The following is a 72,089-nucleotide window of genomic DNA, read 5'->3' on the forward strand; positions in this document are numbered from 1 at the left end:
CCGGTTGTTTGGCCTGGTCTGGATCGGTTCCTCTCACAGGTAGCACATTCTCCTCTTCCACCAAACTCCTGGGAATAGAAGAGAGGAATGGGAAGAGGAAAAGGAAGACAACTGTAAGATGGTCTGCTGAATACATACATAGTTCTACACTTCAGACCTGACATGGCTAGCCTCCATAGAAACATGGTTAGCCTCTATAGAAACATGGCTAGTCTCCATAGAAACATGTCTAGCCTCCATAGAAACTAGTGGCGGTCAGTGCTGTTTATGATGAGAGAAGATTATTATTTATTTGTTTCATGAGCATGGCCTTATTTCTATTACAGCATATTATATGGCTGCCATTCATATTCCCTTCACCCAGTTCAAAGTAACATCGATAGGTTTAGGTTACTACATGATACTCAAATTTTCCCTACATCCATCATGGGGTTGCTACAACCTAGCCTATGAATGAAAGTTGACAACATAGGTGCATATCAATCAATCAATCCAATTTAATTATAAAGCCCTTATTACATCAGCTGATGTAACAAAGTGCTATACAGAAACCCAGCCTAAAACACCAAACAGCAAGCAATGCAGGTGTAGAAGCAGGGTGGCTAGGAAAAATTCCCTAGAAAGGCCAAAACCTAGGAAGAAACCTAGAGAGGAACCAGGCTATGAGGGGTTGCCAGTCCTCTTCTGGCTGTGCCAGGTGGAGATTATAACAGAATATGGCCAAGATGTTAAAATGTTCATAGATGACCAGCAGGGTCAAATAATAATAATCACAGTGGTTGTCGAGGGTGCAACAGGTCAGCACCTCAGGAGTAAATGTCAGTTGGCTTTTCATAGCCAATCATTCAGAGTATCTCTACCACTCCTGCTGTCTCTAGAGAGTTGAAAACAGCAGGCCCGGGACAAGCAGCACATCCGGTGAACAGGTCAGGGTTCCATAGCCGCAGGCAGAACAGTTGAAACTGGAGCAGCAGTACGGCCAGGTGGACTGGGAACAGAAAGGAGTCATTATGCCAGGTAGTCCTGAGGCATGGTCCTAGGGCTCAGGTCCTCTGAGAGAGAGAAAGAAAGAAAGACAGAAAGAGAGAGAGAGAAAAAGAGAGAGCATACTTATCTGGTGTCCTGTGTGAATATAAGACAGGAGAAATACTCCAGATATAGCAGACTGACTCTAGCCCCCCGACACAAACTACAGCAGCATAAATACTGGAGGGTGAGACAGAAGGGGTCGGGAGACATTGTGGCCCCGTCCGACGATACCCCCGGACAGGGCCAAACAGGCAGGATGTAACCACACCCACTTTGCCAAGCACAGCCCCCACACCACTAGAGGGATATCTTCAACCACCAACTTACCATCCTGAGACAAGGCCGAGTATAGCCCACAAAGATCTCCACCACGGAACAACCCAAGGAGGGGGGGCCAACCCGGACAGGAAGATCCCGTCAGTGACTCAACCCACTCAAGTGACGCACCCCTCCCAGGGACAGCACGGAAGAGCACCAGTAAGCCAGTGACTCAGCCCCTGTAATAGGGTTAGAGGCAGAGAATCCCAGTGGAGAAAGGGGAACCGGCCAGGCAGAGACAGCAAGGGTGGTTCGTTGCTCCAGTGCCTTTTCGTTCACCTTCACACTCCTGGGCCAGACTACACTCAATCATAGGACCTACTGAAGAGATGAGTCTTCAATAAAGACTTAAAGATTGAGACAGAGTCTTTGTCTCTCACATGGATAGACAGACCATTCCATAAAAATGGATCTCTATAGGGGAAAGCCCTGCCTCCAGCTGTTTTCTTAGAAATTCTAAGGACAGTAAGGAGGCCTGCGTCTTGTGACCATAGCGTATCTATAGGTATGTACGGCAAGACCAAATCGGTAAGATACGTAGGAGCAAGCCCATGTAATGCTTTGTAGGTTAGCAGTAAAACCTTGAAATCAGCCCTAGCCTTAACAAGAAGCCAGTGTAGAGAGGCTAGCACTGGAGTAATATGATCACACTTTTGGGTTCTAGTCACGATTCTAGCATCCGTGTTTATCCGAAGTTTATTTAGTGTTTTATCCAGGTAGCCGGAAAGTAGAGCATTGCAGTAGTCTAACCTAGAAGTGAAAAAAGCATGGATAAATTTTTCTGCATCATTGTTGGACAGAAAGTTGGAACAAAGCTGTCCTTTAAACAGTCTTGATATGTTCATCAAAAGAGAGATCAGGGTCCAGAGTAACGCAGAGGTCCTTCACAGTTTTATTTGAGACGACTGTACAACCATCAAGATTAATTGTCTGATCCAACAGAATATATCTCTGTTTCTTGGGACATAGAACAAGCATCTCTGTTTTGTCCGAGTTTAAAAGTAGAACCTTTGCAGCCATCCACTTCCTTATGTCTGAAACACAGGCTTCCAGTTAGGGCAATTTTGGGGCTTCACCATGTTTCATCGAAATGTACAACTGTGTGTCATCCGCATAGCAGTGAAAGTTATCATAATGTTTCCGGATGACATCACCAAGAGGTAAAATACAGTGGGGCAAAAAAGTATTTAGTCAGCCACCAATTGTGCAAGTTCTCCCACTCAAAAAGATGAGAGAGGCCTGTACTTTTCATCATAAGTACACTTCAACTATGACAGACAAAATTAGAAAAAAATACAGAAAATCACATTGTAGGATTTTTAATGAATTTATTTGCAAATTATGGTGGAAAATAAGTATTTGGTCACCTACAAACAAGCAAGATTTCTGGCTCTCACAGACCTGTAACTTCTTCTTTAAGAGGCTCCTCTGTCCTCCACTCGTTACCTGTATTAATGGCACCTGTTTGAACTTGCTATCAGTATAAAAGACACCTGTCCACAACCTCAAACAGTCACACTCCAAACTCCACTATGGCCAAGACCAAAGAGCTGTCAAAGGACACCAGAAACAAAATTGTAGACCTGCACCAGGCTGGGAAGACTGAATCTGCAATAGGTAAGCAGCTTGGTTTGAAGAAATCAACTGTGGGAGCAATTATTAGGAAATGGAAGGCATACAAGACCACTGATAATCTCCCTCGATCTGGGGCTCCACGCAAGATCTCACCCCGTGGGGTCAAATTGATCACAAGAACAGTGAGCAAAAATCCCAGAATCACACGGGGAGACCTAGTGAATGACCTGCAGAGAGCTGGGACCAAAGTAACAAAGCCTACCATTAGTAACACACTACGCCGCCAGGGACTCAAATCCTGCAGTGCCAGACATGTCTCCCTGCTTAAGCTAGTACATGTCCAGGCCCGTCTGAAGTTTGCTAGAGAGCATTTGGATGATGCAGAAGAAGATTGGGAGAATGTCATATGGTCAGTTGAAACCAAAATATAACTTTTTGGTAAAAACTCAACTCGTCGTGTTTGGAGGACAAAGAATGCTGAGTTGCATCCAAAGAACACCATACATACCGTGACGCATGGGGGTGGAAACATCATGCTTTGGGGCTGTTTTTCTGCCAAGGGACCAGGACGACTGATCCGTGTAAAGGAAAGAATGAACAGGGCCATGCATCGTGAGATTTTGAGTGAAAACCTCCTTCCATCAGCAAGGGCATTGAAGATTAAACGTGGCTGGGTATTTCAGCATGACAATGATCCCAAACACACCGCCCGGGCAACGAAGGAGTGGCTTCGTAAGAAGCATTTCAAGGTCCTGGAGTGGCCTAGCCAGTCTCCAGATCTCAACACCATAGGAAATCTTCGGAGGGAGTTGAAAGTCTGTGTTGCCCAGCAACAGCCCCAAAACATCACTGCTCTAGAGGAGATCTGCATGGAGGAATGGGCCAAAATACCAGCAACAGTGTGTGAAAACCTTGTGAAGACTTACAGAAAACGTTTGACCTCTGTCATTGCCAACAAAGGGTATATAACAAAGTATTGAGATAAACTTTTGTTATTGACCAAATACTTATTTTCCACCATCATTTGCAAATAAATTCATAAAAAAATCCTACAATGTGATTTTCTGGATTTTTTTCTTCTAATTTTGTCTGTCATTGTTGAAGTGTACCTATGATGAAAATTACAGGCCTCTCTCATCTTTTTAAGTGGGAGAACTTGCACAATTGGTGGCTGACTAAATACTTTTTTGCCCCACTGTATATAGTGAAAACAATAGTGGTCCTGAAACGGAGCCTTGTGGAATCCCGAAGTTTACAGTTGATTTGTCAGAGGACAAACCATCCACAGAGACAAACTGATATCTTTCCGACAGATAAGATCTAAACCAGGCCAGAACTTGTCCGTGTAGACCAATTTGGGTTTCCAATCTCTCCAAAAGAATGTGGTGATCGATGGTATCAAAAGCAGCACTAAGGTCTATTAGCATGAGGACAGAGCTGGAAAGTCATAGCCAGCTAGCTAACATAGCATCCATCTGTTTGAGCAGGTTGTTTCAGTAGGCTAAACTAGCCAGCTGCATTTGCAAGCTAAGTAAGTGAAACGGAGAAAAAAAATACGAAATCTCTCTCATATTTTTGAAGAAATGAATTTGTTGAAAACTTTTCAACTGTCTTTCTCTTTGAGTCAATTACTCAATTTTGCACGCCCAATTTTTCAGTTTTTGATTTGTTAAAAAAGTTTGAAATATCCAATAAATGTCGTTCCACTTCAAGATTGTGTCCCACTTGTTGTTGATTCTTCACAAAAAAATACAGTTTTATATCTTTATGTTTGAAGCCTGAAATGTGGCAAAAGGTTGCAAAGTTCAAGGGGGCCGAATACTTTCGCAAGGCACTGTATAGACAGACGTGATATCAGTTTATCTGAGGTGGGGCATATTTTTATGCATCCGTCAAACATGGAAGGTTTAGCATTCCCAAATGTTGGGAGGTGTTTTCTAACGTAGTCTCTAATTTGTAGGTATCTGAAAAAAATACTTCTGGGAAGATTATAAGTTTCCCTCAGCAACTCAAAGGAAGCAAAGGTCCCTTCTATGTATAAATCCCCTATGGTACTCATCCCCAACTCTCCCCATCGCTCAAAGGTGTTATCAAGGTTAGAGGGGGCAAAGGAGGGATTCCTGGCGACAGGGAGCATGAATGACATTGGTCTAAGCTCAAAGTGGATTTTAATTTGCTTCCAGATTCGGACTGTGCTATGTATAATAGGATTGTTACAATCTCCAGATTGACAGGTGACAAAATCACAGCGCCAATAGAGAAGGGGTGACACTCCTCACGCTCCATACTAAGCCAGCTGGATGACGGAAGTGCGTCATCCAGCAGAAACGTAACAACGCGGAGGTTAGCGGCCCAGTAATAAAATATACAATTTGGGAGTTGACAATCCTCCTTCCATCTTGGATTTACAGAGGTGTTTTTTTTTACCTATCCTGTGTGTTTTATAATCCCAGATGAAAGGATTGATAATTGAGTCCAGTTGTTTATGAAAGGATTTAGGTATGAATACAGGGATGTTCTGATATATGTAGAGCAGTTGTGGGAGGAAGACCATTTTAATGGCATTAATTCTTCCGAGCAGAGAAATTGGGAGAGTTCTCTAAAATAGTATGTTTGCCTTGAGTTTTTGTATCAGAGGGGAAATTATCTTTAAATAGTAAGGAGTATTGTTTGGTAACTACAATTCCTAGGTAGGTACATTTTTCTGAAGATAACTTAAATGGGAGATGTTCTAGCCAGGAGGTGTTTTGCGACCGTATGGGCATTAATTCACTCGTTACAATTTATTCTGTATCCCGAGAATGTACCAAACAAATTGATCACATCAAGAATAGCTGGGATACTAGCCTGGGGTTCTGTTACATAGAGGAGGATGTCATCTGCGTATAGGGAAATCTTATTTAGAGTATCTTTAGTATAGCCGTGTATTGCTGCATGAGATCTAATCGTCTGAGCGAGCGGTTCGATAATTAGGGCGAAGAGCATAGGCGACAGCGCACAACCCTGTCTTGTCCCCGTGTAAAGGTTAAAATCGGGGCGACAATGATTGGTTAGTGAGTATTCTGGCACAGGGGTTCCTATATAAAAGCTGGATCCAATTTATGAACCCATCTCCAATATTACATTTCTGTAGGACCTTGAATAGATAGGGCCACTCAACTTGGTCAAAGGCCTTTTCGGCATCAAGAGATATGACGGCAAGGTCCACGTTGGGTAACCTCTGAGAATACATAATATTGAAGAGGAGCCTGAGATTGAAGAATGAGTTTCTGTTAGGGATAAAGCCGGTCTGATCCGAAAGGACCAATTTTCCAATTAAAGTGCTAAGCCTGTTAGCCAGAGTTTTTGCTAAAATAATTTGGTCTGTATTAAGGAGAGATATTGGTCGGTATGACCCTACCTCTTCTGGATCTTTACCCTTCTTATGTATAACTGTAATGAATGCTTCGTCCAAAGTAGAAGGGAGAGCTCCATCCTCATTGGCCTGAACCAACATTTTGTGCAGGTAGGGAGAGAGCATGTTGCTGAATGTTTTATAGAATTCACCAGGGTATCCATCTGGGCCCGGGGTCTTGCCACTCTTTAGAGATTTAATTGTTTCTCGAATTTCATCAAGAGATATTTCCTTATTCAGGAAGTTAGAATCTTCCTGGTTCAGGGCAGGAAGATTACAGTCCTCCAAAAATGTTTGCATAATTAAGGGGTTATGATCCGCTTTAGATGTATATAGAGTCTCATAAAACTGCCGGAATCTGTCATTGATGTCTTTGGGGGAAGAGAGTAATTCCCCAGATGCAGATTTAACTTTGTGAATCATTCGGTCACTCACATTTTTTCGAAGTTGTCTGGCGAGTAATTTGTGTGGTTTGTCACCAAACTCAAAATATTTTTGCTTGGCATAGAGAAAAGATTTTGCAATTTTAGCTGAGAGAATCTGATTATATTCCAATTTTAAAGCGGTATTTTTTTTTTATGTTTCTCCATAGATGGATGGCTAGCATCCTCCCTATCCAGTAAGTGAATTTGTCCCTCCAGTTCTTCCAGTTTTCCTCTGTTTTGCCTACTCCTGGCCTGAAAGGAGATGATACAGCCTCTCAGATAAGCCTTCAGTGTTTCCCACAATAATGCTGGGGAAGTCTCTGTGTTGTCGTTGGTATCAAAGAAAAATTTAATTTGGTCTTTAAGATATTCACAGAATGTTGGTTCTGTGAGGAGCTGAGAATTCAATCTCCAGACCCTCTCGTTTGGTACAATGTCACCCAATCTCAGGGAGAAGGTGAGTGGACTGTGGTTCGAGATTATAATATCATGATACCTCACATTACAGGTATAGGGGAGTAGTCTAGTATCCAACAAAAAGTAGTCAATTCGAGTGTAAACATTGTGAACATGAGAGTAAAAGGAGTATTCCCTACCCGTAGGGTTAGCGATCTTCCATATATCAAATAAGTTAGAATTTTTTATGTAGGTATTCAAGAATTCGGTTGAATAGGAGGTAGGGGTTCGCCGGGTAGAGGATCTATCCAAATATTGGTCTAGCACACAGTTAAGGTCCCCTCCAATGACCAGGTTAGTATGGGAGATATCTGGAATCAGGGCAAGGACTCTTTTGAAAAAAGAGGGGTTATCAATGTTTGGCCCATAGATATTTAGTAGAGTTACTGAGGTAGAGTGGATTTCTCCTATTACGATCACATACCGACCCTCTTTATCCGCAATAGTGGTTTTATGTAGAAAGGGAATTCCTTTCCGTTCCAGAATCGCTGTGCCTCTCGTTTTGGCAGAGAAGTTAGAGTGATACACTTGCCCCACCCACCTACACCTAAGTCTGCTATGAGAGTTATTCTTCAGATGGGTTTCTTGCAAAAATATAATATCAGATGGGGAGTGCTTTCAAGTGGGCTAGGACCTTGCCTCTCTTAATTGGTTCATTTAAACCCTTGACATTCCAGGAAGTGAATGTAAGCCCGCCCTCCTCTCGTTTGTAGCCATCAATTACCCCAACACTTCTCCTCCCCCCCCCCCCATCAACCCACATTTAACAGGCATGCACAAACAGGAGAGAAAAAAAAGGAAAAATAAAAATAATAAGCACATTGTCTGGCCGATGCCAAAGAAGCACAGCGCGACCTCGAACAAGAGGTAAAACAAAAATAAAATCCCAACTATACGTTCACCTCTCACTATCCTAGAACTTCTACTAACATATGAACTGAGGAGGCTCCCACGAATAAAGTGTTCAGTTAGCATCTAATAAACCTAAACAGAATAAGTTGCAACTTAAACATATTGCGCTTTTAAGCGTCATCCTGGGTCAATCCCAGAGATAAGCAAGATATAGCCTCAAGATTATATTGCTAAGCACTGCCGGTCAAAAAATAAACCATCCGCAACCGACATAGTCAGCCGTACCTTTACATACTGTGGGTCAGGAGATCGGAACAAGGATTGCTAAATTAAACGTTCCCCCCAATAAAAAAATTAATAATAATAATAAATTAATAATAATAAATTCATAATAATAATAAATTCATAATAATAATAAATTCATAATAATAATAAATTAATATATATATATATATATATATATATATATATATATATATATATATATATATATATATATATATATATATATATATATATACACACATATACATACACATATACATATATATACACATATACATAAAAAAAATAATATATACAAATATGTATATACATCCATATGCACATATACACATACAAACATTCATACCCCAGAATAACAATCTACACTGATTTAAAATATACACATACATAATACTAAAATGCTAAGAGAAAATAGTAATAAAGTACAAATAGTAATTATATGTAAAAGCACACCTACACAGACATAAGCACTACAGAGGGCTGGTGGGAATCTAGTCGGGAGAGCGGCCCACGGCTAGACAAAGGCAGAACGGCCCAAAACATCAACTTGCTAACCAGGTGTCTGCGTCTGCCCAACCATCACCCCCAGTCCCCTGCAAGCAATAAATAAATGGTATGGTAGTAAGAATAATGTACGGATTGTAAAATAAATAACGAAACAAAACAAAAATGGGGGAATATAAGTATATCCGTCCGAAGGTGTCAGTGATCAAACCTGGAAGTAAAAATATGCATCGCTCTGAGCACAGCCGATCCCATTGCATCCTTCAATAGCTTGGCGAAGAAGTCGGTGGGGCGAGAGCCCGCCTCTACCCCCTCTGCCAGACCAACAACGCAAAGGTTATTACGTATGGATCGGCCCTCCAGGTCCACCACTTTCACAGAAAGCCTCTGCACACTATCCTGCAATGACGTGCATAGCTTCTCTAACTCCTCGATCCTACCAGCGTTGAATTCAGAAGCTTTCTCAAGGTCCACAATACTCTGGCCATGCGAAGCGACTGTTCGAATGATGCTCTCGATTTTGGTGTCCAGTTCAGCAATAGTGGCCTTAAGATCCTCAGCTATAGCAACACGTAGCTCCCCCAAAGCCCGGGTAAGATCTGTAAGTGTCACATTGTTGCATGTGCCTCCTCTGTCTCGTTGTTTAGTGGAGAGTAGGCCTCCCGCTGTGGATTTATTGTCCTTTGGTCGCTTATTACTCAGCATTTTCATATAAAAAGTTACAATCTTGTATTAGAAAGAAACGTTTGTTGTAAAAAGTGCCATAAAGTAGGTTAAATTAGATTATTTCATAAAAAAGTTGCAGGAGCCTCTCACGCACAGCCGTTCACTCCAACATGCTAGCTCCGCCCGCTCGGTGTACATTTAACAGGTGTCATTAGACTCTATACATTTTACAGGTGACACTAGTGTCATTTGATTCTATACATTTTACAGGTGGCACTAGTGTCCTGCAGCACGGAGAGAAGAAAACATCTCAGATTTTCATTTCTTATTCATGGTTTTAATCATGGATGACAAAACAGCCCTGTAAAAAAGTTAGGCAACTTGGCCCCCAGACTGTCTGCCTGCGCCTTGACTACATTTTCGTGTGTGCGTGTGTGTTAATGAAAATGTGTGTGTGTGTGCGTCTTGAGTCTGTGTGTGTGTATGTCTTTGGAACAGTCTGTTGGGGGACCAGTATTTAAAGAAGGCTACATTGGTAAGGCTGACTCTGTTACGGGGCTGCTGAGATTAACAGGCTGGATAATAAAGCCCCAATAGTGTGAGGTCCCCCTGTCCATTCTAATGAGGCATTGTGTAAGGCTGCCTCTTCCTGAGCCACGGGGATGTGTTCAGAGCAGCAGAGGGGTGAGCGAAGGGTTGTCCAAAGGTAGGGGTCAGGAAGGGCAAAGTGCATCCTTCTACATACCAGGATGCCAGATGGTTGAGCGAGCAAGCGAGCAGGCAGGCAGGAAGGCAGGCAGGCAGGCAGGCAGACTGACACAGAGACTGACACAGACAGGGACACAGACAGGGACACAGACAGGGACACAGACAGGGACACAGACAGGGACACAGACAGGGACACACAGAGAGGGACACACAGAGAGGGACACAGAGATGCACACAGAGACGGACACAGAGAGGGACACAGAAACGGACACACAGAGAGGGACACAGAGATGGACACAGAGACGGACACATACAGGGACACAGACAGGGACGGACACAAGACAAAACAGGAGGGCAGTAAGACAGAAACACAAAAACACCGGACAGGAAATTGCATTATGTTTTCTCGGACTGTCGTAGGGCCTGTTTCCTGTGACCCCGGATGACCTTGGATGTCAGGCCTTTGTCCTCAGGAATGTCTTAATATGGATATTATGGATATGGGGATTCCCAGGTGACATTCTGCCACCCATACTACTCACATTTGTCCTCAGGAATGTCTTAATATGGATATTATGGATATGGGGATTCCCAGGTGACATTGTAGCCAATGTAGGGCTACACAAATATTGTGAAGAAAATTTAAAATATTAGGTCAACATCATGTCATCTGAAGATGCTATTGTCATTGTAAAACTACAGAGAATATTATATTAAGGTTAGTCATGGTCTTTCCAAGTGTGCTTTTTCATGTGTTTTGGGTACTTCAGTTTCCTTCCTGAACAAGCCCATTAGTAAATGATGCAGGACCTCTCCATCTTTTTCACTACTACAGAGGCCTTGATGATCACACTGTACGTTATCTGTTGTTGTGCATGGGGCCCTGTCGGTGAAACACATCAGTGAAAGGTCTCTCCTGTAGGCAGCGATCTCGATGTCCGGGTCTATCGTCTGACCCAGCAGCCCCTCGTACTCCCCACACTGCTCCCTCATCTGGACCGGCAGGCCATGCTGCTGCTCCTGCCTCTCCTCAATACGACACTGAGAAGAAACAGACAGATAAAGGGCCATGTTCTAATAACCACACTACCACTTATTATAAAGCCATGTACACTATCTATGTATTTTACACATTCTAAGTGGTATGATAGTGTGGTTATTGGAATACAGCCATTGGGTATATGGGATGGGTGGATGGAGGTAGAAGTTTTTGGAATAGAGCCATTGGGTTTAAGGGATGGATGGAGGTAGAAGCTGACCCTAACCACTAGTCTCGAGTCTGATATTTTGAGGATAGGGAAGGGTAAACTGTTCCTAGATCTGTGGTTAGGATTGAGGGTAGTGTAAACTGTTCTTAGATCTGTGGTTAGGATTGAGGGTAGTGTAAACTGTTCCTAGATCTCTCTTACCTCCAGGTCAGCGATCTCCTCCACATTTGCTTCTCTCTTCACCTCAATCTCACCTCTCCAGCTCTGTAACCTCCTTCTCAAGCTCTACAATCTACACACACAGGTACAAACACACAGACACACAAAACCAGAGATTCAGGTTCATGGTTGGAGGTAACATCGTAACAACGTGCATCGGTATAAATGTAATTGATCCACATTCCACACTCATCGAGATGTGACTTGGCACAATCATTGTAGTTCATCTCTAGAGAAAATGGATCTGCCTATTTCATTCTAAACTGCACATTAAAAGCTCAAACGGAATACTCTCTTCCAAACAAGCCACGCCGCACACACACACATGCACGCACGCACAATCCCAGCACACACCCGCCGCCCGGCTGTGAGTAATTACAGCAATCAGAGAAGTTCAACAATTAGCTGTCAGAGACGGATGATGAGGGTCCAGGCCGTCTGCTTCTCTTTCAGGTAGATCACAGGAGCTCCAGGCTGCGTCCAGAATGGCACCCTATTTCCTATTATAGTGCACTACATCTGGGCTCTGGTCAATAGTAGTGCACTATATAGGGAATCGGGTGCCATTTGCCAGGAGGACCCAGTCAGTCCCAGAACTAACATAGGGCTGATGAGATCCCAACCTGGCCATCTCTCTTTTCTCTCCCTCTGCTCGCTCTCTCTTTCTGGCATGATAAGTGAGCCCTGGCCGAATGCCCTGCATGTGCGGGCAGGGGTGTGTCTGTCATCCATATCAATGCCTGTTCTACACTATTATACACATCTCTGGGCTGAGCCTGACGGACTTCACTGCAAGCTGGTTTGTTTGGCCAAGTTGTGTCTGGGTGAGAAACCAGACCTGGGACATCCATCACAGCCGGTGAGAGAGAGATGAAGGGAGGGAGTAAAAGAGGGATGGAGGGACCTGTCCATCAAACTAGGCCCAGGCTGGGCCAAGCGTGGGCTCGCGTGCTGTACATTAGGGAAGAGGAGACGGTGTTATGAGAGTGCGACTGCGGTTACCGAGGGGGACTGTTTATTTAAAGAGCTGGGGCTAGGGCCACAACCACAGTAATGGGAACCAAACCGCCATGTTTGTCATCCCTGGCATCCAATTGGCTCATTCATCCCCCCTCCTCTCCCCTGTAACTATTCCCCAGGTCGTTGCTGTAAATGTCACGTTCTGACCTTGATTTCCGTTGTTTTGTATTTATTTAGTATGGTCAGGGCGTGAGTTGGGTGGGCAGTCTATGTTTGTTTTTCTGTTTTGGGGCTTTTCTATGTTTCGGCCTAGTATGGTTCTCAATCAGAGGCAGGTGTCATTGGTTGTCTCTGATAGAGAATCATACTTAGGTAGCCTGGGTTTCACTGTGTGTTTGTGGGTGATTGTTCCTGTCTCTGTGTTTGTTGTCACAGGATAGGCTGTATAGGTTTTTCACGTTCCGTTTGTTGTTTTGTAGATTTAAGTTATTTCATGTATCGTTCATTTTCCATTAAAGAACATGAGTAACCACCACGCTGCTTTTTGGTCCGCTTCTCCTTCTACAGACGAACGTCGTTACAGAACTGCCTTTTCCTCCCTAAACTTTACTGTCTGTGGGAAGAAGCCATTCACTTTCTACCATTTCTCTTGATTTAGTGGCTGATGTTTGATTCTGAACTCATTGTGGGCTTTTCTGATTAGACGTCTAAGAAGTATGAATTTACTGGAGAAAAAGAAGCTTGAGAGACAGAGAGACAGCGAGACAAACACACAGAGATAGAGATAGATTGCAGGGATAGTGATTGCAGGGTGAACAATCAGGGAGAAAGAAAGGAGTAAAATCTGCAGGTTATGATTGTCTAAAAAGTAGGTAAATGCCAGAGAGAGAGAAGGAGGTTACTCACCAGTTTCTTCAGTTCGTTGACGTCTGTTATTTGGGCTACGGCTGTGACCCCCGCAGCTCTGGCCACCGCCAGCGCCTTTCCAGCTCCAACGTTGACAACAACAACAACCACACCAGTTTCCTTGAACTCACACTGGAAACATATCAACATAGTCACTACCATTCATTTACTGCATGACACTCCATGAGTGTGTCTGATGAATGACTTTCCTAGGCGGGTCACATTATTTTAGGCTGTACATATTCATAAGCAGTACAACAACCACAAGTTGAAATGTCCATTGTCTTCCAGATGTTGTTTAGAAAAGCAGTATGTGTGGGTTATTACAGTGCAAAGAAGTCCTTATGTAAATACCCTTCCAATAATCAGTGTCCTGTACTTTGTACCACCCAGACAGGGAGAATAATCAGTGTCCTGTACTTTGTACCACCCAGACAATGAGAATAATCAGTGTCCTGTACTTTGTACCACCCAGACAGGGAGAATAATCAGTGTCCTGTACTTTGTACCACCCAGACAGGGAGAATAATCAGTGTCCTGTACTTTGTACCACCCAGACAGGGAGAATAATCAGTGTCCTGTACTTTGTTCCACCCAGACAGGGAGAATAATCAGTGTCCTGTACTTTGTACCACCCAGACAAGGATAATAATCAGTGTCCTGTACTTTGTACCACCCAGACAGGGAGAATAATCAGTGTCCTGTACTTTGTTCCACCCAGACAGGGAGAATAATCAGTGTCCTGCACTTTGTACCACCCAGACAGGGAGAATAATCAGTGTCCTGTACTTTGTACCACCCAGACAGGGAGAATAATCAGTGTCCTGTACTTTGTACCACCCAGACAGGGAGAATAATCAGTGTCCTGTACTTTGTTCCACCCAGACAGGGAGAATAATCAGTGTCCTGTACTTTGTACCACCCAGACAGGGAGAATAATCAGTGTCCTGTACTTTGTTCCACCCAGACAGGGAGAATAATCAGTGTCCTGTACTTTGTACCACCCAGACAGGGAGAATAATCAGTGTCCTGTACTTTGTACCACCCAGACAGGGAGAATAATCAGTGTCCTGTACTTTGTACCACCCAGACAGGGAGAATAATCAGTGTCCTGTACTTTGTACCACCCAGACAGGGAGAATAATCAGTGTCCTGTACTTTGTACCACCCAGACAAGGAGAATAATCAGTGTCCTGTACTTTGTACCACCCAGACAGGGAGAATAATCAGTGTCCTGTACTTTGTACCACCCAGACAGGGAGAATAATCAGTGTCCTGTACTTTGTACCACCCAGACAGGGAGAATAATAATGCACCATTAAGGGAATGGGGTGCCATTTGGAACGCAGTCCTGATGAAGGGGAACAAATGAGACCGTAAATGAATGGCAACGAGGGCAACGTGTACCAGAGTCAGCCAGAAAATCACACTTCAATCCCAATGGCAATCATTTGGGGCTGGAGACAATGCACCTTGTGAGACAATAATGGAGGCCAGCAAGCTGTCCAGCTGGCAACGAATGAGGGAAGGATGAGATAGGAGAGTGTAATTATTACCATAAAAGCTGCTGTCAATTTGGGCCAAAGCCTCCACACAGACACAATCACACCACCTAGGAAGCACCCCAGCGGTTTGATTACGGGCGTGATCTCACCAGGAGGGCCAAAATCCCCGACCAGGGACCCCGAGGAGGGTCAGACACACCGGAGAGCCAGGTTGACCCCAGCAGAGCACCTCTAGCTTGTAACACACTCACTCATTTTAACACACACACAGACACACCGACACACACACACAGTGGGACAAAGTGGGTCTGTTCTGGTGCAGCAGCTCTGATTCTCAGGTTCGTCTCCAGTGTTAGGTCAGGAGGAACATCTGAAGGCTCAGAGTTACCCCTGGACTGGCCAGGCGGTTACGTTGAAGGGTGTTTGTGTGGGTGTTCTGTGTGCAGGTATGTTCACATAATGTACACCGCACGTGCACGCATGCTAAGCGCGTGTGTTCTCCAGAATCCCTACCTGGAGGGTCTCAGCCAGCCGGCTGTAGTACTCCTTGATATCCAGGATGTCAGGGTTGTAAAACTCCAGGACTTCTCTCCCTGCTGCAGCTGGACCCTCTACAGGGACCACCATGTTCTGAACCGTCTGCAGACACACACACACAACATTAAGACACAGACATTAGGCTGTGAGGTGTGTGTTGTATGCTCAGCAGGATAGACTCTCAACCCTTTGCAGACAGACACACCATTAAGACCCCGTCATGTACATCTTCAGGTAGCAATACAACTCCACGACCAACCTCCAGGCATCCATCACAGCAGAATGAAACACCCGAGCAGCCTGAACCTTGAGTAATGATGAGGCAGTCCATTCATCAGGGGAATATGTCTGATAATAATAGCAGTTAATAAAACAAAGGGGCACTGTGAGTCATCCGGTGCAGGGAGTTAGCGAGCGTGTACCTGAGGGAGTGTGTTAGCCAGCAGCCGAGTGGCCGGTCTCCACAGAGGAAAAACAGTGATGGAGAGATGGAACTCTCCTTTTCCCTTTCTCACTGCCCTCTCTCAGCTCTCTCTTTGCTCCTTTTCAGTCTCCCTCGACCTCTCTCTCGCCTCTCTTGCTCGCCGTCCCGCCTTTCTTGCCCGCTCTCCCGCCTCTCTCGCATCGCCTCTCTCGCTCGCTCTCCCTCCCTCCCCTATCTCGCTCTCCCGCCCCCTCGCTTTCCTTCCGTCTCCCTCCCTCCCCCTCGCTCGCTCTCTTTCCCTATCCCTCGCTCGCTCTCCCTCCCTCCCTCTCCCTCCCTACCCCTCGCTCGCTCTCCTTCCCTATCCTTCGCTCGCTCTCCCTCCCTCTCGCTCCCCCTCTCTCGCTCTCCCTCCAGCCGCGGCTCGATCTCCTTCCCCCTCTCCCCCTCGCCCTCGCCATCCCGCTCGCTCTCCCTCCCTCCCCCACGCTCTCCCTCCTTCCCTATCCTTCGCTCGCTCGCTTTCCCTCCCTCTCCCTCCCCCTCCCTCGCTCCCCCTCTCTCGCTGTCCCTCCAGCCACGGCTCGATCTCCTTCCCCCTCTCCCCCTCGCCATTGCTCGCTCCATTCCCCTTGCTCGCTCTCCCACCCACCCTCCCGCTCGCTCTCCCTCCCTCCCCCACACTCTCCCTCCCTCCCCCTCCACAGCTCTCCCTCTCCAGCTCTCCCTCCCTCTGCTTCGCTCTCCCTCCCTCACCCTCCCTCTGCTTCGCTCTCCCTCCCTCACCCTCCCTCTGCCTCGCTCTCCCTCCCTCTGCCTTGCTCTCCATCCTTCCGTCTCGCTCTCCCTCCTTTCGCTCACCCTCCCGCTCGCTCTCCCTACTGCTCGCTCTCCCTCCCTCTGCCTCGCTCTCCCTCCTTTCGTTCACCCTCCCGCTCGCTCTCCCTCCCCCACGCTCACTCTACCCAGCTCTCCCTCCGTCCTCCTCGCTCCGCCTCGCTTTCCGTCCCTCCGCCTCGCTCTCCCTCCCTCTGCCTCCTGCTCGCTCGCCCTCCCTCTCTCCCTCATGCTCGCTCTCCCTCCCTCCCTCCCCAGCTCTCCCTCCCTCCCGCTACCCAGCTCTCTCTCCTTCTGCCTCGCTCTCCCTCCCTCCCTCCGCCTCGCTCGTCCTCCCTCCGCCTTGCTCTCCCTCCTTTTATTCACCCTCGCGCTCGCTCTCCCTCCCCCACTCTCCCCAGCTCTCTCTCCCTCCTCCTCGCTCTCCCTCGCTCTCCATCCCTCTGCCTCCTGCTCGCTCTCCTTCCCTCCGCCTCTCTCGCTCGCTCTCCCTCCCTCCGCCTATCTCGCTCTCCCTCCCTCCGCCTCTCTCGCACGCTCGCTCTCCCTCCGTCCTCTCGCTCCCTCCCTCCCTCCCGCTCTCCCTCCCCCCTCCCTCTCGCTCTCCCTACCACTCGCTCGCTCTCCCTCCGCCTCCCCAGCTCCTGCTCCCTCCGCCTCGCTCGTCCTCCCTCTGCCTCGCTCTCCCTCCCTCTGCCTCGCTCTCCCTCCTTTCGCTCACCCTCCCGCTCGCTCACCCTTGCTCTCCCTCCCTCCCGCCTCGCTCTCCCTCCCTCTGCCTCGCTCTCCCTCCCTCCCGCCTCGCTCTCCCTCCTTTCGCTCACCCTCCCGCTCGCTCACCCTCCTGCTCGCTCACCCTTTGCTCACCCCACCTCCGCCTCGCTCTCCCTCCCTCCCTCTGCCTCGCTCTCCCTCCCTCCCTCCCGCCTCGCTCTCCCTCCCTCCCTCTGCCTCGCTCTCCCTCCCTCCCGCCTCGCTCTCCCTCCCTCCCGCCTCGCTCTCCCTCCTTTCGCTCACCCTCCCGCTCGCTCACCCTCCCGCTCGCTCACCCTTGCTCACCCCCCCCCTCCGCCTCGCTCTCCCTCCCTCCGCCTCCTGCTCGCTCGCCCTCCCTCTCTCCCTCATGCTCGCTCTCCCTCCCCAGCTCTCCCTCCCTCCCCCTACCCAGCTCTCCCTCCCTCTGCCTTACTCTCCCTCCGCCTTGCTCTCCCTCCTTTCATTCACCCTCCCGCTCGCTCGCCCTCCCCCACGCTCACTCTCCCCAGCTCTCCCTCCCTCCTCCTCGCTCTCCCTCCCTCCCTACCTCCACCTTGCTCTCCCTCCCTCCGCCTCGCTCTCCTTCCCTCCCTCCCTCGCTCTCCCTCCCTCTGCCTCCTGCTCTCTCTCCTTCCCTCCGCCTCTCTCGCTCGCTCTACCTCCCTCCGCCTCTCTCGCTCGCTCTCCCTCCCTCCGCCTCTTTCGCTCGCTCGCTCGCTCTCCCTCCGTCCTCTCTCTCTCTCCCTCCCGCTCTCCCTCCCCCCTCCCTCTCGCTCACTCTCCCTATGCCTCGCTCACTCTCCCTCCCCAGCTCCCCCTCCCTCTGCCTCGCTCGCTCTCCCTCCCTCTGCCTCGCTCTCCCTCCCCCCTCCCTCGCTCTCCCTCCCCCCTCCCTCTCGCTCACTCTCCCTATGCCTCGCTCACTCTCCCTCCCCCTCCGCCTCGCTCTCCCTCCTTTCGTTCACCCTCCCGCTCGCCCTCCCTCCCCCACGCTCACTCTCCCCAGCTCTCCCTCCCTCCTCCTCGCTCCCCCTCACTCTCCCTCCCTCCGCCTCGCTCTCCCTCCCTCCGCCTCGCTCTCCCTCCCTCCGCCTCGCTCTCCCTCCTGCTCGCTCGCCCTCCCGCTCTCCCTCCTGCTCGCTCGCCCTCCCGCTCTCCCTCCTGCTCGCTCGCCCTCCCTCTCTCTGCCTCCTGCTCGCTCTCCCTCCCCAGCTCTCCCTCCCTCCGCCCTGCTCACCCCCCCTCCGCCTCCCCAGCTCTCACTCCCCTTGCTTGCTCTCCCTCCCCAGCTCTCCCTCCCTCCCCATGCTCCCTCTCCCTCCCTCTGCCATGCTCTCCCTCCCTCTGCCTCGCTCTCCCTCCTTTCGTTCACCCTCCCGCTAGCTCTCCCTCCCCCACGCTCACTCTACCCAGCTCTCCCTCCGTCCTCCTCGCTCCGCCTCGCTTTCCGTCCCTCCGCCTCGCTCTCCCTCCCTCTGCCTCCTGCTCGCTCGCCCTCCCTCTCTCCCTCATGCTCGCTATCCCTCCCTCCCTCCCTCCCCAGCTCTCCCTCCCTCCCGCTACCCAGCTCTCTCTCCTTCTGCCTCGCTCTCCCTCCCTCCGCCTCGCTCGTCCTCCCTCCGCCTTGCTCTCCCTCCTTTCATTCACCCTCCCGCTCGCTCTCCCTCCCCCACGCTCACTCTCCCTCCTCCTCGCTCTCCCTCCCCCACGCTCACTCTCCCTCCTCCTCGCTCTCCCTCACTCTCCATCCCTCTGCCTCCTGCTCGCTCTCCTTCCCTCCGCCTCTCTCGCTCGCTCTCCCTCCCTCCGCCTATCTCGCTCTCCCTCCCTCCGCCTCTCTCGCTCTCCCTCCCTCCGCCTCTCTCGCTCTCCCTCCCTCCGCCTCTCTCGCACGCTCGCTCTCCCTCCGTCCTCTCGCTCTCTCCCTCCCTCCCGCTCTCCCTCCCCCCTCCCTCTCGCTCTCCCTACCCCTCGCTCGCTCTCCCTGCGCCTCCCCAGCTCTCCCTCCCTCCGCCCTGCTCACCCCCCCTCCGCCTCCCCAGCTCTCACTCCCCTTGCTTGCTCTCCCTCCCCAGCTCTCCCACCCTCCCCATGCTCCCTCTCCCTCCCCAGCTCTCCCTCCCTCCGCCTCGCTCGTCCTACCTCCGCCTTGCTCTGCCTCGCTCTCCTCCTTTCGTTCACCCTCCCGCTCGCTCTCACTACCCCACGCTCACTCTCCCCAGCTCTCCCTCCCTCTCTCTCCCTCCGCCTCGCTCTCCCTCACTCTGCCTCGCTCGCTCGCTCTCCCTCCCTCCTCCCCAGCTCTCACTCCCCTTGCTCGCTCTCCCTCCCCAGCTCTCCCTCCCTCCGCCCTGCTCACCCCCCCTCCGCCTCCCCAGCTCTCACACCCCTTGCTCGCTCTCCCTCCCCAGCTCTCTCTCCCTCCCTCTGCCTCGCTCTCCCTCCCCCTCCCTCCGCCTCGCTCTCCCTCCCTCCGCCTCGCTCGCTCTCTCCCTCCCTCCCTCCCCAGCTCCCACACCCCTTTCTCGCTCTCCCTCCCCAGCTCTCTCTCCCTCCCTCTGCCTCGCTCTCCCTCCCCCTCCCTCCGCCTCGCTCTCCCTCGCTCCGCCTCGCTCGCTCTCTCCCTCCCTCCCTCCCTCCCCAGCTCCCCCTCCCTCCGCCTCTCTCTCCCTCCCTCTGCCTCGCTCGCTCTCTCCCTCCCTCCCAAGCTCTCCCTCCGTCTCTCACTCGCTCTCCTTCCCTCTCGCTCGCTCTCCTTCCCTCCATCTCTCTCGCTCGCTCTCCTTCCCTCCGTCTCTCTCGCTCGCTCTCCTTCCCTCCGTCTCTCTCGCTCGCTCTCCTTCCCTCCGTCTCTCTCGCTCGCTCTCCTTCCCTCCGTCTCTCTCGCTCGCTCTCCTTCCCTCCGTCTCTCTCGCTCGCTCTCCTTCCCTCCGTCTCTCTCGCTCGCTCTCCTTCCCTCCGTCTCTCTCGCTCGCTCTCCTTCCCTCCGTCTCTCTCGCTCGCTCTCCTTCCCTCCGTCTCTCTCGCTCTCCCTCCCTCCCTCCGTCTCTCTCGCTCTCCCTCCCTCCCTCCGTCTATCTCTCTCGCTCTCCCTCCCTCCCTCCGTCTCGCTCTCCCTCCCTCCGCCTCGCTCGCTCTCTCCCTCCCTCCCTCCCTCCCCAGCTCCCACACCCCTTTCTCGCTCTCCCTCCCCAGCTCTCTCTCCCTCCCTCTGCCTCGCTCTCCCTCCCCCTCCCTCCGCCTCGCTCTCCCTCCCTCCGCCTCGCTCGCTCTCTCCCTCCCTCCCTCCCCAGCTCCCCCTCCCTCCGCCTCTCTCTCCCTCCCTCTGCCTCGCTCGCTCTCTCCCTCCCTCCCAAGCTCTCCCTCCGTCTCTCACTCGCTCTCCTTCCCTCTCGCTCGCTCTCCTTCCCTCCGTCTCTCTCGCTCGCTCTCCTTCCCTCCGTCTCTCTCGCTCGCTCTCCTTCCCTCCGTCTCTCTCGCTCGCTCTCCTTCCCTCCGTCTCTCTCGCTCGCTCTCCTTCCCTCCGTCTCTCTCGCTCTCCCTCCCTCCCTCCGTCTCTCTCGCTCGCTCTCCCTCCCTCCCTCCGTCTCTCTCGCTCGCTCTCCCTCCCCCCTCCCCTCTCGCTCTCCCTACCTCCACCTCGCTCTCCCTCTGCCTCGCTCGCTCGCTCACCCACCCTCGCTCTCCCCCTCCCTCTCGCTCTCCCTCCCTCCGCCTCTCTTGCTCGCTCTCCCTCCCTCCCTCTCGCTCTCCCTCCCTCTCCCTACCTCTCTCTCTCTTCCTCCCCTTCACCCGCTCTCCCTCCCTGCCCCCCTCGCTCTCCCTCCGCCTCGCTCGCTCTCCATGCCACCCCCTCCCCAGCTCTCCCTCCCTCCGCCTCGCTTGTCCTCCCTTTGCCTCGCTCTCCCTCCTTTCGCTCACCCTCCCGCTCGCTCACCCTCGCTCACCCCCCTCCCCTCTCGCTCTCCCTCCCTCCGCCTCTCTCGCTCTCCCTCCTTTCGCTCACCCTCCCGCTCGCTCACCCCCCTCCCTCCGCCTCTCTCGCTCTCCCTCCTTTCGCTCACCCCCCTCCCCTCTCGCTCGCTCTCCCTCCCTCTCTCTCCCTCCCTCCCTCTCGCTCTCCCTCCCTCTCTCTCCCTTCCTCCCCTTCACCCGCTCTCCCTCCCTGCCCCCCTCGCTCTCCCTATGCCTCCAACCCCCTCCCCAGCTCTCCCTCCCTCCGCCTCGCTTGTCTTCCCTTTGCCTCGCTCTCCCTCCCTTTGCCTCGCTCTCCCTCCTGCTCGCTCACCCTCGCTCTCCCCCCTCCCCTCCCCTCTCGCTCTCTCTCTTCCTCCCTCCCACCCTCCCGCTCTCCCTCCCTCCCTCCCCCCCTCGCTCGCTCTCCCTCCCCAGCTCTCCCTCCCTCCGACTCGCTTGTCCTCCCTCTGCCTCGCTCTCCCTCGCTCTCCCTCCCTCTGCCTCGCTCTCCCTCCTTTCGCTCACCCTCCCGCTCGCTCACCCTCACTCTCCCCCCCACCATCCGCCTCTCGCTCGCTCGCTCTCCCTCCCTCTCGCTCTCCCTCCCACCCGCTCTCCCTCCCTCTCACTTCCTCCCCTTCACCCGCTCTCCCTCCCTCGCTCTCCCTCCGCCTCGCTCGCTCGCCCTCCCGCGCGCTCACCCCTCCCCTCTCGCTCGCTTTCACTCCCTCCGCCTCTCGCTCGCTTTCACTCCCTCCGCCTCTCGCTCGCTCTTCCTCCCCTTCACCCGCTCTCCCTCCCTCCCCTTCACCCGCTCTCCCTCCCTCCCCTTCACCCGCTCTCCCTCCCCCCTTCACCCGCTCTCCCTCCCTCCTTCACCCGCTCTCCCTCCCTCCCTCCCCCGCTCGCTCTCCCTCCCTCCCCCCTCGCCCTCCCTCCCCCCTCGCTCGCACTCTCCATTTTCACAATATTGCTTACACTAGTATTTACCAATCCTGGTTCTGGGGACCCAAAGGGGAGCAATAAGACACTTGATTCAACTAATCAACTCGTCATAAAGTCTTTAGTTTAATCAGGTGTATTGGTGCTAGGCAAAAACAAACATATGTCCCCTTGACCAGGAGTGGAAAACACTGGCTTACACCAATCCAATCCTTTAATATCTACATGAGTGCCTAGGGGGTAAGAGGTAAGAAGAAGGGGCTAGGGTCTATTTGAAATTCAGCACATAAGAACCATGACACACTCTATTCCTTCAGCCAGCAGGTAGCAAGCTAGACACTGCAATGCAGAGAAGAGGGGGGGATGGAGAGAGCTAATTAGCTTTTAGCTCATCCAGCCCTTTTTAAGTGCCTGATTAATTGGTGATGAATTCAATTACTCCTGGTGCTAGCATTTACATCTGAATGAAAAACGGGTCCAAGGTGGGAACCTTTCTGCTGTGGCTGCTGGAACACATGGGGCCCTGATGGATGTCACACAAGAGGCAGGCGGTCTGTTGCTGTCATCTCTAGGCAAACATGAGCTTGTCAATTGGAGAGAGTTTTGCGCTCGCAGACTGTGGACTGTAAAGACTAAAGAAATCTCCCCTACATTACCCTTCTCCTCTCCTCTCGTCGCTTAAGGTTAGCTATGCTTTATAGCACCGTCTACTGCTTTGAATTAGAATCTGCTAGCTCCTCCAGCCTTCAACACGTTGTTGCTGCTGAACCAAACATTGTATCCATAGCCCCAGATACAAGCTCAAAAGAACACTCAGAGAATTGGCTGACCAGACAAGACCAGACCAGACCAGACAATGTAAGCTGTCCAAAATGTAGCTTAATCAATAGCCAATGGCAAGGCTGGACTTCAAATACCATGCCATGCCTTGTTGACCCCTTCCAAGGCCTGTCTGTCGGCCTGTCTGTCTTCCGAGAAAGACAGTAGCCTCCTCCCGAGGAGCTGCTTCCAACACTGGTTCACAATCACATTCAATCTCTCTTCTCCTTTCCACTCCCTGCCTGTGTCCTTTTCCCACCGGCTCTAGTCTCGCTCCACACTCCAGCTGCTTTCCTATTGGAGCCAGAGGCTGAGCCAGCCAGCAGCATTACTGCTCCGACTATATTACTGTCTGTATTACATCTGTATGGGATAAAAGCCTGAATGACTCAATAAGGAGACATGAAAACAGCTTCTCCCACATCTGGGCTGACATTGGAGAGGGGTGTGATGATGTGGCAGGCAGGGAGGGAATGAGAGGAAATGGGATAGTAGGGTTTGTTAAGACTGGGGTTCTCGGGTTGCGTTGTGGCTGCCGGCCCAGACTGTAGGACTGATGATCAGTTCAACAAAGTGGGTAGAGATCTATAGAGCTACAGAGGAGCTGCTGGGCTATGAGACACACAGCTGATATGTGTTTAATAGGAGAGGACAAAACAGTGTTGGCAAGTCGTGGCAATAGTGCCATCTAGTGGTTATTATAGTTTAGTGCAGTTGCATTAACGCTCCCAAATATTGGCCCTCTGAATGTTCAGATTAATTATCTTTCTTTCCACCCTTCTTTGCATTTTCTTTTTGAAGATGATTGTACTTCATTGCAGATGAAGATTGGGTACAAAAGTTGAGCTACCACAAGTTAGATCTATGTCTTTATGCATGTTCTATATCGACAGTAGCACACATTAAAAGTCTACTCATTGTTAGAGAATACATAACAAACGAAGACAACAAATCAACACATACTAAACAATAACACCAAAATGGCCGCCAGGGGTGCAGGAGTGAGGTCATTACCAGGCCAACATCCTCCCACTCCAGTCGGATGAGTGTCCTCTGCTGGACGGTCTGCTCATACTGCTCCTGCAGACAGTCCAGCTCTCTCCTCAGCTCCTCCACATCACACAGGCTCCAATCCTGGACACGCAGTGGCATATCAGTCTGGCACTGGTAGGTAGTGGTAACGGTCTGTTTCCTAGCTCCTAGTGTGATATGAATGCCTCCATTCCACTATATTGTTAATATGTACCCTCTCCTTAAGCAGTCTCTCCATGTCATCCAAGCTGCATTCAGGGACAGCTAGGACAGTGGAGGTGGTCTGTTGGCCAGCCAGCCTCTCCTGCAGCTCACAGATCTGGGCCTCCAGAGAGTCATTGTCCTCCTCAAAGCAGCGCACCTAAAAGGGCACAAACAGCACGTACAATGATATAGCATGTTTTTTTTTGACACAGGAAATGACATGCATGGTTAGGGTTGCAAAATTCTGATAATTGTCCAGAAAATTGCCTGGTTTTCCAAACATCCCGGTTGGAGGATTCAGATGATTTGGTTATTTCTGTCTGATTTCAGGTATATTCTAACCACGATACCTGAGAAAGATGGGACTTTGGGGAAAGTTACTGGAATTGTACAACCCTGTGTATGTTACATTTAATGGGTTGCTTCCTTGGAGCATCTGACTACAACAACATACAGTATAAGAAAAACACTTTTGATTTATCGTAGCGTTTTGCACTGGTTATATGGTGATATGGTGTTGGTCCATCTCAAAACAATGTTTGCTCAACCTTAGGACAATGTTTAGAGGGTTGAATCCATCCCGGCTTCACCATGTTGATGAGTGCCACAAAACGATCAGGGCGAGAATAACGCTGTGGTCTTCAGTGAATTGGACCAGACTCTCCTTGTCGAGCGCCTTGGCAGCCACGAAGTCCAGCTTCTCACACGTACACTCCTCAGCAGCCACACCCCTGTGGGAGGGGTGCACACCACACACACACACACACACACACCTATAGGTTAAATATCACAAGTATTGGTTGGTTTTGTGCATGTACATTGAAAATCAAGGGCCACAAGATCGCAATCTCTGAAAAGTCTTGAATGAATAGCATAGCTGCCTCTCCCAAATCAGCTCTGTGTAAATGAACACCGCCCAGGGTAACCTGATTTCATTGTTTGATGCAAGTACAAAAGGCGTTTGTCATCACCTGTCAAACTTTTCCCTTGGGACGAACAAGGCGTAACTAACACTAAACACTATGTTAAACGGAGTGACCTTCTATACTGTATATAGAAATAGTGCAAAGCTTACTCAGACATACTTCAGTGAAAGAAAACAAACCTGATCTGGTCATAACTCAAACTTTGTTGAATTCTGAAACAGACAAATTATCATAAACCTTACAAGTACTGTATGTCTCAACCCATCTCCAATTTGCACAACACAATACAAACATTATATTCTTTCCATTAGCCTCCTTCTAGTAAACCAGTGTCACTCAAACTCTGGTGACTGGACCAGAAACGGTCCCTAAGATGTTGCTGCCCGGTCCTTCAGAGGGTTGTCTACTACATTCTAGTTTAATGGAAGAAGTCCCCCAAGAAGCTTCCCAGCCTGTTATAAAAAAGGTTGAGACACCCTGCAGTAAACCATCTTCGGTGCATAGTGTTCTCCATACAGTCCATCTCCTGTAGTAAACCATCTTCGGTGCACAGTGTTGTCCATACAGTCCATCTCCTGTAGTAAACCATCTTCGGTGCATAGTGTTCTCCATACAGCCCATCTCCTGTAGTAAACCATCTTCGGTGCATAGTGTTCTCCATACAGTCCATCTCCTGTAGTAAACCATCTTCGGTGCACAGTGTTCTCCATACAGTCCATCTCCTGTAGTAAACCATCTTCGGTGCACAGTGTTCTCCATACAGTCCATCTCCTGTAGTAAACCATCTTCGGTGCAGTGTTCTCCATACAGCCCATCTCCTGTAGTAAACCATCTTCGGTGCATAGTGTTCTCCATACAGTCCATCTCCTGTAGTAAACCATCCTCGGTGCAGTGTTCTCCATACAGCCCATCTCCTGTAGTAAACCATCTTCGGTGCACAGTGTTCTCCATACAGCCCATCTCCTGTAGTAAACCATCCTCGGTGCAGTGTTCTCCATACAGCCCATCTCCTGTAGTAAACCATCCTCAGTGCAGTGTTCTCCATACAGTCCATCTCCTGTAGTAAACCATCTTCGGTGCATAGTGTTCTCCATACAGTCCATCTCCTGTAGTAAACCATCCTCAGTGCAGTGTTCTCCATACAGTCCATCTCCTGTAGTAAACCATCTTCGGTGCATAGTGTTCTCCATACAGTCCATCTCCTGTAGTAAACCATCCTCAGTGCAGTGTTCTCCATACAGCCCATCTCCTGTAGTAAACCATCCTCGGTGCACAGTGTTCTCCATACAGCCCATCTCCTGTAGTAAACCATCCTCGGTACACAGTGTTCTCCATACAGCCCATCTCCTGTAGTAAACCATCCTCGGTGCATAGTGTTCTCCATACAGCCCATCTCCTGTAGTAAACCATCCTCGGTGCAGTGTTCTCCATACAGTCCATCTCCTGTAGTAAACCATCCTCGGTACACAGTGTTCTCCATACAGTCCATCTCCTGTAGTAAACCATCTTCGGTGCACAGTGTTCTCCATACAGTCCATCTCCTGTAGTAAACCATCTTCGGTGCACAGTGTTCTCCATACAGTCCATCTCCTGTAGTAAACCATCTTCGGTGCACAGTGTTCTCCATACAGTCCATCTCCTGTAGTAAACCATCTTCGGTGCACAGTGTTCTCCATACAGCCCATCTCCTGTAGTAAACCATCCTCAGTGCAGTGTTCTCCATACAGTCCATCTCCTGTAGTAAACCATCCTCGGTGCAGTGTTCTCCATACAGCCCATCTCCTGTAGTAAACCATCCTCAGTGCAGTGTTCTCCATACAGTCCATCTCCTGTAGTAAACCATCCTCGGTGCATAGTGTTCTCCATACAGTCCATCTCCTGTAGTAAACCATCTTCGGTGCACAGTGTTGTCCATACAGCCCATCTCCTGTAGTAAACCATCCTCGGTGCACAGTGTTCTCCATACAGCCCATCTCCTGTAGTAAACCATCTTCGGTGCACAGTGTTCTCCATACAGCCCATCTCCTGTAGTAAACCATCTTCGGTGCACAGTGTTCTCCATACAGTCCATCTCCTGTAGTAAACCATCTTCGGTGCACAGTGTTCTCCATACAGCCCATCTCCTGTAGTAAACCATCCTCGGTGCACAGTGTTCTCCATACAGCCCATCTCCTGTAGTAAACCATCCTCGGTGCAGTGTTCTCCATACAGTCCATCTCCTGTAGTAAACCATCCTCAGTGCAGTGTTCTCCATACAGTCCATCTCCTGTAGTAAACCATCCTCGGTGCACAGTGTTCTCCATACAGCCCATCTCCTGTAGTAAACCATCCTCGGTGCAGTGTTCTCCATACAGTCCATCTCCTGTAGTAAACCATCCTCAGTGCAGTGTTCTCCATACAGTCCATCTCCTGTAGTAAACCATCCTCAGTGCAGTGTTCTCCATACAGCCCATCTCCTGTAGTAAACCATCTTCGGTGCACAGTGTTCTCCATACAGCCCATCTCCTGTAGTAAACCATCCTCGGTGCACAGTGTTCTCCATACAGTCCATCTCCTGTAGTAAACCATCCTCGGTGCAGTGTTCTCCATACAGCCCATCTCCTGTAGTAAACCATCCTCGGTGCACAGTGTTCTCCATACAGTCCATCTCCTGTAGTAAACCATCTTCGGTGCAGTGTTCTCCATACAGCCCATCTCCTGTAGTAAACCATCCTCGGTGCACAGTGTTCTCCATACAGCCCATCTCCTGTAGTAAACCATCCTCAGTGCAGTGTTCTCCATACAGTCCATCTCCTGTAGTAAACCATCCTCGGTGCACAGTGTTCTCCATACAGCCCATCTCCTGTAGTAAACCATCTTCGGTGCACAGTGTTCTCCATACAGCCCATCTCCTGTAGTAAACCATCTTCGGTGCACAGTGTTCTCCATACAGTCCATCTCCTGTAGTAAACCATCTTCGGTGCACAGTGTTCTCCATACAGCCCATCTCCTGTAGTAAACCATCCTCGGTGCAGTGTTCTCCATACAGTCCATCTCCTGTAGTAAACCATCCTCAGTGCAGTGTTCTCCATACAGTCCATCTCCTGTAGTAAACCATCCTCAGTGCAGTGTTCTCCATACAGCCCATCTCCTGTAGACTAACCATCCTCGGTGCACAGTGTTCTCCATACAGCCCATCTCCTGTAGTAAACCATCTTCGGTGCACAGTGTTCTCCATACAGCCCATCTCCTGTAGTAAACCATCCTCGGTGCACAGTGTTCTCCATACAGTCCATCTCCTGTAGTAAACCATCCTCGGTGCAGTGTTCTCCATACAGCCCATCTCCTGTAGTAAACCATCCTCGGTGCACAGTGTTCTCCATACAGTCCATCTCCTGTAGTAAACCATCTTCGGTGCACAGTGTTCTCCATACAGCCCATCTCCTGTAGTAAACCATCCTCGGTGCACAGTGTTCTCCATACAGCCCATCTCCTGTAGTAAACCATCCTCAGTGCAGTGTTCTCCATACAGTCCATCTCCTGTAGTAAACCATCCTCAGTGCAGTGTTCTCCATACAGTCCATCTCCTGTAGTAAACCATCCTCGGTGCACAGTGTTCTCCATACAGTCCATCTCCTGTAGTAAACCATCCTCGGTACACAGTGTTCTCCATACAGCCCATCTCCTGTAGTAAACCATCTTCGGTGCACAGTGTTCTCCATACAGTCCATCTCCTGTAGTAAACCATCCTCGGTGCACAGTGTTGTCCATACAGTCCATCTCCTGTAGTAAACCATCTTCGGTGCACAGTGTTCTCCATACAGCCCATCTCCTGTAGTAAACCATCTTCGGTGCACAGTGTTCTCCATACAGTCCATCTCCTGTAGTAAACCATCCTCGGTACACAGTGTTCTCCATACAGTCCATCTCCTGTAGTAAACCATCTTCGATGCACAGTGTTCTCCATACAGCCCATCTCCTGTAGTAAACCATCCTCGGTGCACAGTGTTGTCCATACAGCACATCTCCTGTAGTAAACCATCCTCGGTACACAGTGTTGTCCATACAGCCCATCTCCTGTAGTAAACCATCCTCGGTGCACAGTGTTGTCCATACAGCCCATCTCCTGTAGTAAACCATCCTCGGTACATAGTGTTGTCCATACAGTCCATCTCCTGTAGTAAACCATCCTCGGTGCACAGTGTTCTCCATACCGTCCATCTCCTGTAGTAAACCATCTTCGGTGCACAGTGTTCTCCATACAGTCCATCTCCTGTAGTAAACCATCCTCGGTGCACAGTGTTGTCCATACAGTCCATCTCCTGTAGTAAACCATCCTCGGTGCACAGTGTTCTCCATACCGCCCCACAATCTCTGTTGGACCCTCCATTCTGACTCCACTGCTCCTCCTCAAACTGCCGGCGGTAGGAAGACACTCTCACCATGGCCATGGTTGGTTTACTGGGACTGGTACTGCAGGCGGGGGCTACAGTAACTAACACAGACAAACGGATGATAGTGAGTCCAGGTTGAGGACTTTATACATGGAGATGAGGGGGGAGTGTTTCATCCAGGCAATGGATCTCTCCCAGCCCGCTGACTGGTCTAACTACAGGGGTTAGCGTCAGCAGCTGGACATTTGACATGGAGCAGACAAGTCAGCCATAGTAAGTATGTCACAATATTATTTATTTTTTATCTAGATGGTGTTTACAAGATAGAAAGGATTCCCAAAGGGCTGTTGAGTGTTTCACCTGTGAACAACTGGGTACACCAATTAAAGAGGTTAGATACAAAGTGTTTTTTTCATACATTATTTTATTTCCGTTAAATAAATTAAAAATACCAAAAACAGCTGTGCACATGTAGCATTATTACTAGACAGACCATTACAAAAGCCACAGTATGAAGGGGAGCAGAGCAGGAAAAGACAACACATGAAAACACAGACAGACCACAGATGAAGGGACAGCTAGGACAACATGAGTGTGGGTTCATCTCCCAATTTGAATATTCAATTCTAACAATATCTCTGCAGCTGGAGATGACCTCGTCTCTGATGTAAAAGCTTTGTGTTGTGAATGAGATGACAATCTCAGATTCACTGTTCCTCCTCGGTTAGAGTCCGAGACAACAGGTAGGACCAATCCATCCAGGGCCAATCATGGTTTGGCAAAGCTAAGCAAAGCGAATGTACTGTATGGATGATTGCAGTCCGGAAGTCACACACGACTTGGGAAAACTCCACTCAAAATCCTCTCTGGGTGAGAGCTGACAGAGAGACAACCAAACTGTTAAGTGCTTTGATTAACAGCCTGTCATTGTGTTAGCTACAAGATCATGCGATATTAAAAAACACTTTAAAACTTTGAATGCCTTTTCTGTAGCTTTTCTGGCTAGATTACAGTACATGTCTGTTGACTAAGTAACAGGCTTTTCTGGCTAGATTAGTTGACTGGAGACATAAGAGAGGGAAACATTTCCAGTGGAAACAAGTGTCATAGACCAAGCGTGTCACACAACAGGCCAGCCAGGAGCTGTTTTCACGCCTTATTACCAACGTTACTAGACGACAGTGTGGAAAACAAAGGGAAGAAACACTGTAGAAATGTCACAGCATTAGAGTTCCTCGTTTCACAACCATAACACGTTCCACGACAGCATTAGGGGGGAAAAAACAGTTTTGTCTCAGCGGAGAGTAATGAACATCTAAATCCTGTTCAACCTGCACTGTAAAAAAATGCTTTGCAACTGAAAAAAGTATTAGGGTATGTCCGAAATGGCACCCTTTCCCCTATATAGCACACTACTTTTGACCAGCGCTCTCGGGTCAAAAGTAGTGCATTATATAGGGTATAGGGTGCTACTTTAGATGAAACTCAAGACAGTAAAACAGGGCATTATATTGTCTGAATCGACTGTGACAAGAATTCCCCTGCCTGAGCACACCGGCCCAATGCAATGAGGCTCTAACCAGTATGAAGGCAGACAGCGAGGCAGACAGCGAGGCAGACAGCGAGGCAGAAGCGAGAAAATAAACATATAAACAAGCATTTAAACGATGGTACCTGCATGACCAACAAACAATACATACATATTGAACACACGGTTTGCACCACCATAATAAGAGGTGACAGCAGAGTCAAAAAACCCACAAGAGGTCAATACGGACAGGAGAGGGACTGTTTGCAACAGTTAAGACATCGATGCCGTAGTGGGTTTGTCTTTGTTATGTTCTGTAGCACACTGTAGGGAGGGTTTTTCCCGGACTCAAGACTAAAAGCCACCTCATTTTAGTCATGTAGCAGACACTCTTATCCAGAGCGACTCACAATTAGTGCATTCATCTTAAGATAGCTGGATGAGACAACCACATTGAACCACTCTTGAACAAAAAAAAAAAAGCATGCTCAATCGCGAATGTTAACTCTCCAATAAGATGAATCTGGGTCTGAGAAACTGGCCCGTAGAATAGCACATACTGTACAAGCAGGAGGGATGACTGATCACTCTACTGTCAAGTTAGTGTCAAGTTAGTGTGACTTGGGTTCAGAGTTGTAATGTACTTGAATGGAGAAATCAGCCTAACTCACGATAACGTTCAATATCCAAAATGTGGTCTCTTAAAAGAAGTATGAAGTTGAAATAAACTCTAAAGATGGTACAAAGTTATGTAAGGAGAAAATATAAATGATAAATAACATTTGTTTACACCATAGCCCACTGAGAGTTCTAACATATCTCCCAATATGTCTCCCAGATCCCAGAAAGGACTGCTCCGGATTGTCATCATTATCTTGTAGAAGAACGTCAAACTTCCTTGGTCAGTATTTCGGACAAGCAAGGATTCATTTAGTCTCTCTGTGTTCACCAGAAGTCTCTTGCGTGCGATATCACTACGTACCCATGGGCTGAATCGTTCCCTCGGAGGAATATCTACCAGGTAGAATGCGATCCAAATTTTCTGCACGACCCTCTACGTGTATCTTTAGTGTAACGTACTAACAGATCATCATTATCTTAGTATCTGTGGGTTCCTACATACATATTGTACTTCCATTCAGAGTTCACATTCAAATCAGGTAAAGGGAGTCGTTTTGGCATGGAACAGTCCTCAGTTGGGGTTGAATGGGGCACGGAACAGTCCTCAGTGGGGGTTGAATGGGGCACGGAACAGTCCTCAGTGGGGGTTGAATGGGGCACGGAACAGTCCTCAGTGGGGGTTGAATGGGGCACGGAACAGTCCTCAGTGGGGGTTGAATGGGGCACGGAACAGTCCTCAGTGGGGGTTGAATGGGGCACGGAACAGTCCTCAGTGGGGGTTGACTGGGGCACGGAACAGTCCTCAGTGGGGGTTGACTGGGGCACGGAACAGTCCTCAGTGGGGGTTGAATGGGGCACGGAACAGTCCTCAGTGGGGGTTGAATGGGGCACGGAACAGTCCTCAGTGGGGGTTGAATGGGGCACGGAACAGTCCTCAGTGGGGGTTGCCTGGGGAGTGGGGCGTCAGTCAGTTGACTGTTCACTGTCACTCCAAGCTGCCCAACATCTAAACTCCTGGTCCTGCAGCCACACAATGAGCAGAGATGAAAACTATGGGACTTGGTTAATGGTGATGGTTGTGAGTGACTGAAGTACAGCACTACAAAGGCTGGGGGCTGGGGCATTGCTAAGAGTCTGATAAGAGAGGGTCCCATATAATTGCACTGTTTGTTCTCCCACAACACAATCCACCATGGTCCCTTACACACATACATGGACCGTGTGTCCACCAAAACCCCATTCCTCAGTCTGTCATCAAAAGGTCCTGGCGGTCTGATCCCCTGACCCCTCACTCCTCGTCCCCTCCCATGAGGAAGCCCAGAATGAAGTCGATGGCTCTCTGTCGGTCCTGCGCTGTCTGTCGGCCCACCATGTTGGGCGGGGGTCGGATGAGCAGGCTGGCAAAGAGGGTAGCTGGCATGGGGCACAGTGGCGGAAAGAGAGGTAGAGGAAGATGTGAGAAAGAGGCATTTCTAAAGCAACATGGGTTTAGAGCCGTTTCATTTAAATTCACTGAATTGAAACTCCAGTTAAATGTTTTATCAACATTACTGAAAATAAATCACATTTTTCTATTCTAGACCTGGGAATTTCATTTCCTGAATTTATTGAATTGAAGTAGTATTGACCCTAAATCTGGGTCGTGTTCAGTATGGAAGATAAGTTTTGAATTGGAGAGAAGCGGGGACATACTACTATGTCTGAACATGTCCAATAAGAACACAGATATTTGCATTCTGTGGCATAACGCTTTGCTACAGTGTACCCTACTGAAAAAGCACTTGTAGGTTATAGAAAATGTGGCCATGGGGAACTGACCTATGAGGTTGGCAGTGAGGTTGTTGTTGTGGGCATATTTCAGCAGCTCCTTGAGGAAGGCCATCAGGTAGCGGAAGACGTTGCGGTGAGCCCGGGGCAGCTGGGAGATCAACTGACAAAACAGCCCAGAGAAAAGACAGATGAGAACTACAACCAGCCCCTTGTAGAGCCAAGAGGACAAACTATGTTGTATGTTTTACAATGATTATACATATTAACTTTATTGATTCAACAGAAGTCAATGACTCCTACTCATATCCATTTCCAGATTCATATAAAATGACTTTTATGTGAAAATATTTAATGTTAGGCCACCCTAAAATCGTAATTGAATTCACTGCACCTGTTTGCAGAGGCGGCTGTCATGGGAGCAGTCCAGGCTGCGCTGGTAGTGCTCGTAACAGACCACTGGCTCCGGCAGAGCTTCCAGGAATATCAACAGGGCCTCGGCCACGGAGTGGTTACAACCAGCTGACACACAGTCAGGGAACAGTCAGAAACAGTCAGACAAAGTTGGGGGGGGGACAGATTTATGGCCGAGGGTGGGTGTACAGTGTTTGAACATGACTACATGTTGAATCCCTGATCTACAAATCCCCTTGAATCCTAAACAGCTACCCTCAAACAAGCTGGTTGTGTGTGTTGGTGCGTGAGCATACGGACGGACAGGAAGATTGCACACCGTACACCCCCCAACTACCACAGATATCATACTTCCTCCACACTGCTAATCTATGCCTTGGCACCAGTCTGTGTATAGCAGCCGCTTTATCGCAGTGACCCAACTAACTGTGTGGCATCTCAGTCACAGTGTCCTGTTACAGGGCTGGGCTTACTAGCGGATCTGGGCCAGGGGGGTTGGAATGACTAGGGTCATATGAGTAAGGATTACGGATGGAGTCAGGAATGACTGGGGACATATGAGTAAAGATTACGGATGGAGTCAGGAATGACTGGGGACATATGAGTAAGGATTACGGATGGAGTCAGGAATGACTGGGGACATATGAGTAAGGATTACGGATGGAGTCAGGAATGACTGGGGACATGTGAGTAAGGATACGGATTGAGTCAGGAATGCTGGTGTCCAGGCAGTCGATGACACCCTGCAGCTCCTCCTGCAGGCCCGGTGTCTGGAACAGGTCCTCCTGGAAGAACGGCAAGGAGTTTACAGGAGAATGTCGTTTTGAAATGACGTTGAAATAAGGGTAGGGTAGAATACTATTTACGGGCTGAAAGACTAAGTCTAGAATAGTGCCTAGAAGAGTTAGCCTGGAATACAAACTGAATTTTGCGCTGTTTCACTTCTTCAAACCGAAGTGACAATAGTGAAATGGAGTGATATTCTGTTTGGATTCCTTGTTAACCAAGGTTACCCCTCTAAGGAATACCTCATTCTGAAAATCATCCAAATTCACTGCAAACAGCATTTCAGAATCTTCATTACTGAGATTAAAAACATACTCAGATGTGGTACGACCTAGAAATAAAAGTGCTGTGAACATTTCCCTTAACTATCCTCTCACCTGCTGGCAGGACATGGTAAAGAGGTGGTTCACCAGCAGCCACACCTCCTTGGGAATCTTTAAGGGCTTGTCCTCCGTGCCGGCACTGTCCACCATCAGGAAGCTCAGCCTGGACTTCTCCTGAAGTAACACACAACCACAACATGTTAGAAACATAAGATACTATACTGAGAGAACCATCACAACATGTTAGAAACATAGATACTATACTGAGAGAACCATCATAGATACTATACTGAGAGAACCATCACAACATGTTAGAAACATAGATACTATACTGAGAGAACCATCACAACATGTTAGAAACATAGATACGATACTGAGAGAACCATCACAACATGTTAGAAACATAGATACGATACTGAGAGAACCATCACAACATGTTAGAAACATAGATACTATACTGAGAGAACCATCACAACATGTTAGAAACATAGATACGATACTGAGAGAACCATCACAACATGTTAGAAACATAGATACGATACTGAGAGAACCATCACAACATGTTAGAAACATAGATACTATACTGAGAGAACCATCACAACATGTTAGAAACATAGATACTATACTGAGAGAATCATCACAACATGTTAGAAACATAGATACGATACTGAGAGAACCATCACAACATGTTAGAAACATAGATACTATACTGAGAGAACCATCACAACATGTTAGAAACATAGATACGATACTGAGAGAACCATCACGTTAGAAACATAGATACTATACTGAGAGAACCATCACAACATGTTAGAAACATAGATACCATACTGAGAGAACCATCACGTTAGAAACATAGATACGATACTGAGAGAACCATCACAACATGTTAGAAACATAGATACTATACTGAGAGAACCATCACAACATGTTAGAAACATAGATACGATACTGAGAGAACCATCACAACATGTTAGAAACATAGATACGATACTGAGAGAACCATCACGTTAGAAACATAGATACTATACTGAGAGAACCATCACAACATGTTAGAAACATAGATACTATACTGAGAGAACCATCATAGATACTATACTGAGAGAACCATCATAGATACTATACTGAGAGAATCATCACAACATGTTAGAAACATAGATACGATACTGAGAAAACCATCACAACATGTTAGAAACATAGATACGATACTGAGAGAACCATCACAACATGTTAGAAACATAGATACGATACCGAGAGAACCATCACAACATGTTAGAAACATAGATACTATACTGAGAGAACCATCACGTTAGAAACATAGATACTATACTGAGAGAACCATCACAACATGTTAGAAACATAGATACGATACTGAGAGAACCATCACAACATGTTAGAAACATAGATACGATACTGAGAGAACCATCACGTTAGAAACATAGATACTATACTGAGAGAACCATCACGTTAGAAACATAGATACTATACTGAGAGAACCATCACAACATGTTAGAAACATAGATACGATACTGAGAGAACCATCACAACATGTTAGAAACATAGATACTATACTGAGAGAACCATCACAACATGTTAGAAACATAGATACGATACTGAGAGAACCATCACGTTAGAAACATAGATACGATACTGAGAGAACCATCACAACATGTTAGAAACATAGATACTATACTGAGAGAATCATCACAACATGTTAGAAACATAGATACGATACTGAGAGAACCATCACAACATGTTAGAAACATAGATACTATACTGAGAGAACCATCACAACATGTTAGAAACATAGATACGATACTGAGAGAACCATCACGTTAGAAACATAGATACTATACTGAGAGAACCATCACAACATGTTAGAAACATAGATACTATACTGAGAGAACCATCACAACATGTTAGAAACATAGATACTATACTGAGAGAACCATCACAACATGTTAGAAACATAGATACTATACTGAGAGAACCATCACAACATGTTAGAAACATAGATACTATACTGAGAGAACCATCATAGATACTATACTGAGAGAACCATCATAGATACTATACTGAGAGAATCATCACAACATGTTAGAAACATAGATACGATACTGAGAAAACCATCACAACATGTTAGAAACATAGATACGATACTGAGAGAACCATCACAACATGTTAGAAACATAGATACGATACCGAGAGAACCATCACAACATGTTAGAAACATAGATACTATACTGAGAGAACCATCACGTTAGAAACATAGATACTATACTGAGAGAACCATCACAACATGTTAGAAACATAGATACGATACTGAGAGAACCATCACAACATGTTAGAAACATAGATACGATACTGAGAGAACCATCACGTTAGAAACATAGATACTATACTGAGAGAACCATCACGTTAGAAACATAGATACTATACTGAGAGAACCATCACAACATGTTAGAAACATAGATATGATACTGAGAGAACCATCACAACATGTTAGAAACATAGATACTATACTGAGAGAACCATCACGTTAGAAACATAGATACTATACTGAGAGAACCATCACAACATGTTAGAAACATAGATACGATACTGAGAGAACCATCACGTTAGAAACATAGATACGATACTGAGAGAACCATCACAACATGTTAGAAACATAGATACGATACTGAGAGAACCATCACGTTAGAAACATAGATACGATACTGAGAGAACCATCACGTTAGAAACATAGATACTATACTGAGAGAACCATCACAACATGTTAGAAACATAGATACGATACTGAGAGAACCATCACAACATGTTAGAAACATAGATACTATACTGAGAGAACCATCACAACATGTTAGAAACATAGATACGATACTGAGAGAACCATCACAACATGTTAGAAACATAGATACGATACTGAGAGAACCATCACGTTAGAAACATAGATACTATACTGAGAGAACCATCACGTTAGAAACATAGATACTATACTGAGAGAACCATCACAACATGTTAGAAACATAGATACTATACTGAGAGAACCATCACAACATGTTAGAAACATAGATACGATACTGAGAGAACCATCATAGATACTATACTGAGAGAACCATCAGAACATGTTAGAAACATAGATACTATACTGAGAGAACCATCACAACATGTTAGAAACATAGATACTATACTGAGAGAACCATCACAACATGTTAGAAACATAGATACTATACTGAGAGAACCATCACGTTAGAAACATAGATACTATACTGAGAGAACCATCACAACATGTTAGAAACATAGATACGATACTGAGAGAACCATCACATGTTAGAAACATAGATACTATACTGAGAGAACCATCACAACATGTTAGAAACATAGATATGATACTGAGAGAACCATCATAGATACTATACTGAGAGAACCATCACAACATGTTAGAAACATAGATACTATACTGAGAGAACCATCACAACATGTTAGAAACATAGATACTATACTGAGAGAACCATCACAACATGTTAGAAACATAGATACGATACTGAGAGAACCATCACGTTAGAAACATAGATACTATACTGAGAGAACCATCACAACATGTTAGAAACATAGATACTATACTGAGAGAACCATCACGTTAGAAACATAGATACGATACTGAGAGAACCATCATAGATACTATACTGAGAGAACCATCACAACATGTTAGAAACATAGATACGATACTGAGAGAACCATCACAACATGTTAGAAACATAGATACTATACTTAGAGAACCATCATAGATACTACAGTATACTGAAGAAATGGTGTCAGAGCACAGGCTGATTCTGACACATCATCTCTATGGTTTGTAACGTGACTGGAACCAGCTTTACCCAACTTTACCCGGTCGATTCATAAACTTATGAGCTGCTTAATTCCTAAGGAGGATTTGATTCATCCTGTGCTATCACCTTCGCATTGATCAGAACGTTGATTCCATTCCTAAAATTATTACATAATATGGCACATTGCGTGTCATTTCAGGTATAGGGAACATATTAGAGTGGATTATCTCGAGGGTTGGATGTCGGGTCGTCTTGGAGGACAGCCATTTAACTGGGAGTGGATCGCATTGTTTCGTATCTAGCTGAGAACAAGCGAGAGTGGGTCCAAAAATAAGCTCTGGCAGTGGGGGTCACACATACGGATACACACACTCACAGGACTGGAGTGGGACACCGTGATAGCCTGCAGAGCCAATTACAATATCAAGAGCTAGGCCGAAGTTATTGTAAGAGTTAGAGAGCCTCTCAAAGTGCTACCGTTGTTCCTTAAGGGTATTTGAGTGCAGCTTCTAAGAAAGATGTCGCCTTGGCTACAACCAGAAATAAAGGCTTTTACAGAACTCTATTACATCAGGCCCTGGATGTTGATTTACTACCCTCCTGTAGGTTTTAACTCCAACCCTGTTCCTGGAGAGCTACCCTCCTGTAGGTTTTAACTCCAACCCTGTTTCTGGAAAGCTACCCTCCTGTAGGTTTTAACTCCAACCCTGTTCCTGGAGAGCTACCCTCCTGTAGGTTTTACTCCAACCCTGTACATGGAGAGCTACTCTCCTGTAGGTTTGAACTCTAACCCTGTTCCTGGCGAGTTACCCTCCAGTAGGTTAACTCCAACCTTATTCCTGGAGAGCTACCCTCCTGTAGGTTTTAACTCCAACCCTGTTCCTGGAGAGCTACCCTCCTGTACATTTTAACTCTAACCCTGTTCCTGAGGAGCCATGGGTCTCTTTCCAATCAAGATGCATGAAATGAGGAGAGAGGAGATTCAGCAATACTTGGAGGACAATGGAATTAAATAAAAAAAGCGTATTTATTGCAGTTGGGGCTTCTGGCCTTCATAAGGGTTTTGAAATACAGAGCTTATAATATGCACTCAGGCACATTTAATGACAGTCTTATGGGGATATTACATTGAGGACTAGTACAACTACTACTACTGTAACAGGGACAGACAGGACACCACTGGGTCTAGAGACCTGTACTATAACTACTACTACTGTAACAGGGACAGACAGGACACCACTGGGTCTAGAGACCTGTACTATAACTACTACTACTGTAACAGGGACAGACAGGACACCACTGGGTCTAGAGACCTGTACTATAACTACTACTACTGTAAAAGGGACAGACAGGACACCACTGGGTCTAGAGACCTGTACTATAACTACTACTACTGTAACAGGGACAGACAGGACACCACTGGGTCTAGAGACCTGTACTATAACTAATACTACTGTAAAAGGGACAGACAGGACACCACTGGGTCTAGAGACCTGTACTATAACTACTACTACTGTAACAGGGACAGACAGGACACCACTGGGTCTAGAGACCTGTACTATAACTACTACTACTGTAACAGGGACAGACAGGACACCACTGGGTCTAGAGACCTGTACTATAACTACTACTACTGTAACAGGGACAGACAGGACACCACTGGGTCTAGAGACCTACAGTGACTGAAGCCCTTAGCATGTAAAAATTGACCATGGTTTTGTCTGAACCAATGTGCTTCCCTAATCCAGAACACGAGGTCCTGTATATATTTGGTCAATTTCAGGTGTTTTTATGTCAAATCAGAAAAGCAACACTACTTGACTAGAACCTGGGTTGCCTACATCGCTGAGCAACAGCAGGGCATCAGATTAGCCTCACAGTGGAGAGTGGGACACCATAGAAATAGAACGACTCTAACTATTCTATTTCTACGGTGGACACACCGTGTAGAATGTACCTTTTCCACGTAGCTGTCCTCTCCCTTCGCCCCCAGCAGAGCAGTGAAGAGTTGGAAAGGAATGATCAAGGCAATGAGAGGCAATGAGGGAGGAGACAGAAAGAAGAGAGAACAGAGGAGATACTGTAGACAGGAGATAATGCATAACCACCAAGGAGTCAGGAAGATAATGATAGGCTGTGTTAAAAGTGCGATCTGTAGGTCATTTCTGATTTCAAAAAAGTATTGTCCCGGGCTGCCAAGACTGGGAGAGGGTCTTTATGCGAGTGTAATACACACTGATTGTAGTGGTTTTTTGTTTCAGCATTGATTTCTTGAGCATTTCAGGGGGTCAAAAAGTTACAGATTGAACCTTTAAAATTGAATTATTCCAAACAAATGTACCCGTGCAGAGTCAAACAGAATGACATTAGAATAGTGACCGTGGAAGCAAGAGATCATTTGAAATGGATCATATAAACATAGACTCTAACTAAGGCCAAGGTGGATATAGATAGCCCGTGTAAAATAACAATATGGAGAAATGCATGGACAGACTTTTTGTATTATAAAGTAGACCCGAGTATATGACTAGTCTAGACTTAGTCAGTGCTCCCAATGTTTCAGGAAAACCCTTCTGACATTTGTACACACGAATTGCCACTTCCTTATCCCCTTGGGGATTCTAAAACACAGCCACAGGTTGAGACATGGACAAATATCTAGACCAAATCTATGTACTCTTCAACACCAGTCTTTGAGGCCTGCTGCAGTGTTAGCTGTTTTTGATTTCTTACCCATTTAGAAGGTTTAGGGTTAGGGAAGCCAAGTTTAGCGGAGTCTCGTGCCAAAAGTGTCATGGAGAAAAACAACTATCTGCCATTGCAGATGACTAAAGAAGTATATAAAAAAATGGACATTGTATTGACTGTTCAATTAATCCTGCATGAACACTAAATGTATTGACTGTTCAATTAATCCTGCAATGAACACTATTTAAATGGCTTTTCAATACAAACATCACTCCTATCCTACCTTGAACGTATCCCTCCCTGGTTGCTACAGCAACTTCACATTAGCTAGTTCCACTCACCAGGTCGATGAGCTTGGTGATGGGGACCTCCCGGATGGGCTTCTTTATGTGGCACAGGGTCTCCAGCGAGGTACCGAAGCAGCTGGGCAGGTAGTTGCCGGAGATGGTGATGAAGTAGTCCTTGCCTCGGTCCAGGTGCAGCACCAGGATGTCTTCGATGGCGTCCTCTCCCAAGTTGAGCAGCGTCACCGAGTCCTTGCTCACGTACACATCCAGGAAGATCTCTAAAGTTTCGTCTGGTGGGGAGAGACCGAGAAGGGAAGTGTTCATTTGGGTATGCCATTGACAACAATTTGTAATAAAACTAGACATGAGCGTTTCTTAATCCAGGTAGGATTTGTTTGTCTATTTTCTTTGGTTTTGGTGCCTCAAGAAAACAGCCCTGGTGGTATGACAAAAGATGAATGACACCATTGAGAACAGTTCATACAGTGGGGCAAAAAAGTATTTAGTCAGCCACCAATTGTGCAAGTTCTCCCACTTAAAAAGATGAGAGAGGCCTGTAATGTTCATCATAGGTACACTTCAACTACGACAGACAAAATGAGAAAAAAAATCCAGAAAATCACATTGTAGGATTTTTTTATTAATTTATTGGCAAATTATGGTGTGATAATTATGTGTGACTGCGTGGCTGAAAGTGAAGGAGACTTACTGGGCTCTAGGAAGCCTTCGCTGGGCTCAGCGCGGAGCCAGTTCTTGCAGTACTGCAAGTCGTTGAGCTTGGGGATGAAGACAAAGTGGCAGGCGACCTGCCCGTCGTTAGAGATCACAAAACTCTCCCGCTGCAGCTGGCGGAACTTGACGTCCTTAAAGGTGAACTATGGGAGGCGAGGGAGAGATGGAGAGCAGGGGAGAGAAAGAGAGAGGTTGAGAGGAGGACAGACTCACAGACATTGTTATAGTAAGCCAGAGTGCAAGAATGTTTGTTTGATCTATGCAGTAGATTGTTTGAAATGCAAATAGATCCCCATACCATTCTACACCTGCAAAGTAACTCAAGCATCTGGGCAGACTTGTCCATTTTCTTAGGCTATCATTTTTCATCAGGATTTTAAATCACAAGTCCCTGACTCAATACTTGCTGTCTTGGTATCAATATGACTTCACTGACAAAACAGACTTATTGATATGACACAAAATATCAGGGGGGAGGAAATGCTGGACAGGAAATCAATAAGATGAGAATCATGTCTCTGTGTTCTGTTGACTCACCTCTCTGTGGGTCAGTGCCAGAGACGGGAGGAATTCGTTCTCCATCCTGTCCATCATGCGCACAATCTCCTCAAAGACTTTCTTGTGGCGTGCCTCGTTCACCACCTTCACCTGTGACACACACAAATAGAATTTATCAATCCAACAACGATTCATTCAATATAGCATAAAGCACGCTACTCAAGAACAAACTTGTATTTTATGATCCTCAATGAGCTGTATAGTATGTTAAAGGTACGTGTATTTTACTAAATGGACTCCTTGTGAATGTCAGGTCTCCCTTGACTGTCTCGACCTCAATCAGTCAGATGTGATTTCCAGATTCTGTGTGTGTGTGTTTACATGATCCTCACCCCGACACTGAAGAGGGAGCTGACAGGCTTGTGGTCGCTGGTCTTCAGTTCCATGTGACTCCTGTAGTGGAGCTGCTTCACATTACTGCCCCTCCATAGGATCCGATCGCACCACGCTGGGACACGACACTTCCCACTACAGGAGAACCCCAGAGAAAAAGACAAGGGGTAGAGACACGGAGTCAGCTGTTCATTCGGCACCAAATGAAAGATAGCAGATTGAAACAGTGATTGACAACGTGGACTTAGTCCAATAAGGCAGTGGTTCCCAAACTGTGGGAACCACTGGGGGGGGGGGGGGGGGGGGGGGGGGGGGGGGTGTTATTTAGGCAGTGGGGTGTAATTTAGGCAGTGGGGTACAAAGCTGCTTAGGGGGCCCGGCCCACCTCGTCAATATTGGAGAGAATGGTTGGAAATATGACTTTTCAGGTTTGATCTTACCAGGTATGTTAACATGAATATTCAAGGTGCTATGGCATATGAGGATTAGCCTACACGGGGTATATCCTTTGGACTCAGTTGGGTGGAGGGTGGGGGGGTAACAGCTGACACATCAGACTACAAAACTCTATGGGTGTTCTAGAAGTATGTGATTGGTGGGAAAGGAATCCGGATCAGTGGTATTTTACCTAGAGTCCCAGCGGTCCGTCTTGGCGTCATACTTGTACGTGGGCATGAAATTGATCTCTCCCTCCATGAAGTCTGTGAAAGCTCGCTTGTTCTGTCTCTGGATATTCAGCTTCATAGAGGCAGAAGGGGAAATATACCAACAACACATTATTCAGAGACAGACAGAGGAACTCCAGTATTTATAACCCTTTAAACCAGAGAAAAGAGGAAATGAAATCCGGCTTTGTTATATTGAATGTCTTTCTTTTTGTTGTTGTGCAGAACTTTAAAATGCCAACATGACTTCAAGCATTAGTTCATTCGTATTTTAATATACATTTTAAAAAGTGTTTAAAACATTGACAACGGACTAGATAACAGATGTGTGTGTGTGTGTGTGTGTATTTTCACCTGGTCATACTCCTGCAGTTTCCTCAGTTGGTTGTGGGAGATGAGCTGTTTGACCTCAGCTGCATCGTACACAAACAACCGGTAGTTCAGATCTCCTACCCAGATCACTACACTGGACCACAGAATGGATGAAGAGTTATGTATTGTAACACAACAGCATGTAAACAGTCTTACAGTAATACCATACGTTTACACATTACACTGTATGAAGAAAAAATACTGTGGCATGGTTACACTATTTTACAGTTAAATGACATGTTGAAATGCCGGACTATTGCCTGAGAATGTCTCTCTCTCTGGGATTTAATTACATTAGCACCAAAGAATTCCATCTATAATAGTAATGACTACTGTAAGCCCCTTGACCCTGAAACATATAGTAGTACTGAGAATACATGGCTAATGCACTAAGTGGTATGCTAATGTAGACATTGGAACTATGACTCTACAGTATGGGTCTTGGAGGGGACTGACTCGTGTTTGACGATATTGTGGGGAGGGTGGTCTAGCATGTGGAATCTCATGCGGGCACAGATGTCTTTGTAGTCCTGGTTCCTCCTCTCAAAGTCCTCGACGTGGGCCGCCAGGTGGGAGTTGACAAAGCAGAAGCTGGTGTTGTGGAACACAAAGCGCACCGCCACACCTCCCTTGTTGCCCTGGAATGAGAAAAGAAAACATTGTACGTTGACTGACTGATTGATTTGTTTGTTTAGTAAAGCGTCTTGCAACAGATGCTCAGGCCGTTTGGGTTTAAAGGACACTAGTTATATGAAAAACTATACCTTTTTACAGTATATGAACATAATACTACAATACTTTGCAGTAGCAGTATATTATTGCGGTATTCAAATATCTAATCATTTACATTATGTCTATGTTCTATGTACCTACTGTATCTATAAATGTCATAAAGTTTAAAGTTAGGATGTTATTAAGTCGTAAAGTTAATGGGAGCAAAGGGCAAACACAAACACTTCCTCTTAGTTGACTTGACTCGTTCGTACCATTTTCCCCATGATGCCAGTTCCCACGTGCTCCGCCGCAACCTCTTTAATGTGATTCTTGTGCACCTTGTTGACAAACACCACTAGCATCATGCCCACTAGTCGAATGGTACGCACCTGGGGAGACAGAATTTGGATATGGATGCTTCTATCAACCTATTATGAACCAAACTTGTCAGTTTATCAACATCCGCTGTTCTCAGTGTATAATCACAATAATGTAATATTGTAGTTGATTAAACCATTTGTGTTGAAGATGAGAAGATTCCGCTCATTGACTCACCATCTTGTACTTGGCTTTGGGGTGCAGACTTCTCTCCACAGCCTCTACCCACAGCTGTTCCTTAGAGGAGTCCAGATAGAAGAAGGCCTCTGTGCTCAGGTCCAGCTCCTGGAAACTACAGCACCCAGAATGCACAGGGAAATCAGTGCGGTAGTTCCAATGTTTGGGAAAGTCTTCAAAAGCACTCTTTATAGTATGTAATGAAATGTCTAGTTTACAACTAGCAACGTCCATCCCATCATTAATGAGGAATTAAGAGGATCCAATTGTTAGTTCCACAACTCTGGGTCGTATTCACGAGGCAACAAACAGAAGAAAACGGACTGAAGAAGAGAGGGACTACCTGAAGTTGTCCAATAAGAAACGCTTGTCTTCGTTTTTCGTTGCAAAACATTTTTGCTACGATGTGCACTGATGAATACGACCCAGGTTCATTCCTTCATACATACTGTGTAGAAGACATTGGGTACTCAGATAGACATGTCACTGACCCCAGAGCGTAGACGTCAGGGGGTTCTAGAGAACAACACAGCCAGGGCTCTAGACTGCTGTCTGGAGACTGGCCATTCACATTCCACGTTCCAGAAAAGAATCTGAAACACACAAAACATTCTTATATAGACATTCACATACTTATGTAGACAGAAACATGTGTGAGTTTAGTGCTAGAGTGTAGCCTGATAAGGGTTACAGCTAAGAATAAGAACTTACAGCTCAGTGACTAAAAGTTGGCTTAGACACTTTTAGTTCAACCCAGGACCCTGCACATTTTGAAAATGGACCACGGAAAAACTACAGAAAAATGTGGAATAACTGCTGCTATAACCCACTTTCAAAGGATCTCCTCAACTTTCAATGGATCTCCTCAACTTTCAATGGATCTCCTCAACTTTCAATGGATCTCCTCAACTTTCAATGGATCTCCTCAACTTTCAATGGATCTCCTCAACTTTCAATGGATCTCCTCAACTTTCAATGGATCTCCTCAACTTTCTGGCCAGACTCACAAGTGGCTACTGCAGGGGAGCATATGTAATGGAGCTGGTTCAATGAACCACTCTTGTGATGTTGCCTTGGTTGAGACCTGAAGACTTGCATCATCTCCACAAGCTAATGTGGTCACACAGGAGGCCCAGGTTTGAACCCAGCCGGTGACTCACTGCCCCACCCACCATCCACACAAACCCATGGACAGTCACCTGAAGTCCTTGATGTCTACGTATTCCTTCTCCTTCTTGGCCAGGCGGTGTTTGATGAGGTACTCTCTCTGGCTGGCCTGAGTGGAGAACATGGCGTTCCGCATGCTGTTGGTGGTGGGGCTGTCACACCACGAGGTGGGCCGGTCAACACTAAGACTGCAACATCAGGTGAGGTGAGTCGTTCCCACAGTTATTCCATTACATTATTTTTCAGGTAGGGTGTGATGTAAAGGCTACAAATCAAGATCTAGGCCACCGAAATTATAAATAGAGGCCCTTTGACACCAAATGAGCCCCACAGTGAAGGTGCCATAATACCCATAAAACTTAGCGGTCAAACAAGGAAATGGTTCCATTCGTTTTTCTATTCATTTTTCCCATAGGGGATTTGATAAACACTTAAAATAAGGTCTGTATTTCGTTTAGGCTTACCCTGGTGTGGCGTTTTGATAACCATGTATATCTCTCTAGGACAAGGTGACTTTTATCAAAATGCTAATTAGCATCAAAGTAAATTACATGCAAAACTACAAGCTCCTCTAGCTAACACCTTTGCTAACAGGCATTATGTCAATTGAAAACTTGCATAAGACAGTTCATAGAATTGTAAATTTAAATAAATATTGCCAATTTCTTTATTACTACATTTAGCTAACATCAGATAGTTCATCCAGAGATCCTTACCGTTGACTCGGTTCAGCAGTCTCGCCCAGATCATCATGGGATTTGTAGTTCTTTATGATAGCCACATTAGCAGCTAATTAGGATTTCATTTTTGAGGGTTAAATACAGGTGAATATAATGATAGAAGTCACCTTGTCCTAGAGAAATTTACATAGCTATCAAAACTTCATGCCAGGGTAAGCCTACATGAAACACAGCCCCTATTTTAAGTGTTTCTAAAAATCCCCTATGGGAAAAATGAACAGTGGAAAAGTGATAGGAACCATTTCCCTGTTTGACCACTAGGTTTTATAAGTATTATGACTCTTACTGTGGTACTCTACAGAAGCCAAATACAGATAGTTCTTTAAAGGGAAAAAAAAACATCTCCAATAGGATGAGCATACTATGGGACGGTCCTACTGGTAACACTCACTCTGTTTTGGAAGGCGTGATGAAGGCGGCATCTTTAGCCTGTATGGACGAAACTCTGTCTTTGGAAGTGGGGATGGGTGTGGGTGGGAGAGGATTGGAGGGAGTGTAGGAGCCTTTACGTGGAGGCAGAGGGGGAACTGGAGGAGCTTCCCGGGGGGGCCCGATGCCATTCTGCTGGTTCTTCTTCTCCTCCACTTTGAGGGAATTATTGAAGTTGTCCTCGAAGCCAAAGTCTATGGCCAGAGAGAGAGCTGGGTCCTGTCTGTCAGCTGAGATAGAGGAGAGATTCATATGTGAGAAACCTTGTGACATTCACTGTATCATTCAACCGTCATATGCAACAAGTGTCTAGGATTCACACCTGACCTCTTGATTGTAATGTGTGCTGATGTCTGGTAACTATCCGGTGCAAAATGGCTGCAGTAGCATCACCCAGCTGGGCGCTGGACATTGGTTCTGGATAAGGTTAAGTTACTCTATACAATGTCAAGGGCTTTGAGAATCTGGAAAAGCTCTATATAAAATGCAATCAATTTGAACTTCTTCATTCAATTTGACCAATATTATCCATGTGTCCATACCTGTGCCGGTCTGGTTGGCTGAAGAGCTGTTGTTGAGGTTGGGAGGCGGTGGCGGTACGCCGGTGGGCTTGGTGTGAGAGTTGACAGCTTTGTGGATCCCTCTCTGAGGAGGGATGGGTGGGACTGGGACAGAGACCTTGCGGGGAGCCGGCATGATAGGATCCATCGCTTTGCTTTTGGACTCGACTGTGGAAAAGTTGGCAGCGCTGGATCACTCAATCAAGAGACAAAGCTACTCTGTGAGTTACATGAGACAGCATTTCTCTACACGTTGCAAACTGCAAATGTGGAAAGCAACCTAATACGAGTGCCAAGAATGATCTCATAGATTACAGTAAATCTAGGTTGTTTTTTTGTAGATCTAAAGAGAAATGCAATACAATGACAATAGCACGACAACACTCCCTTCCAAGGATCACACTCATTGTTCTATACACACCCATCTTGTTTCTATTGACCTTTCACAACGCAAATACTACTAGAGATAAAATGTTAGGGAAATGAGGCAACACCCAGCACAGCAGGGCTGTTCGAGAGAAAGAGGATGTGTCACAAATGGCACCCTATTCCCTATAAAGTGCACTACTTTTGACCAGGGCTCATAGGAAATAGGGTGCCATTTGGGAAGCAACCCTCAGCCTGTGGTAATGGGGTTACACTGTCTCAATCATTAAATCAGCCATGCCAAGGCAATGGTTCGACATTTCAAAAACTGTTACTGTCCCCAATCAAGCCAAACTGCTTGGGGACCTATATTTAAAATAGATAGCCTATTGCTTTCAATATTCCAGGAGTGGGTGTTGTAAATGAGGTCATAATCATTAAGAAATGTAATGGATTTTCTATATTTTTAGCACTTTTGGGGGGTTGAAACATTAGTCTATATACAATGCATCTATAACAGAGTAGTGATGGGACACAGTCAGGGCTCTACAGTGAGACCATTTCACTCGCTTATGCGCCTAAATATTTTGTTGTTTAACCTGGAATGTTAATTTAGGAGCACCAGTGCGCTTAGAAGAATGAAGGACTCAATCTATAAAACCGTTCATATTTTTAATTGTGCTCCTAAATGTCTTTGTGTGCGCCTACATTTTTCAACGTACACACACACATGCACCTTGTAATAAAGGTCAGCGTAGAGCCCTGCCAGTCTTTTAACTGTGGCAAATTATATGAAGACAGTGGACACCAATATTAACGTGATACGAGTAATCCCATTTAGATAAGCCACAATCCACATCAACCACAGTCAAAACTAAATCAAAAGACACGGCTACAGGAGATTATCAACTGTGGCTCTGGTAACTCAACATCAGAGATAGGACATACCAGTAGGTACGGTGCCACTGCCACCTTGAAAGGGGCCTCTGACCGTAAACATAGCTGAGGAATGTAACCGGTGGACATAGGTGAAACGTGAGAGAAGAGGACGTAGGGGGAAATTACTAAGGCGTGGAAGTCAGTCACCCTGGGGAAATAAATACATGTTGGATGAGTTCATGAATAATACATAGTAGTGTTGAGCAGAGAGAGAACCAAGAGAAAGAGAGAAGCAAGAGAGAGCGCGAGACAGCGAGAGACAGCGAGACTGAGAGCATGAGACAGCGAGAGACAGAGAGCGAGAGACAGAGAGCGAGAGACAGAGAGCGAGAGACAGAGAGCGAGAGACAGAGAGCGAGAGACAGAGAGCGAGAGACAGAGAGCGAGAGACAGAGAGCGAGAGACAGAGCGCGAGAGACAGAGAGCGAGAGACAGAGAGCGAGAGACAGCGAGGGTGCGAGACAGCTCGAGAGAGAGCTCGAGAGAGAGCGCGAGAGACAGCGAGAGACAGCGAGAGAGAGTGCGAGACAGCGAGAGAGAGTGCGAGACAGCGAGAGACAGAGTGCGAGACAGCGAGAGACAGAGTGCGAGAGACAGAGCACGAGACAGCGAGCCCGAGACAGCGAAAGACAGAGCGCGAGACAGAGAGAGACTGAGAGCGCGAAACAGCGAGAGACAGAGAGCGCGAAACAGCGAGAGACAGCGAGAGCGAAACAGCGAGAGACAGAGAGCGCGAGACAGCGAGAGACAGAAAGCGCGAGACAGCGAGAGACAGAAAGCGCGAGACAGCGAGAGACAGAAAGCGCGAGACAGCGAGAGACAGAAAGCGCGAGACAGCGAGAGACAGAAAGCGCGAGACAGCGAGAGACAGAAAGCGCGAGACAGCGAGAGACAGAAAGCGCGAGACAGCGAGAGACCGAAAGCGCGAGACAGCGATAGAGAGACAGCGAGAGACAGAGAGCGCGAGACTGAGCGCGAAACAGCGAGAGACAGAGAGCGCGAGACAGCGAGAGATAGAGAGCGCGAAACAGCGAGAGACAGAGAGCGCGAAACAGCGAGAGACAGAGAGCGCGAAACAGCGAGAGACAGAGAGCGCGAAACAGCGAGAGACAGAGAGCGCGAAACAGCGAGAGACAGAGAGCGCGAAACAGCGAGAGACAGAGAGCGCGAGACAGCGAGAGACAGAGAGCGCGAGACAGCGAGAGACAGAGAGCGCGAGACAGCGAGAGACAGAGAGCGCGAAACAGCGAGAGACAGAGAGCGCGAAACAGCGAGAGACAGAGAGCGCGAGACAGCGAGAGACAGAAAGCGCGAGACAGCGAGAGACCGAGAGCGCGAGACAGCGATAGAGAGACAGCGAGAGACAGAGAGCGCGAGACTGAGCGCGAAACAGCGCGAGACAGAGAGCGCGAGACAGCGAGAGATAGAGCGCGAGACAGCGAGAGACAGAGAGCGTGAGACAGCGAGAGACAGAGAGCGTGAGACAGCGAGAGACAGAGAGCGTGATTTAGTGAGAGACAGAGAGCGAGAGACAGAGAGCGAGAGACAGAGAGCGAGAGACAGAGAGCGAGAGACAGAGAGCGAGAGACAGAGAGCGAGAGACAGAGAGCGAGAGACAGAGAGCGAGAGACAGAGAGCGAGAGACAGAGAGCGAGAGACAGAGAGCGAGAGACAGAGCGAGAGACTGAGTGTGAAAGACAGAGTGAAAGAGAAAAAGAGAGAAAGAGCGAGGGCGAGAGAGAGACTGGCTCACCTTGCTGCTTGGCTCTCTTCAACTGGGAGAAGAAGGACTGGCTGCGCTCATCATCCTGGAGCTCCAGAATCAGCTCCAGGGCTTTCTCCCCTCTGACCCGTATCCTAACGCAAGCTGGAGGGGCAGGGAGAAACACACATCCACCATTGACTCCCCTTATGGCTACCACAGACTCATTCAATTCAATACACTATTTATTCCTAAGGGGCAATTATTGCTGGGTATAGAGTGACAGGGCAGGAGGGGCAGGCAGACAACACATGACAGGATACGTTGTTACATTCACCACAACTTAGCCTATACAAATATACCATTTACTCACTCACCACAACCATGGAGACACTACCCATGTCCACTTGCATGTCTACCAACTCCGCACAAAATGAGGTAGACAGTGATTTGCCAACAGTGAGCTATTTCAACAGAGTGCAGGTTGTCCCATAGCCACAGGCAACTCATGACCAACTTTTGCAACTAAATAAATCTGCAGAGACAACCAGGCATGGAGCTCAGGGCATGCATGGCATGCACTAAAAATGTAACCAAATTGGATGAAGAGCTCTGTTACAAACGATTGTCATGTTGTTATTGTAGTACTGTTTCCACAACACTGGTCTTGCACATAAGCTCCTATAATAAAGTTTGAAACAACAACACAATGATGCTGACTTACTTATAGCAAACCTCCACTAGAAACAATTCCTATCAAGGTGGATGACCATTTAAAAAACAGAAGTATGAGGAGAAAAGTCTTACTTACTTTTTGATGGCAAGTCAATGAGCAGCGCTTCTTCGGCCTCTGAAATAAAGCAGTTAAAAAGAGAACATTAAAGAGTTGTAAACGTGAGGCTCAAAGGTCTGTGGGGAAGAGTGAATATGTCAACAGGTTTCAATAGGCTCTAGCTACTAGCTGTTGACTTTCAAATGTCTGGCCATCGTAAACAAAGCACCTTGGACTTGTTCCACTACGACAAGCAATAACCTTGAGTTAATACTGCTACCATGGTAGGGAGTTAAGGAATGTCAAGTTTAAATGCCTGCAGGCTTTACAAGAGAGGGGCTCTGCATCACAATCAGCTGTCTGTTGGTACAGGAACCGTTCTATATCAAATCTCTGAAATCTGCTCTGAACTGTAGCAGTTCAATAGCATTTCCTTAGCATGCACTGCAAACAATGGTACCATTCAATAACACTTCCCAAACATTTAGCCTAGTTACATTGAAAAACTAAATGGTAGGCATACATGGAATTTAAAAGGTGAATTGAGACCCGGTGGTCACTTACCTCGCACAATCTGAAAATGACTGTTGATGGGTATGGACAACTGATGTACCGGACAGGACACAACAGTATCAGGGTTAGCCAAAACACCTAACCTGGAGGGAGAGGAGAGGATTATATTTGAATACAGCACCCTACATGGTTGGTCTTCAGATAGGAAGTTTCATTTAATCTAATTTGCATAAAACCTCATGCAGTATAGTGAGCAAGAGAGGTGTTGTCATAGTGATTTTACAGACTTCCCTAAAACATTTAAGTGGAAAAAGATCAACGTAAACAGAACTTATGTAACTTAGCCCAAACAGTTGCCGTTTCATGATGCAAGATATTAAAATGCAAGCGCAATGAAAAGTAAATGATTAGGTATTTATGTTAGAGCTTCAGAGCTGTGATGTGTGGGTTAATGTGGGGTCATATTTCTCTCCCTGATGATGACAATGCAACAGCCAAAGCATCCGTGAACTGAAGTCGATTCCAACCGAAATCCATGCAACACATTCAAATAAATGAGAGCCTCATATGAAAATGATCACAAGGCCTGAGCTCTAATCCAACTCAAATGGAGCGTCTGTCTGAGCTGTGATGAGGGTTAATGTAGGTCAAGTCTCACTCCCTACCAATGACTGTACAGCAGCAGGCAGGGCGTCAGAACATGTCCACACTTCCTTTCAACTCTTAACAAGAAATGTGATTACTGTGCAGAAGTGGAACATGATGCAACCCTGGCTGCTTGTCTGAATGTGTCAGGTCAGGACACTCTGTTCCAAATAGGCTAGCTGGAGATGGCATCGTAAGTAGTATACCCAACTTCTCTTCCAAAACACCCCTATAAAGTCCCTTGTCATTATATATAGACCTAATAGGTTCCACCTATCATCAACAAGTAGACCTAATAATACTATGGCAAGCTCTGTCTGGGCGATAACTCTAACTCTAACCCATATTGCGATAAATTCCATGAATTGATGCGACCACGATAGATCGAACGATACGATCATAACATAGATATCTACCACAGTTTAACATTTTTTTTTATTATCCTTTAAGCTACTACTAGTTTGATGGCTGTAGCCATCAATTGTCCCATTAACGATCAACCATAACTTATTTAATTTCATAACTTATAGGCTAGTATAGACGACCTAACTTTATCATAATGAAATGCCTGCGATAAGTGATCGTGTCGATAGTTTTCAGTTTATCGTCCCAGCTCTAGAGTAACATAACATAATTGAAAACCCATTTGACATTGGAAGTACACATGCCTGACATCTTCCCCTCCTAGTACCTCTCCTGGTAATCACTCATTTATGAGCGGTCTAAGGCACTGCATCTCAGTCCAAGAGGTGGCACTACAGTCCCTGGTTCGAATCCAGGCTGTATCACATCCGGCTGTGATTGCGAGTCCCATAGGGCGGCGCACAATTGGCACAGCATCGTCCGAGATTTACAAGGACAGCCTACCCCGGTCAATAAGAATTTGTCTTAACTGACTTGCCTAGATAAATAAATTATACATCTCAGCCTATGAGAGCATAGCATAGGCCTACTACTCAGACTAGAGCAGGGCTTAGATTAAGTTCACTTTATTCACCAATTGTATACAATGTCCAACCGAAATGTGACTTCCACTTCATCCCAACCTCCGAAAGACACACAGACAGTGCATTCAGAAACGTATTCCACATTGTTACATTACAGCCTGATTTTAAAATTGATTCAATCTTTTTTCTCAATCTAAACATTATACCCCATAATGACACATCAAAAACAGGTTTTTCTTATAAAAATAAAAAATCAGAAATACGTTATTTATTTACATAAGTATTCAGACCCTTTGCTATGAGACTCGAAATTGAGCTCAAGTGCATCCTGTTTCCATTGATCATCCTAGAGATGTTTTTACAGCTTCATTAGAATCCACCTGTGGTAAATTCAATTGATTGGACATGATTTGGAAAGGCACACACCTGTCTACATAAGGTCCCACAGTTGCCAGTGCATATCAGAGCAAATACCAAGCAATGAGGTCGAAGGACTGTCCGTGGAACTCTGGGACAGGATTGTGTCGAAGCACTGGGGAAGATCTGGGGAAGCGTACCACAAAAATGTCTACAGCATTGAAGGTCCCCAAGAACACAGTGGCCTCCATCATTCTTAAATGGAAGAAGTTTGGAACCACCAAAACTCTTCCAAGAGCTGGCTCTGACAGAGCTCCGGAGTTCCTCTGTGGAGATGGGAGAACCATCCAGAAGGACAACCATCTCTGCAGCACCAATCAGGCCTTTATGGTAGAGTGGCCAGACGGAAGCCTCAAAAGGCACATGACAGCCCGCTTGGAGTTTGCCAAAAGGCACCTAAAGGACTCTCAGACCATGAGAAACAACATTCTCTGGTCTGATGAAACCAAGATTAAACTCTTTGGCCTGAATGCCAAGTGTCACGTCTGGAGGAAACCTGGTCCCATCCCTACGGTGAAGCATGGTGGTGGCAGCATCATGATGTGGGGATGTTTTTCTGCAGCAGGGCCTAATAGTCTAGTCAGGATCGAGGGAAAGATGAACGGAGTAAAGTACAGAGAGATCCTTGATGACCTGCTCCAGAGCGATCAGGACGTCAGACTGGGGCGAAGGTTCACCTTCCAACAGGACAACGACCCTAAGCACACAGCCAAGACAACGCAGGAGTGGCATCGGGACAAGTCTCTGAATGTCCTCGAGTGGCCCAGCCAGAGCCCGGACTTGAACCCGATCGAACATCTCTAGAGAGACCTGAAAATAGCTGTGCAGTGATGCTCCCCATCCAACCTGACAGAGCTTGAGAGGATCTGCAGAGAGGATTGGGAGAAACTTCCCAAATACAGGTGTTCCAAAAAGACAAGGCTGTAATCACTGCCAAAGGTACTTCAACAAAGTACGGAGTAAAGGGTCTGAATACTTATGTAAATATGATAGTTATTCTTTTTTTTTTTTATCAATTTGCACACAAAAAAACATTTTTTGCTTTGTTATTATGGGATAGTGTGTGTAAATTGAGGGGAAAAGACATTAAATACATTTTTGAATAAGGCTGTAACGTAACAAAATGCTGAAAAAGTCAAGGGGTCTGAATATTTTCAGAATGCAATGTACATATATACAGGTCGGAGCAGGGGGCTGTTAGATACATAGAGGTCGGAGCAGGGGGCTGTTAGATACATAGAGGTCGGAGCAGGGGGCTGTTAGATACATAGAGGTCGGAGCAGGGGGCTGTTAGATACATAGAGGTCGGAGCAGGGGGCTGTTAGATACATAGAGGTCGGAGCAGGGGGCTATTAGATACATACAGGTTGGAGCAGGGGGCTATTAGATACATACAGGTTGGAGCAGGGGGCTATTAGATACATACAGGTTGGAGCAGGGGGCTGTTAGATACATACAGGTTGGAGCAGGGGGCTGTTAGATACATACAGGTTGGAGCAGGGGGCTGTTAGATACATACAGGTTGGAGCAGGGGGCTGTTAGATACATACAGGTTGGAGCAGGGGGCTATTAGATACATACAGGTTGGAGCAGGGAGCTATTAGATACATACAGGTTGGAGCAGGGGGCTGTTAGATACATACAAGTTGGAGCAGGGGGCTATTAGATACATACAGGTTGGAGCAGGGGGCTGTTAGATACATACAGGTTGGAGCAGGGGGCTGTTAGATACATAGAGGTTGGAGCAGGGGGCTGTTAGATACATAGAGGTTGGAGCAGGTTAAGTGCCTTGGCTCAGTGTGTACATAGTTTTAATGCATTTACGTAGTCGACCACGGAGTTTGTGTGCGCTCTCATGTGAGTCTCATTAGAGTGGTGGTGGGATACAGACATAATAGGCAGCGTGATGGCTGGCACTGGGGCTAACCTCTGTCTTTCTACTGCACACACACACACCAGCTGAAATGGTCCTGAGTATTATCACACACTAAACAAAAACATCAAACAAGCAACCATGTTCAGAGCTGATGACTGAGAATCTCCTCATGTGCTGGCTGTCAGATAAAGCCTAGAGTGGTGCTGTAAACCCAGGCTTCTAAAAGTGGGGAGGTACTGCAGGGGGTCCGTGCCCCGATATCAAAACAATATATAAAAACATCTGATTGCAGAAAAAGCCACTTTGGCAGCTGACTGCGTCAACATGAGATTCTGACATGAAAACCACTAGGCAATCTGAGGTTTGTAATTAAATGGTCTGCATGCATTTGGAGGTGAACTCCCATCAGGACACAGCCTGCGGATCAATTCAGGCATGCTGCACCGGTCTATCGTTTTATGCTGTAGTGCTGCACTGTGTCTTTCTAGAGGCATACCTGTCAATCATCACTCACCCTCAAACATTATGCTGCTAAAAACATAATGAGGAACCTTGTAATGCAAGGTAGACTACAGAACACCATGGCAAACATTGGTATGGTCTTTCTGCATAGTCTTGTACAGATGGTCCACACAAGCAAAAATGTCCTGCAAGTAGCAGTCGGACAGGAAGAGGTTTTGCAATGCAATGTTTCATCTCAAATTGTACACCACTGCTTGACAGAAATAAACCTGACCACTTGAGTACAACTCATCATTATGACCCAGTATGGGTGAGAAAGGCAGATATGAATGAACATACATTTTCAGACACTGAGTTCTCTAATGTTAGTACTTACATAAACTCCCCAGAGAACTCAATCAGTGACAGTAGCCTGGGCTCCTTCTGACCGGACAGCCTTACCTCCTGTCCTCTTACAGTTTGAGCATCACTATTAAGGAACCAGCAGCAATGATGAGAGGGCAGGGACACACACTAGGGCAGGCTAGAACTTGAAGATGAAACTACAAATAGGCCGAGTGACCAGAATATTGGCTATGATTTGGTCAACAAATATTTAACCACACTAGCTATTCCAGACTGTTGTCTATTCAAGGTTGTTGTGAAATACTTCAAATGGAGCTATATGTTAATAACAATGGAAGACGTGTATAAGGCTTATGTAGTATTATTGAGAGAAAAAAATTGTTAAGCTAGTTAGTACAGTTGCACAACCTACAAACAGTAAGTCATCATGACCATATACTGTTTTGTTTTGGAAACTGAAGCAAAAAGCAAGAGTTTGTAGGCTGTTGCGATTCCAAGACATGCACAGCTGGACAGAGCCATAGAGATCCTATTTAATTCTATTTTGTATTATAATTCTATGGACAGAATATTCCTAGCTAGCTAACTAGGCTTACTGGGTTAACAAATCAAACTTTATGGATGCAAATGCAGAGAACAAGGACTGTAGAGTCTAATCCGTGGTAAAAATAATAATAATTTAAAAAGCTGAAATGTAATAAAATAATATATACAAAATATGAATTATCTAAAAGAACTGAATGACTAAAAGACTAAGAGCACCCTGTGGAAAAACAAAAATAAAAAGGTGTTAAAGATCTCTTTTAAAAAATGCCCAAAGTTTCACAGTTTAAAAACTCAGGTTCTCTGGCAGGCTGTTCCAGGGGCTGAGGGCATAGTAACTAAAGTCTGCCTCTTGGTCCAAGGCTTTGGGATAGTTAAAAGGCTAGTGCCAGAGGAACTGTGGGACCTACTGGGTACATTCTGCATGTCTGTCATGTATTGGGGTGCACAATCGTGAAGTGATTTAAAGACTAATAAAATAATATTGTCTAAATAAATTCTAAAACTTTCAAAATCTATTCTAAAACACACAGAAAACAAACACAGAGAATTAAAAACCGGTGTAAGGTGTGCTCTCCGTATGGTCTTGGTCAGTTGACCAAAGGCTTTCTTGGGTCGTATTAAATCAACCCTGCTAGTAAAACATGGATCATTATTTCAGTGTCAGACTGAGAAAAACACTAATCAGCTGAAATATTCAGAGTAAACACAACAAAATGTTTGACCTGCAAGACAATATTATTACAAATATAAAATGCAACCAAACCTAAACAGTTAATTTAGCTGGATAACTTAGCGACCTAAAAACCTATAGCTATGTTAGCATGCTAACAGCTACCTAGTTTTAAAAAAGCTAAACAAAAAAAATGGCAGACTTTCATAAGGATATTGCCAAGCACTGCTCGTCACTCCCGAAGCCCGAGGAGGAATCCATTCTCACCAATATATATTTAGCTACGGGTGGTAACTAATGGTATATACACTGACCGTCCAGACGTTTACCCAAGGAAAGTTCCAGGTGACAGCTGTCTACCGGGACGTTTAACCGGCGGGGGAGTGCTAGGGCCTAGGCTAGTGTAGTCATGCTATGTTGATATTGCTGTCATGAGAAAATGTTAGTCTGGTCCTGGAAGTTTGTTTTCAGACGCAACTCACGTTCGCAGTCACACAAAATATGCGTGGTAGTTAACTAACGTTAGCTGTGTTTATCAAAATGCCGGTAGCATAGCTAGCTTTTATAATAATGTATTTAGATCGCTAGTAAATCCTCCATGTGGCACCTTGTCTTCAATGCTGTCTTCCCTCCTCTTCAATGTCACAGCTTCCAGATGCCAGGCTAGACAACTAGCCATCCAGCTGCTACGAAAACCCCGGACTTGCGAGGTGTGGTTACAGCCAGTGTCAGATTTCGCTAATGAGAATTTCTACGCTGCGCATCATTTGCGCATATATATTAAAAGAGAAGGACGGGTCATAATATGGAAAGGGAAAAAAATATTAATTCCCATACAAAGGCTACATCAGAACAGTATGGACGTATATTATCAGAATCATAAGGCCTGCTCCAGCATCAAAGTGTGTTAGCCCAAAGCCCGGCAGATGGAGATATTGATTGAGTATTTTCCATCATACCGTCCAACGCATTGTATGCAGCCGGCAATACAATCATATCCCCGTGGACCGGTTTGTACCTAAAACATTCTCCATGCAGGCTGCAAATGCATCGATTTCCTCCTTAACTAGATTTAATGGCAAGAGGGGGGGAAATATGCGTACTTTCTTTATGAAACACAATTTTCCACAACTAAATGTTGCATATTGCATCCAGGTGGTGGAAAATTGAGTTTCATGAAGAAAGTATTCATATTTTCAGACATTAAATCTAGTTAAGGAGGAAATCGACGCGTTTACAGCCTGCATGGAGAATGTTTTAGGTTGAACCGGTCCACGGGGATACGAGTGTTTGCCGGCTGCATTCAATGCATTTGGACGGTAAAATGAAAGCATTAATACCAGCTCAACATAGCCATCTGCCGGTCTTTGGGCTATATGTGTGGGTATGATGAAAGGTATAGAATATAATTGGTTGCAAATTGATCATACCTTAAGGAATGAGTCCATAAAAACCCCTTTAGCTCCTATTCACTTTATTAGGATAATACAGTACCTAATTAGGGACTACGTTTACAAAGCTCTCTGATCCGTTTATAAAAATGATAATCTCTTACCTGGACTAACATTATCAATAATGTGTTTGAGACACAGTTGAACCTATGCGGCAGGAATCCTAGCGGTTAGTGTTGCGCCAGTTTTCAAAAGGTTGCCAATTTGAATCCCAGAGCCGACAAGGTGAAAAAATCTGATGTGCTCTTGAGCAAGGCACTGAATGCTAATTGCTTCAGGGTCGCTGTTGATAATGGCTGACCATGATCCCATTATCCAAGGGTGTTACAGGGGGAGTTGGGATATGCAAAAAAAAACACATTTCCAATTGTGAAATAGGACAAATATAAGCACCCACCAAATTATTATTATTTGCTTGATGGACAGTTTAGTGTAGGCTACATTAAGATCAAATCAAATGTATTTATAAAGCCCTTTTTACGTTAGCAGTTGTCACAAAGTGGTTATACAGAATCCCATCCTAAAACCCCAAACAACAAGCAATGCAGATGCAGAAGCACAGTGGCTAGGAAAAACTCCCTAGAAAGGCAGGAACCTAGGAAGAAACCTAGAGCGGAACCAGGCTCTGAGGGGTGGCCAGTCCTCTTCTGTCTGTGCCGGGTGGAGATAGTACATGGCCATTAAGGCCAGATTGTTCTTCAAGACGTTCATAGATGACCAGCAGGGTCATTTAGAGGTCAAGACAGCAGGCGTGGTAGAGGGAGAGAGAGTCCTCTTTACAGTTGAAGTCATTTAATAGTACAAAATTAAACAAACATTTGATTTGACTCAGTGCAACTGAAATTGATCTGTAATTTCCCAAAACTTCAAAGCAATAAGTTGAAAGACCTCACCAACTAAAACCATGTCATGTTATTGTGTGTATGGTTCACTCAAGTCATCTCAATATAAAGAGGTTAGGTCACCATATCATATACTACCAGAGTTGGGTAGGTGACTTTCTGAACGTTATCTGTTACAGTTACTAGTTACCTATCAAAATGTTATTAATTAGCGTAACTTTTGGATTCCACAAATTCAGTAATGTAATGTGATTACTTTCAGTTACTTTTGAATTACTTTCCCCTTCAGAAGCGTTAGAAGAAGACAAAAAGGATCCAACAACAAACTTCAACTTGCTCCTTTTTTCCATGCTGAATTGAATGTCATTGAGAAAACAGAAAGGTTTCATCATGAAAAAATAACTATCGGAAAAATCCTTTCTGAATTTAAAAGTAATCCAAGAAGTAATGATCTAGTTTTTCAAAAGTATCTGTAATCTGATTACAATATTGTCACTGGTAATGTAACTAATTCATTTTTTGTAAACAGATTATATGTAACATTTACATGTAATCAGTTACTCCCCAACCCTGTATACTACATATATTAAGGAAAGGTAGATCACATGAAATAACAAGAAAATAATTGGTACTAAATGTTCATTTTCAGTCCACGATTAATGTGTTGTTGCTGTCTATTCCCACCAGCTTCCCCGTGGATTCTCAGGTATTACAGGCCTTTTATAATATAATACCATACAATAAATCCCTGTAGATATTCAGACACTGCAGGCCTTTATGCCCCAGCTCTGTCAAGTCCTTGACGTCCCTCACCACGGTGGAGCGCAGGCCGAACAGACAGAGCAGGAAGACTAGACCGGGGCAGATCCCTTAGACAAAGTAGAGGACCACTCTCTCTGGAAGACCTGTGGATGAAGGGATGATACACTAGTCTTGGGTGAAACTAGCATGACATTGTTCAATGAGGAATAAATAGAAGAACTATCATGATATTGTTCAATGAGGAATAAATAGAAGAACTATCATGATATTGTTCAATGAGGAATAAATAGAAGAAGTATCATGATATTGTTCAATGAGGAATAAATAGAAGAACTATCATGATATTGTTCAATGAGGAATAAATAGAAGAACTATCATGATATTGTTCAATGAGGAATAAATAGAAGAACTATCATGATATTGTTCAATGAGGAATAAATAAAAGAACTAGCATGATATTGTTCAATGAGGAATAAATAAAAGAACTAGCATGATATTGTTCAATGAGGAATATATAGAAGAACTAGCATAATATTATTCAATGAGGAATAAATAGAATAACTATCATGATACTGTTCAATGAGGAATAAATAGAAGAACTATCACGATATTGTTCATTCAGGAATAGATAGAAAAACTAGGAGGATATTGTTCAATGAGAAATAGATAGAAGTAACATGATATTATTCAATGAGGAATAAATGGAAGAACTAGCAGGATATTGTTCAATGAGGAATACATAGAAGACAAAGCCTATGTTGACAGCTATACAATCAAGAGAGTTACATTTGGTTGGCCTGGTCCCAGATCTGTTTATGCTGTCTTTCCATCTCCTACAGCTATACAGCACAAACAGATCTGGGACCAGATCTGGTGCCTACGATTGGTGCCTGCTGATCATTAAAGTAAAACAAGGCATACTATATACAGTACAAAAAGCCCTGCGTATGAGAAACCAGCCTACATGCACACAGCAAACAATAGACATACCCAGTAAAGATTTCAAGAGAGTTGGTATGAAACACGTTTTGAGGCCTGATGATGCTGGGGCCGGTGTACCAGTAACAAAACACCGATACACTGATAGACAAGGACAGTCACACACATTTAAAATACAATTATATACAAACAATACAACTAAAATAATACAAATAATACAATAAAAAAATAATTTGTGTGTGTGTGTGTGTTAAAGTGTGTGTGTTAGTGTGTCTGTGTGTGCTTGTGTCTTAAAGTGTTTGTGTTTTAAAGTGTGTCTGTGTGTGTGTTTGTGTGTTAAAGTGTGTCTGTGTATGTGTTTGTGTGTTAAAGTGTGTGTGTTAAAGTGTGTCTGTGTATGTGTTTGTGTGTTAAAGTGTGTGTGTTTGTGTTTTAAAGTGTGTCTGTGTATGTGTTTGTGTGTTAAAGTGTGTGTGTTAAAGTGTGTCTGTGTGTCCCCTGATATGTGTGTCCCCTGATATGTTGTTGAATTTTTTTTTTAAAGATAATTTAGCTGTTTGCTTGAGTAATTGGAGATGGAAGGGAGTGATGGCAACACGTCATTCAGGGCAGGTGGGCTGAGCCCCACCTGTTTTTTGGGGGGTTGTTGCTGGTTTTGCATGTTATTTTGGCATTAATATGTGTCAGATATCAGTTTGCAAACAATGTAAAAAGTAAATAAATAGCCTCTTATCCGCTAGTTGTCCCCTTATGCCATAGTTTGTACATCTCAATTGTCAGTAAAAACGACATTTGTTTAAGCAAGTCACCATTTCAGCTTTGTTTTTTTTAAGGCAGTAAATGAGGCTGAATGAACTGTTTCGCTGCCGGACAAGGCTCCGCTGATAGCCAGGTGTATTTGATTATGCTGACAATCTGGAATTTTCATTACAGTAATACTTCTCATAAAAACTAGGAGATGCTATTCATCTCTGGTCAACCCTCAACCCAGAAAGACTGGCATGCATGCTGTTGATGTTAGTTCTGTATGTGCAATTAAGGGAAAGGCGTGCTGCTCCGTTTTGAGCCAACTGCAGCTTTGCAGGCATATTACCAGACAGTAATCAAGATGGGATGATACCAGAGACTGAACATCTAGATCTTTGTGTTACACAGATCATCTTTTTGAAACAGCCATACCCCTCCCCATCTTCACAACTTTGTCAATATGACTTGACCATGATAATTGACCATCCAGTGTTGCACCTAGGAATTTAGCTTCCTCAGCTTGCTCAACGGTCACACCCTTTATATGCAACATTATCAATAACATCAAAGGCTGCACTGAAATATAACAATACAGCTCCAACTATCCTCTTTTAATCCATATCTTTTAACCAATCATCAGTCATCTGAGTCAGTGCAGTACAAGTTGAGGGCCTTTCTCTATATGCATGCTGAAAGTCAGTAGTTAACTTGTTCTCTGAAAAATAGCATTGTATTTGGTCAAACACAATTCCCACCATCAGTTTACTAAGAGCATGCAGCAAACTGATTGGGCGGCTGTTAGAGACAGCAAAGGGTGCTTTACAGTTTCACAATTAACACACGTTTGCTGAAACTACATCTCAGGTACTCAAAACAGTTAGCCAATTTCTCCAAACCCCACAGACATCTTGCAAAATGAAACACAACACAATCAAAATAATCTACTCCCTGCTCAAAATAAAAACATACATCAAATGAATCTAACTTTGTGGTAACGAAGATCACACTAATGGGACATTCAAAACACTACTATCAGAACCTATTTCAGTGTAAAGACTATGATTTTGTTGTACTGTATGTTGTTTGTGTGTACTCAAACTAGAAAGTAACACAATTGCAAAAATGTACATTTTATATTTCAACATTTATCAACATGTCAAACAGCATACTGTATGCACACATACAGTAAAAATGCAAACACACAGCAAATATATTTTGCATATTCAAAGGAATAAAAATAGGCCTATTTGTACTACTGTACTGTATGTTAGATCAATTGTACAGAATAGATAAAGAAACTCTCAAAATACAGTAAAATCATAAGTCAGGAAACAAATACTCTATTGCAAAAAACAAAATCAGTCATATCTGTTGTTTTGGCCCAGCAACAGATTTTCATCAACATCACAGGCAAAATTTTCCTTGGCCAGACAGCGGGGAAATACCTTCTGGCATGACTCATCCACCCCTGAAAGGACCGGAATGTCACCACAGGCCTCCCCATTGCCTGGAGAACAGCCATACGTTCATGGGGTGTGCGATCATACACCTTCCACCCCCATGCGGAAAACAAATCAATGGGATTGAGAAATGGTGAATATGGTGTGAGATAGAGAATTGTAAACCTGGGTTGGTCATGGAAGCAGTAGCAAAACTCGCGTTGTCCCAAATTAGAACATACATTTGCTGCTCAGGATCGCCTGGCCCTCTCTGCTCTGTCTGAAAAAGATTGTCATGTAAAGTGTTCAGGAAATTAAGGAGATGGGCAGTGTGTATGGTCCAAGGGTGGCATGGCAGTGGAGGACCCCATTGTGGCTCATAGCTGCGCATATGGTGACATTTCCCTCGCGCTGGTCAGATACCTCAATGATGGCGCGTTGACCAATGATGCTAAATTGAATCCAGCCTCACTTATGAATATCAGTTCCTGGGGGACAGGACTTGCATCCAACTCCATGATTCTCTGAAATAAGAGTAAACATTGTAATTGCTGTATGGTAAAGTTCACTGGCAACATCAATGAGTCTAATGTTTCAGGAGTGTAATACCACTACATTGCTTACTTGCACATATTCGTACAGTTTATCCTTCACTCTTTGGGAATTCCTTTCAAATGGGACTCTGTAGATTTGCTTCATCTGGAGATGGTGTTTAAGGATGTGAGCTATTGTTGATAAGCTCACTGATGTTTTCAGTGTTTTCAATAATCTGTTGTTGGATTTCCGCAGTGTTATGGCATTATTTTCAACTACCATTTGCACAATGGCAGCCTCCACGTACGTGGTGGCCGTCTTTCAGTTCTACAAAAACAAAATAGCATAAAATACAGTAAACACTACAGTAATACAGTATACAAAATAAACATGTTGCAAAGTAGTATATCTCCCAATTTCATACATACAGTAATACATGATACATTGACTTTGTTTCCCCTTACAGTATGTATTGGAATCTACAGTCTTTACTCAGCTTGATGTACTACTGTCAGGTAGTAAAAGTAGTAGAGAGGTCCAATGTCTGCAGTACATACCAATTCTCATTTTGGAACGTCTGGATGATGGATGCTATGGTGAAGCAGCTCAGATTGGCCAGCACTCTCTGCCCAGCCTCTTGCATGGTCAAACCATGGTTGACAACATGGTCCACCATAGTCGCCCAAATTTCATCAGAGTTTACTCTGTCCACCTCCACCTTTGTCCTGCCTGTTCGGGAGGCACTCGTGGTCGTCGTCACCGGTCTACTAGCTGCTGCCTTTTTTCCTTTTCTGTTTGTTATGTCTGTATTGGTTTCACCTGATCCTTGTTTGAGATTTGTTTTAGGGCTTTTTAAGCCGGTTAGGCCCGCCTGCTTTAGTGCGGGCCTGTTTTCTGTTTGTCTGTGGATGGTTGCGTGTGGTATGTTCTCTGACCTTTTTGGTGTCCTGTTTTGGGTCGGTCATATTTTTTCGCCTGTTGTGTTGGCGTTGACCACTTTCCCATTGACCGAAATAAAGTCTGTTTTCTATGAATCCTCTGCTCTCTGCGCCTGACTCCGCACCCACCACTCCTAGCTGTGTGACACTTCCACTGTTCTCCAAACACCGGAGTACTCACTGGTGGCCTTTTTTTATCCATAAGAAAGGTCTGATTGCAAAGTGAACATTTAAGCAATTAGTGTTTGCACATGTGAAGAGTGAAAGTGATCAATTGGTAATTGAGCTTAGCTTGTTGAACAGTGTTGTTTTTAATTTACACACAATATATTTTAGTTGTGAAGGTTGTGTCAAAGGTAGCGAATTGCGTGTTGTCAAATGTTTATTATAGAATTGCAATCTGAGTGTAAAGCTAAACATGTGCCAGTAGTACTGCAGATCTGGTGTCTGGTTCTACTAAATGAGTTACAGATGTGGGTCATTGTGCCTCATGGGCCAGTTGTGTGTAAACATTTGGGGAAAACTGTAATAATAATACTAATTTATTCAACTTATATAGTGCTATTCATTATATAAAAAAGTTGATCGACGACCAAGAGACTGAAGGTTGAGAAAGTTCATAACAATAGTTTCCACCTCTACCACACTAACTTGACCAAATTCAAAACAGCAATCCTACTCCTTAATTATTAGATATTTTATACAAAGATATGGTTCACTATTTCAATTCATTGAAATGACTGCCAATATGTAAAGGTTTTGTTATAAATGACCCATCAACTTCAGTGAACGATGGAGAGGAATTGGGTTTTCTGCCTATGATATCATTTAAGGTATTCCAACTTATTTTCCCATTCTGCTTTATGTAATTTGCCTTGGTTTGGTAATATAGTTTCTTCTTTGTTAAGTTTAGTCACAATTTCTCAATTTACGGTATGTCAACCAATCAGCTGAGTAGCCTGACTTGTTTGCCACCTCTTTTCCATCATTTCATTGAACCATAAAAATATTGAATCATCAACCCAGAGGACTCTAACAGTTCTCACAGTTCATTTCTTAACAGGTGCATGCTTGTCAACAATTTGCATGAATAATTGTAGAAATACTTCCAGTGATGCATCTAGATTTACTTCCTCATACACATCAGAACAGCATAAATGTTTTACATCGTCACCCACAAGCAGTGATGTAAAGTACTGAAGTAAAAATACTTTAAAGTACTACTTGAATAGTTTTTGGGGGTATCTGTACTTTTACTTCACTAGATTCCTAAAGAAAATAATGGACGTTTTCCCTGACATCCAAAAGTACTCGTTACATTTTTCAGGAAAATTGTCAAATTCACAAACTTATTATCAAGAGAACATCCCTGGTCATCCTCTGCCTCTGATCTGGCAGACTCATGAAACACAAATGCTTTGTTTGTAAGTTATTTCTAAGTGTTGGAGTGTGACCCTGGTTATCTCCAAAAAAATACATTAAAAAAGACAATTGTGCCTTCCGGTTTGCTTAATATAAGCAATTTTAAAGGATTTATACTTTTACTTTTGATACTATAGTGTATTTTTAAAATTGCATTTACTTTTGATACTTCAGTATATTTAAAACCAAATAATTTTAGACTTTTACTCAAGTAGTATTTTACTGAGTGACTTTCACTTTTACTTGACTCATTTTCTATCAAGGTATCTTTACTTTTACTCAAGTATGACAATTGGGGACTCTTTCCACCACTGACCAAAAGGACAAACTACAAGCTTAATCAAGCAAAAATATTTGAGATAGGTATTTGACCCTGGTTTGACTCTGATATACAGCAGGCTATAAAGGTTGAAAACATGCATAGGTTGAGGGTATATCCATATACCTCATGCCTACTCGTGTGTTAGCCATGTGTATGTAGTAAGTGACATATTAGTAACACACTAACACACTATTGATATGCACATTATTTTCATCCTAGTATTTGACCACTAGATGACACTTTAGTTCCCTTTATCAGACCAATGACTGTCTGGTTTCAGACCCATGTCAGGCTGTGGCGCAGATTCCTGAGGACAGTTGAGACTCCCATGCAGCAGGTGGCCAAACGTAGCCGAATTGATAGCCAGGACAGTGTCATTCTTACACACCAGCTTCAGTGTCTTGCTTTCACACAACAAACTTAGTACGGTGGTGCTATGAAAGATTAAAACAGCAGTATCATCACTGACAAAGTGACTGTATAATATATTTCAATAGAATTCGATAATAATATTGTATTTTATTCAGTTAAATAGAAACAGACAAATGTCATTCTAAGTCCGATGATACATTTCCTGATATAGCTGATGTGTCCAGGAATACTTTCTTAGATATTTTGTCTCCTAAATTCACAACCACAGTTTATGACCGTTTATATTACCCTGTGGACTCGTCTCACCGAGGCTTGTAGGACACAATGAGGTACTTGCTGGTGAGGTTCCCGACCAAACACTGGACTGATGACAGGTATATGACAGGAACGCTGGTCCTGACACTCTGACACCACTTTCGGCAGGGACAAGATAACATAACATTCAAGTCATTACGTCTCAGGAGTAACCTTGCCTGAGACCTAAGGACTTTCATTAGCTCCCAGAGCAGACTTACACAGTCTTGAGGCATACCAGAGACCCAAGTTCGAACCCACAACTTATTAAATCACTGTTGGAGTTATTCTTGACAGTATGTGATTAATATTATTTAGGTGAAGAGCAACATTTTCATAGACTTGTCAACTTTTGGGGCCAACTGCTGATAACTGCTTCTGTTTTGCTTTCATTAATAGAGGACAACTCTGAGTGGTACAGTACTGAACTCTACCTGGATAGAGGACAACTCTGAGTGGTACAGTACTGTACTCTACCTGGATAGAGGACAACTCTGAGTGGTACAGTACTGAACTCTACCTGGATAGAGGACAACTGAGTGGTACAGTACTGTACTTTTCCTGGATAGAGGACAACTCTGAGTGGTACAGTACTGAACTCTACCTGGATAGAGGACAACTCTGAGTGGTACAGTACTGAACTCTACCTGGATAGAGGACAACTCTGAGTGGTACAGTACTGAACTTTACCTGGATAGAGGACAACTCTGAGTGGTACAGTACTGTACTTTACCTGGATAGAGGACAACTCTTTATTTTATTTATTTATTTTAATTTTATTTCACCTTTATTTAACCAGGTAGGCAAGTTGAGAACAAGTTCTCATTTACAACTGCGACCTGGCCAAGATAAAGCAAAGCAGTTTGACACATATAACAACACAGAGTTACACATGGAGTAAAACAAACATACAGTCAATAATACAGTAGAAAAATAAGTCTATATACAATGTGAGCAAATGAGGTGAGATAAGGGAGGTAAAGGCAATAAATAGGCCATGGTGGTGAAGTAAATACAATATAGCAATTAAATCACTGGAATGGTAGATTTGACAGTAGATGAGTGTGCAAAGTAGAAATACTGGGGTGCAAAGGAGCTAAAGAAATAAAGAAAGAAATACAGTAGGGGAAGAGGTAGTTGTTTGGGCTATTTATAGATGGGCTATGTACAGGTGCAGTGATCTGTGAGCTGCTCTGACAGCTGGTGCTTAAAGCTAGTGAGGGAGATAAGTGTTTCCAGTTTCAGAGATGTTTGTAGTTCATACTCTGTACTCTGAGTAGTACAGTACTGTACTCGAGCTGGATAGAGGACAACTCTGAGTGGTACAGTACTGTACTCTACCTGGATAGCAAAAGAGGAAGTGCATTCAGTGTTGTCCTTGGTTATGTTTCTGTTTGCGTGGGTGACACAAGTTCTTGCTTGGGACACGGCGTCTGTAGAACGCTGACAGGATGGATACAGAGGACCTGGAGGGACACATGATAGACAGGGTGTCCCCATCACAGGCATGAGCAGTGTGGTTTCTCAGGACTGAAAAGGAACAGATGGTTTGCATAGAGAAGAGACTTAAACCTCACGCATCAATCTGGTGTCCTGCTGTTGATCAAAATGTCCTATCACCACATCTAAAGAAATTTAGCATCAATTTCACATAGAATTTGTTCTAACAAATAGGCCCTAAACAGCGTGGATGGGGATTATTATGCAGAAATACTGTACTGTAATTTATTCTACATTTAACAGGCAGGCAATCTCAGCCAAATTTCAACAGTACAATATGACGCTGGTCAAACACCATGTCAAATGTAATCTCCCAGGAGTGGTTTTAATCATCTTTTTATTACTTGACAAGCTGTTCAGTGTTTATGAAACATATGTCAGAAATAAAGGATGACGTCACATCCAAGAAGCCGTATAGGGCTTGATACACTTGAACCAAGACTAAATAGAGATAGTAGTAAATAATTTGCCATACAAATCAAAGAACCGACCTAACACAGAATTAGTTTTCTGTTCCTAAGTCATCTTTTAACAATGAAATTACATGACCTCTCCTAAACCCTGTTGGCTGGTTTCCCAGAAACAGATTAAGCCTATCCTGGACTACAAAGCACTTTATATTGAGAATCTCCTTTAATTGAACATGCTTCTTAACCATAGCTTAATCTGCAAGAGCAAACAAACAGTTTGACACATTACACAATGTGTGTCCTGTGTCATTGTCCTCATGGTCACCCAGCCATGGTTACAAGAGGGTTGTGTCCCAAACACTGGGAGTATCTCTCCTGAGCAGTGTTGTAGTATGATACATAGACCTAGAAAAACACATAGGAGAACAGAGTTCCTAATAGAGTTGGATCCATAGAAACAGAATCCCCTAGAAAGGACAAAACGTTGACTTAAATGGGTATTATTCATTCTAGTCATTCTTATTCTATGGTTCGGTCTGCCCTCATTGTAACGGTTTTCTAGGTGTGAAGGAGAGTCGGACCAAAATGCAGCGTGTAGATTTCGATTCATGTTTAATAACACACGGTAAACACGAATCAATACAAAAACGTAACGAAAACAGCCTAATTCTCATGCTCATAACCACAGACATAAGGACACTAAGGACAATCACCCACAAAACACCCAAAGAATATGGCTGCCTAAATATGGTTCCCAATCAGAGACAACGATAAACACCTGCCTCTGATTGAGAACCACTTCAGACAGCCATAGACTTAACTAGATAACCCTACTAAGCCACAAACCCAATACCTAACAAAACCCCAGGACAAAACACACCACATACAAAAACCCATGCCACACCCTGGCCTGACCAAATAAATGAAGATAAACACAAAATACCTCGACCAGGGCATGACACTCATCCCATTGTCACGATATCCTGGGCCATAGAAATAGAATGACTAGACGGAATATAATTTCTAGT

General features: G+C 45.4%; 1 protein-coding gene and 2 long non-coding RNA genes across 3 annotated transcripts; all 3 read right to left on the bottom strand.

Annotated features, from left to right (window-relative positions):
- Positions 1 to 11,122: 11,122 nt before the first annotated feature.
- LOC118938705 (uncharacterized) lies at positions 11,123 to 13,965 on the bottom strand. The gene is made up of 3 exons (XR_016486323.1): positions 13,506 to 13,965; positions 11,622 to 11,712; positions 11,123 to 11,253 (listed from the first exon to the last, which is right to left on the bottom strand). It is a non-coding gene; the product is annotated as an uncharacterized LOC118938705 (long non-coding RNA).
- Positions 13,966 to 22,565: 8,600 nt separating this feature from the next.
- LOC149978319 (uncharacterized) lies at positions 22,566 to 26,244 on the bottom strand. Its single transcript, XR_016486324.1, has 2 exons — positions 25,067 to 26,244; positions 22,566 to 24,675 (listed from the first exon to the last, which is right to left on the bottom strand). It is a non-coding gene; the product is annotated as an uncharacterized LOC149978319 (long non-coding RNA).
- A 3,847-nt stretch (positions 26,245 to 30,091) lies between these two features.
- On the bottom strand, positions 30,092 to 58,006 carry LOC110488962 (inositol polyphosphate 5-phosphatase OCRL). Its single transcript, XM_036943126.2, has 23 exons — positions 57,905 to 58,006; positions 53,233 to 53,324; positions 52,708 to 52,746; positions 51,948 to 52,061; positions 48,872 to 49,057; positions 48,292 to 48,559; positions 47,193 to 47,348; positions 46,485 to 46,586; positions 45,994 to 46,108; positions 45,711 to 45,827; positions 45,181 to 45,362; positions 44,707 to 44,818; positions 44,316 to 44,425; positions 43,687 to 43,822; positions 43,334 to 43,444; positions 42,774 to 42,939; positions 42,119 to 42,354; positions 41,047 to 41,070; positions 35,311 to 35,430; positions 34,848 to 34,932; positions 34,128 to 34,255; positions 33,785 to 33,896; positions 30,092 to 33,379 (listed from the first exon to the last, which is right to left on the bottom strand). Coding segments are annotated over exons 1-23 (2,838 nt in total). The 5' UTR covers positions 57,907 to 58,006; the 3' UTR covers positions 30,092 to 33,254.
- Positions 58,007 to 72,089: the final 14,083 nt, after the last annotated feature.

Source organism: Oncorhynchus mykiss, chromosome 14 (assembly GCF_057628025.1).
Source record: "Oncorhynchus mykiss isolate SJ-2025 chromosome 14, ASM5762802v1, whole genome shotgun sequence".
Classification (NCBI taxonomy): Eukaryota; Metazoa; Chordata; class Actinopteri; order Salmoniformes; family Salmonidae; genus Oncorhynchus; species Oncorhynchus mykiss.

Coding starts and splice junctions, on each gene's coding strand:
- LOC110488962 (XM_036943126.2), bottom strand. Junction 43,823..44,315: donor ACGGACCGCTGGGACTCTAG/GTAAAATACCAC, acceptor GTTCTCCTGTAG/TGGGAAGTGTCGTGTCCCAG. Junction 33,380..33,784: donor CCTCACTGCCAACCTCATAG/GTCAGTTCCCCA, acceptor GCCCCATGCCAG/CTACCCTCTTTGCCAGCCTG.